Source organism: Primulina huaijiensis, chromosome 16, assembly GCF_012295235.1.
Source record: "Primulina huaijiensis isolate GDHJ02 chromosome 16, ASM1229523v2, whole genome shotgun sequence".
NCBI classification, from domain to species: domain Eukaryota; kingdom Viridiplantae; phylum Streptophyta; class Magnoliopsida; order Lamiales; family Gesneriaceae; genus Primulina; species Primulina huaijiensis.
In genome coordinates, this window is record NC_133321.1 from 14,985,776 (window position 1) to 15,057,864 (window position 72,089).

Below are 72,089 nucleotides of genomic sequence, written 5' to 3' on the forward strand. Positions count from 1 at the left end.
ACGCGATTATCGAATTTTCGAGTGCAATCGACTCTGGGATGATTATACTAACTACCTTTTTTTTCCTTAGCTTTTTCAGCTTTGGGATTGAATATCTTTCTTGGCAACCCTTCTTCTTCAGACCAAAAAAAAATATTTTTATTTACCCAAATAAATTAAATATATATTTATGATAAACAATTATAATACGTTGTGTCTCGAGGAATTGCATGTTTTACAATTTAGCCATCGGTTTGCTAAACTAATCCAAATGGGCTCCCATACAATTATTTTGTTTTATATTTCTTTTTAGGGCCTAAACTTTTATGGGCTGTGGATATAAAGCCTATAATTGCAACGATGAAGCCTGTGTTTTTTTACCTGCATAATCCTTTCATTATTTCATACCGGCCCAATGGAAGGAAGTGGCAATTAATTTACATAGCGCTTGATTTGGACAAAAGGATTGAGAAAGTGAGAAAGCTAAAGATTTAAAATTTATATAATCCTTTCATTATTTTTGGCATAAAAAATAATATTATTTCATAGATTAATCTGGTTGGATATCCGTTTCACAAATTGAACCGTGAGAATGTCTCATATGAATTTTTGTGTTTAAATATGAGTAAGTCTCATGTGAGACTGTCGCACTGATTTATATTTGTAAGATTGGTTGACACGGTTCATATTTACAAAAAAAAAATTTAATTAATATTTTTGACATTTTTTTAAAAAAATGAACTTGGTAGGATTAGAGATTATATCACAAAATTGACATGTGAGATTGTATTATAGTAATTTTTGTGTTTAAATATTAACTATTTATTTTTTAATACTTGTAAAATCTATCTCAATATGGAGATTAGGAGATTCAAAATTTAAGTTTAGTCAAGCTTGTTATTCCAATTCCTAAAAAAATAAGTTTAATATTCAAAATAAATTAGATATTTCAGCATAAATTATTTTTTGGCTCCAAATGTGGATAGGAAAGAATTTTTTTACCATTTCCAACATTCAAGCTCACCCTTATCGGATTTGCGGTTCGAAAGTAAATAAAGAAGTAGGTGAAATCCCAGAAAAATCCAAACCCTTGTTGGATTTGGCGGATATTAAAAATGCCGCTTCAATTATTGCAAGTGTAATAGCTAAATCTACTTAGATTCTTGAAAGCTTCTTTTAGAGCACGTCAAATATTTTTAATCAAAAAATCAACTAATAAATAATAATTTAAGGGTATGATTCTCATTTTATAAGATTTCATTAGCTTATTAGATTTCATTAGCATGAGATTATGATTATTAATGTAACTCGTTTTCGATGTTTACATGTTTCAAAGTACAACTCGAACTTTCTCCTCAGATTTGAGTACTCGATCTCTAATAATTATGATTTTATTATAAATAAAAAAACAAGTTGGGAAAAGACAAGGTAGGAAAGACATGGCTTGCATTACTTTGTGCTAAGGTTATGCATTATGTTACCGTTTATTCACTATTTATACAATAAAAAATGTATTATTAGTTTTCAAAAAGTATATATATTATGACATTTGGGCCCATTTAGTTATGGGTTATATGTGGGCAAGTTGTAGTATTTCAGCAACCGTTGGAGTATAACAGAGTAAGGCTATTCTTAGACAATCTCACGAATTTTTATCTGTAAGACGAGTCAATCATATCGATATTCACAATAAAAAATAATACTCTTAACATAAAAAATAATATTTTTTTATGAATGACCAAATAAGATATCTGTCTCGCAAAATACGACAGTAAGACCGTCGCACACAAGTTTTTGTTTAACTCCTAAAATTATTATTACACCCAAAAGTATTTATTTGAAGTGTGTCCGATTCATCAATGCTATTGAAGTCCCCTGCAACATGACCGAAATAGTCGTTGCCTTAAGATAAACATTGCAAAAACACTTCGAAAAAATATGATCATAAAATTGAGAAATACATATTTTTGTATTTCCATGAAACATAATATATGTCATTTAAAAAAGGCTCAATCAATCTCTTATTTTCCCATCCGCAATGAAAGAACTCAGTGTTGTGATTTTCCAAGAAATTCTTCTTACAAAAGAATATTATATCACCCAAAAATAAATAAAAAAATCTAATAAAATAAATTTAACCCAACATTACAAAACAAGAAAAGGAAATCTTCCATGACGATGAACATCACCGTTCCCTTCTGGTTCGTTTGATTCCGAGACACATTGTACGGCGAACGCAATGCCATCAGCGGTCGCATTTTTGACTCACAGGTGATGCGTTCCGTAGGGGAAGTCTATGTGATTTACATGCTTGGTATGAATATGAAACCAGATGACTTTGCATAACTAGACTTGTTCGCCGATCAAATCTAGCCCAACGAGCAAGAACGATACACCTTGAAAGAGCAAGAAGTAAAAATGGATACCTTGAGCAGATAATAGACTTCTTGCTGAAGCTGTCAATAGAAGGAAAGCTAGAGCCAACTCCTTGGTATATATCCTATTATACTTCTTTTTACGCGAATCATTCTTCTTTTCTTTCCGTTTTTCCACTTGCATTTCTTCTAAATTTGGCTCCGATCTGCCTCGATGGGGTTTCGGTTCTTTTTCAGCCATGGATATGAGATCGCCCTCCGATGAACGGCCGGATTTCTTGGTGACAACCCACTCGTATGCGCTTCCAAGTTGAAAAAGACCAGAGATCATGGCGTTGAACTTGGTAACTGACATTGTGTTCTCGAATAGCAAGTAAGGTACAATGAAGGGGAACGACTTTGGTGCAGGTAGAATATTGAGAAACGACATGGCAGCTGGAATGTAACAAACAACCCAGGATGGAAGTGTTGCCTCTGGGATGAACATGGTCATCGGAAGAATGATGCAAAATAGAGTAAACGAGTAAAATGGGAGTATAAGTTTTCGTAGCAGGAAGAAAAGAAATATGATGTTCGCTTTTTTCCAAATGCTGATCTGCAAATAGAGACCAAATTTAGAAAGCAAACAAGATTAATTGCTATACGATGAGCAAAAAATTTAACTGTACAACACAGCACATAGTTTTAACACAAACCTTTGATTGAATGATGGCTGGCAAACAGAGACGGAACAACTGCATCGGCCCCGAGTGCCACCTATGTTGTTGCTTCCTGTATGCTTCGTAAGATTCTGGTAACTCACATTGGCACTGAAAAATTCAAATTGTATTAGCAAACTCACATAGAACAATGCAATTAAATCTAGTTTTAATTTTGACCAAGGTGCTTCAAAATGGCAATTTTCACCTATCATCTCCAAATAACACATTCCATTACACATTAACACCAAATTCAACACTCAAAAGCAAATTATGCAGAACCCCATAGCATATTGTTTCCATCGAAACGCAATATACGAGTGTAATATTTTAATTACCTCAACATCATTAAGGAAAATGAATTCCCAACCATGAAGATGGGCTCGGACAGCAATATCCATGCCCTCAACTGTGGTCCTCTCCAACCATCCCCCTGATTCTCCCAACGCCTTAATCCTCCACACACCCGCTGTCCCGTTGAACCCAAAAAAGTTTAGAAAGAGGCCGTTGACTTGCTGCTCCACTTCAAAATGAAAAGCTAAATTAATGAGCTGCAACCTTGTCAGCAGATTTTCTTCCTTGTTCACGAATGACCATCTCGCTTGAACCAATCCCAGTTCCTCGTTATCCTACAATTTGAAACCAAGGCACGTCTTTTGTTTCCTTATATATCAGAAAAAATTAAAACCTAACACATATGGCCACAACGCAAGTAGCAACTAATGGAGACGGCAGTCAGCTCTGAAGTCTTGGTCTCCCCATGGGCCCGCCCTGCCATGATCAGTTGCGGAACCAAAAAGTTGTTCGTGGGGGCAAAACAAAAACTTGAAAATTTTAAGGGTCGAAATTATATTTGGTTATCATATTTCAGAAGACACAGCCACTGCCATGAGCCATCCCTCTTGCTTGATGCATTAACAATAATGAAAATAAAAGACACGGTAATGAACTTACGAAGTGCAACACGTTCTATGAATGGAAACTATGGAAATTTAAGATAACAGATTTAATATATTCCAGTTCAAGTACTCATTCCAAAGTGATGACTCAAACTTAGAGATGAATTGAGTACCTTAAAATGACGCACAGTTTTTTGAAGAAAATCCGGAGTAGGCTGAAAGTCGGCGTCGAAAATAGCAACAAATTCATAATCTTTAACATAGCTACAACCCATGGCAGACTTCAGATTGCCAGCTTTGTATCCATCCCTAATAACCCTGTGCCTGTATATAATATTGGCACCATTCTGCTGCCATTTATGAACCTCGTCTTTAATCAACATCTGGGTCGTTGGATCATCCGAATCATCCAAAATTTGAATCAATAATCTCCCTTTGGGCCAGTCCAAATTACACACAGCAGCGATAGATTGTTGGTATACCTGTCACAAGTCAAGAACTAACAAGATTTACTCTTTTAAACTAATCGGGAAACCAGAATAGAACAGTACATTGCTCTGTTTGGACCATTATTAGCAAGTTTAGATTCAAATTATTGAGAAACAAGAAATGTATTTGAGAGTGGTACCTCTTTTTCATTGCACATTGGGATCTGAACTAAGACCATGGGAAAGTAACCACCTCCATGTCCCGACTCAAGATCTACAAGGTCTTGTTTGGCAATTGGTTTGAGATCCTTTAATTTGATCCAGAAACAACCCAAACAAAGTATTAGCCTATCCACGCTTTGGATAAGGAAGAGCAATATACAGATATTGATCAAGAACTGGAGCGGTGGAGCAAGATACTCAACCCTGATCAAAACCCAACCCGTGTAAAATGAATCAAACACACCCTTTACTGTTAGAGGATCAGCTAAAGTGTACAGATACTGCAATTGAATATCTGGAGCCCCAAAATGCCACCCTTTGAAATATGCAGACATTTCAAAACCAAGCATGATTAAAGATAGACCAAGGAATACTTTGATGAAAATATAGAATCTGGATTTGACGGCGGGGTTCTCGGCGTCCGAGGTGTCGGTGGAGTCCGTCGTTCCCGCAGAGACGCGCCGACGGATGATGGAGACGAGGGAGAAGAATGCGGCGGCAATCGATGCGAGGCATCCGGCGGCTTTGTGGGCCTTTAGAAGAAGAACCCAAGTGAGCTGCTTGGCGTTCTTGTTGCGGCCGCCCTTTGAAACAGGGCCGTTGGGGTACATGAAATCTTCTTCTGAGGGGGATTCTAGCTCCACCATTGACCAATTGTTTGGATGCTCCATTTTTACTACCACAGGGGTGCCCTTGTGAGTTTCCTTTTCCCACCAATACAAAGATGGTGCCATTGTACCACAATGGTTTGGTTTGATTTTCTTGAAATGTGTCAAAAGTGTATATATAATCAGGATCTTTTACACTTATTTACGTGATGGCTTTAATCCCAGATGGGAAGTTTCAAAAAATGCCCCCCAAAGTTAAATTTTGAATGGTTTTCATGAAATGGCATCGAATGCTGGTGAAACACCAAAACGTTGAAGCTAAATGGAGCCCTTTTTTCTTGGGTATTTGACCAAGCAATACCAGAATACAAAGGGAAAAGCCCACAAAAATGCTACAAAAACTTCATTTCAAATGACACCAAGATTCAGAGCATAGAAGGCGAAGAGAAAGATCGATGGACTCGTGTGAAGAAAGAAGAAGCTTATGCGTCTGAAACTTAGGCAGACACTCGTATGGAGATTACAAGGGAACTGAAATCCCACAGCGGAAGCAAAAATTACTACAATTTATTAAACTATCTTTCCTATTTTTTGAGGTGAAAAATATCAAATGGGGAGAATAAGAACATTACAAAAAGTCCTTATGCTTCATTTACAGCTTGCAAGATAAAGAACTGAAAAGGACATGATGTGGGGGCAGGGTGTTGTTCGACTGGAACACTGTACAATAATGGCAGAAGCATACCAATCTACAGATATTACGTTTCACAGCGGTGAAAAAAAATCGAAAATTGGAACTCAAAGGGTAATAGCTCAACACGTATTTGATTTGGATTTAAAATTTTATTTTATTTTTAATGAAAACTAATCATGAACACAGAAAATAGGACACAAGCACGTTGTGTGTCAAAATCACCACCAGCCCACCTTTCGGTTTCCACAAAAAAACAAGAGAAGAAAATCGATTTACCAAGAAAATCTTGATTTTAAATTTACACCTGCGAGAAACAAGAAAATACGAAAGAAACCAATATTAGTCGAATTATTTGAATAATTCCCTCACGTTTGGAAACGACAAGGTATGAATAAATCGTGTGAAATACAGAAAGACCTTATGTTTTTTTTTAAAAAAAAAACAGAAAAAATATATAAAAATTCCGACAAGAAGAAGTGGGAAATTGGCTTTTTGTAGTACAATAATCTTCCCAGTTACAGCTGCATTTTGAATTGAGTATGGCAGATATTCATCGCTCAAATTTGAAAATAATAACAGTAATCGCAAAGAAATTCGAATTTTTTTTTTAATAGAAAAAGGCCGATTTAATATTTCTTAATCGTCATAACAAAAAATGGGCGAAGGGTACGCATAATTGACTGAAATTTCGAAGCGCAATCAATCAAATAATTAATAGGGGAAGATGGAAACTTCAATTTCCTTTGCCATTGCAAATTAACTCATTGCGCGTATGAATGGCAGCATCTATTCATCAATATATAATAAATTTAGTGAAAATTGAATGAGCATAAATCGCAAATTAAATGGTGGCATTCACTAACCTTTGACCCCTGGAGAAAATGATGATTTTCCAATTTTCTTCGGAGTTTTTAATTGGTGCATGTGAGGATCATGCAAAACCTAGCTGCTTGATCTGCATGCAGAAGAGGGAAACCAAAAATTGCTGGAAAAAATGTTTTTATTTTATCTCATTGGATAATAATAATAATAATAATAATATGTGTATATACATACACAAAAAATTCGATAGATCATTTTACTGGTCAATTTTCTGAGCCGGTCTTACCGAACTGATTTTTAATGTCAAAAATATTTTACTGGTAATTTTATCTTTAATGTCAAAAATATTTTTTTACTTCAGGATGAATCGAGCCAACTGATTTACTGAAATGATATCTATGATTATATTTTATATTAAAATTTAATATACATTCATCGCAAATTTAGGGGTATTAGTGTTTATTAAAAAAAATTCCATCATGTTTTTCTATGATTTTGCATTAAATTTTATTTGAAGAATTCATAAAATTCATTGGCTAAGTATATGAGCGTTTGGCCAGTGATCAGTAGTTCGTTTCCTCATATAAACACTTTTTCGGATGATCATGTCGATAAGAATTTTTTAGTGCGGTTTACTGGTTGTAAACTATTAAGATAGCCTGAAAATTTACTCAGTGCATAATAAAAAATAACGTTTGTTGATTCTCAAGTCAGGAAACAATTCAAAGACCAAGTCTCCCATTTGGTAAAAAAAAGGTGGAGGCGTTAATTGCAAATAAACTTAGAATTTTGGGTGGTTGGCTAATCATGTGTTTACTTTGAGTAAATATTGACATAATTTCCGCTAAACCAAATATAATGTGAAAACCAAAACTCATCACTTCCAAGCTATGTATTAAATATAATAGTAATATTATAAGTACAACCAAATTTATACAATAATTTTTATAAAATAAAAAATTCAATATAAAAATCACATATATCAAAATTTCACGATAAATTCAATACCAAAATTCATGATATAATAGCAAAATCTCACAATATAGCTGTTGTAAATATTGTTGTACGATATATTTGTTGTACTTTTTACCATTATATTCTAAATATTATCCTTGGTGTGAACTTATGGTGCGAAATTGGGTTTAAATAAGGAGTAGGTCTCTTGTGAGACGGTCTCACGAATCTTTATCTGTGAGACGTGCCAACCCTATCGATATTCACAATCACAATAAAAAAGTAACACTCTTAGCATAAAAAGTAATACTTTTTCATGGATGACCCAAATAAGAGATCTGTCTCACAAAATATGAACTGTGAGACCGTCTCACACAAGTTTTTGTCAATAAAAAAAATTCATTGATTTAGACTTAATTTATTATTATAACAAGTTTTAGAAACTGACATCAACACATCCCTACCCATGGCATCGACATAATTAATTAATAAGAAAATTTATCCTTAACTTGTTGAGTCAAAATCAGTGGGAGAGTGTTACACTGGATTCACTTGACAGAAATAATATTTTTATTTGCAATAAAAATAAAATATTATTATTTGCATAAAAAATTAAGAGTATTTTTTATTATTTATATATATGAGACGAGTTGAATCTATCTAAAAATAATAATTTTTCGCAAGTTTGACCAGGTAAAAAATTTATTCTCATAAAATTAACTTTTTAGATGATCTCATATATGTTTTTTTATGAAAAATTAAACACTCTTCACCTAGAAAAAGTAATGTATATTTTTTTTTACGTAAAAAACAATATTTTTTCATGAGTTCGATCGGATAGTAAATTTATCTCATAAAATTAATATTTAAAATTGTCTGATATTAATTTTTATGAAAAATTAAACACTTTTCACCTATAAAAAGTAATGTATATTAATAACTTTTTAAGATAGATACATACATACATACATACTTATTGTAACAATCCTAAAAATTTGGTGAAAAACGACAAATTTAATATTTTTAATTAGAAACAAAAATGCTCTCATTTAATAAACCGAACATTTTAAAGAAAAGAAAACGTTTAATTTTAAAAAATATGACAAACCCCGTACAGCTTGCAACTCACATCGTGCTGTCTGCTTTCAATGGTTGGTTTTGAAAGGCTGTGAAATGTCGAAAACAGCCTCGCTGCCTTTTTGAACCACCGACAGTATATACTCGAGGATGATCCCAATAAAATGTGATGTCTATCTTAATGTGTGTATATATATATATATATATATAGAAATTAAGTAACAAATTTTGACAAGGCATATATATATATATATATGTTATATATCACACACACACACATATGTTATACATAGAAAACCTAACAAAACATGTAATATATTTTTGGATTCAACTTTTGACGAGCATTGCATGATTGAACGTTTGTCATTTTATTAAAAATTATAGCTGGTGTAACAATATAATTATAATATTTTAAATCGTACAATAATTTAAACGTCACTCTTCAATTTCTCTCCTAAAATATACAATTATTGCACAAAAAAACATACATTTATGGATAATGATTTTTAGAATATTTTCAGTGAAAAATAATAACTTTGTAATTATTAAATAAAAATATGACTGATATTAATATTAACATCCGAGGTCATCAACCCGAATCCTCTACTATGCACAGTAGAACCGTTGGATCAAGTGGATTCCAACACGAAGTCCATAGATCCAACAATGGTGTCGTGCACAACACGTGATCCGTTGCACATGGTCATCGAGTTTAATAAATGATACTACATATGTCCAAAATAAAAATAAAAATAATCAGTAAATATATTTGTGATTTATAATATATAATAAATTGTAAAACAAAATAGGATTAAATTAGATGGGAGACTCTTCATTATAAATCTGTACAATTAAATCAACACGTTTCAGTACATGAATAATTAGCTGTTAAAAGGAGAAAGTCCGAATAGTCGTTCTACAATTATATTCAACTCCGTGTTTCACAATAGTTATCGTTGAATTGTCCCAGCTCTTATAATGATTATTATATCAAAATAATTGGTATCGAAAAATCGGACTTGGGTCGTTTTGTCTTTAACAACATTTTAAGAATGTTATTATTTAGTATTTTATCAGGCGTAGGTCTCTTGTGAGACGATATCACGAATATTTATCTGTGAGACGAGTCAATCCTACCGATATTCACAATAGAAGTAATACTCTTAGCATAAAAAGTAATACTTTTTCATGGATGACCCAAAAGAGATCCGACTCACAAAATACGACCCGTAAGACCGTCTCATACAAGTTTTTGTCTTTTATCATACATATTGCGTATCGAATTTTGCATAGTCTTCTTATGATGAATACAACACATTCTTTGGCAGTTTGAATTTGTATCACAAAAATCGATTACATTTAAAAATAAGTGTTGCTGTAGGTTTTCATTGCTTAGCGTATTTTGGAATAAAAAATCTTAATTTTCACATACTGATTTTTGGTATAAAAAAAAACATAAAACGACCCAGATGACCAAATTAAATATCAGTCACACACTTCACCAAAAAAAAATTGATGATGGTTAATTAGTATGTAAATTGAGGTCATCATACCATTAAACACTTGATGACTATGGAATACATAAACGAAATAAAACAAAATAATATGGGAAAAATAAAGAATATGCTAATTGCTAGCTATTTGTCCATATTATTTTTGATTCATAATGTGGTAGGAAGGAACCACATAAAGACATTGGTCTTTCATGATCATTCAAAATCTTCACCACCTCTCTAGAGATGGAGGGATCGATCAACAAGACATTTAGTCTTTTGTTGCAATATTGCGACTTGATGGATGCTATCCATATGAGCAGTATCCATATCCACTCAGCACATGACACATGTGTTGATTGATCACTCATCCATACATCATAGTTGAATATGTGACCATAGTTTATCCATTGAGTACTTGTATCATTTGCTGAATGGGTCACTCATACAAGCTCATCATTCGACTCGAACCAGTCACGTGCACTATTAGCTGTCCATGGATCCAGTATTGGAATGATAAAGATCGTTGGTCCCGTATCACAATTCCACCGTGAAGAGAGAATGGACGGCAGGAGTGAACAATTTTTCTTAATTCTAAATATATTTTAAGTAGTTTTTAAATAAAATATATATATTATGTTTTTAAAGGTATGAACACTCACACGCAAATAATAGCACATGGACACAAACAACTTGCAAGGATATATACAATCAACTAATTTAGTATCATGTGCAGTCTTATGCTATATTCTAATATCCCAACTATTCCAGTTATGAATGTGTATTTTCTCTTTTATACATGGTTGGTTGCATGCTTGAGTACAAGCATCACAACCTTCAGTTGTCCTAGCAAAACTCAACCTCGAAAACTGGAGCCTGATTCTTGACGACACTCAACAATACCACCAACCCAGAAAAGATGAGACAGATTCGCGTCCTCGTATTGCAATTAACTGAGGAGAAATGAAAATTTTGCACCATCACATATACGTTGAGGTGATCAAGCCAACGGTTTCACGAGACTTGGGAATAGAGAGCAGCAACTTCTTTCAAGCTTCTTATTATTGCCCATTATTCTTTCTTTGTGTCTTGATAGCCTCGTATGACACCATAACTTCCTTGAATTTTGTTTCAGCAAACTCTGGATGAAGCACGGGTCGAGCAGATTGAGCAACTAAGCAATCAGATGAAAGAAAGTTCAAAATAATACGCGGTTGGTAGGCAAAGTAACCACTCTTCACAAGCGACTATGATTAAATCAGGGTTGAATTTAAGGATGGCTTGTTTAATGCAAATTTATATTCTGCCAACAATTTAGAAAATAAATCACAAGCAATTCCATTTAAGGAAAACAATATCAGCAGTAAACTCCATGTGAGAATATTGGTAGATCAAAGTCATTTGGAAAGAAACCACCGAAATGGATAAGCACAAAAATTTCAACAACAGCACACACACACATTCTCTGCTATACTAAGTGAAAATAAGAATGATACTACATACAATGGATTTGATAAAACTACTGTAGACTACTTCAGTGAAAGTAAAAACATAAAAATTCTACATGAAATTGATTTGAAAAATCTATTTTCTGAAATTCAAAAGATTACCTGTCAAGGCCAAGTACCGAGTAGTGATGTGATAATGGAGCTCTTTCTGTGGCTCGAGGAGTCTCCCTAAAATTACTACCATGATCTCTAAACGATTTATCCGTATTCCAGTACCAATCGCTTCTCTGAGAGTGTTGATGATATGCACCTTGGCCATTTTCTTGCCAGTTCTAGTAACTCTTCTTGAACTTATTTCTCTCTCTGTTAAATACACTCTGCATGCGCCGAATTCTCTCCTAAAAGAAGCACATGGAATTGATGAACAAGATAAAACAAATTTGAATTACATAAAATTTTCAGCACAAATGTACACGCGGAGAACACTAAGATTTCAGAAACCTTGTCTTTTTAATAACATATTAGTTTACTTCTTTGATTTCTGGAGGAACCAGCTTAATTGTTCAATAAGCAAACAAATTATACTCCTATTCTCTGTTTTTATTTCGTTAAAAAAAATAATTGAAACCAGAAAAAACAAATGTAAAAAGAATTTAAAGATCTGAGCGTTGCCTAAATTGATAAGAGAAAGACAAGTGAAAACCTATAAAAAAAATTGATTCTCCTCCCAGCCAATCTTTCTGCAGTTTGAAATTTTAACATCATTTCAGTACAATTTTGGAAAGCCCTGTTGTACAAAAGAATTAGCATCGATCTTCATTTTTGGCTAAAGATTCGTCTAGGTTAGAAGAGAACTTTATGTCCATCTTTGAATTTTCAGAAAATAAATAAGCGCACACCAAACTACAAGATAAAGAATATTCAAGAAAGACATATAAGGACAGTCCTGAAGCAGATAACATCTTGCAGCTTCAGCTGCACTAGTTTCTCTTATACTTATTTTTTATATGTAAAGTATGATCAAATAGCTGCATAGAAGATGATAATATCTTGCAGCATCAGCTGCACTAGTTTCTATGCTACTTGTTATTAATATTTAAAATAGGAACAAGTAGCAGCATATATCTCTTGGAATAGGAATACTCCAGTATATTAAACTTTTGGAGTAGTAACTGCAGAAAACAAAGAGACAATAGACGTACAAGTTGATTGTTTTCTTAGAAAAAACAAGATCAGCCAGAAAAAACTCCTCACCACTCTCTCAAGTTCTTCTTCATATTCTTCTTGCACGCGACGATTATATCTTTTCCATGACTCCTCCTGAAAAGAACTTCGAAAAGAGCGACCATCTCTCCATGATGATTGAGATCTGCTCAACTTTTTGCAGTTCAATGACATTCAAGGTTAGCAAATGGAAATAAAGCAAGTTAGGATGCAAATGTCATAACATATAAGATCTAGCCTTGCAGATGATGGTACATTGCTAAAAATTATTTGTAAATCTAAAATGTCCAGTGACGAACTGATGAAACAAATGACACCTGGGACTATACCCAATCAGCGGTTCTACGCAATTGGGTTACCTGTGACATCAATGACAAATTACAACATTCCAAAATGATCAAGTGGCTTGCAAGAGGAACACAAATGTTCATACCCCACATCTTTTCACCCATATTCTATATCATAGTTATCAGAGGTGCAAGGTGCATAAATGCAAGGAGGTCTAGTAGAGCTTAGGCACGAGGCGAACAAATGCATGGTATTTTAGAAAATCTAAATACCTGAATGGAATTTCATTTATACAATTCAATGTGTATTTTATTACTTATTAGACAATAACAGAACAAATAGCATCATTCAACAAAAAACTTCATAATTGGGCTTCACCTCTTCATGAAACCAGATTAAAGGTTTCAAAACTTTTCCTTTTCCTAAAGCTAGTATTTTTCAGTCTTAAGAAATGTACTTTTAGTTCACGAATTATATAACTCTGGTCAAGATAGAAAACTCACAAGTCACACCCTAATATTACTAAAGAAAATACAAATATTTACCACATTCTCAGACTTCCCCCTTTTACCTTGTTCATTCTTGTTTATAAGGAAAATTTCACAAAGCTTAACCGACGAAATGACAATCACACGTATTCTCAAAGAAATCCTTAAACCCGAGCTGATAGATTTCCGACACTTGGAAAATTCCGCATCAATTTCTCAACTAAAGAAAATGGATTCACAACGCAGAAGAATAATTCTACCATTCGCAGCTATAATGCATGAACTGACACGAACTTAATAAAACGCGAAAAACTTACGGTGAAGGTGGTGGCAGCAGCTCCTATTAACCCAAAAATCAGAATCCCCCATAGCTTCATGTCCTCCTCTTTTTCCCTACGAGGCGGCCATGGATTATCACTCTTCCGTTCATCGGATTCCTCGTTGCTCATCCTTCAAATTGAGTCTTGTTCCAGAACGGAAATTTGATCGATTGATTATGAATATTCCACTTTAAACAGTCTTGTTCTACTTTTATATATATTGGTTTAGTTTAAAGTTTATGATAATGTTTTAATGATTATTTATAGGAAAAAACTTGTGTGAGACGGTTTTACGAGTCGTATTTTGTGTGACGTATTTCTTATTTTGGTCATCCATGAAAAAATATTACTTTTTAGGCTAAGAGTATTATTTTTTATTATGAATATCGGTAAAGTTGACTCGTGTTACAGATAAAGATTCGTGAGATCCTCTCATAAGATACCTGCCCTTATTTATATTTCATATTCTTATGTTTGAGTTGTATATTTTCCTAGGCCTATGCTAATTATTTGTAGTGTCGATTTTCACTTTTTTTTACGAATGTCCTGTTAAACAAAATAATCATGTATTTTTTTATTCAAAAATATTTTAAATATTTCATTCATCACAAAAATAAATCGATTTTATGAGATTAATATTCTATTTGAATCACTCATACCAAATTATTACTTTTTATTTTAAACATAGATAAAGAATAAAAATATGTATAATTATCTCATAAAATATCTAATCTACATTAAAACAACTTGACGTGATCAAATGCTCATTAAATCATCTTTTTTTATTTATCATTTATCTTTCACTTCAAATAATATCATAATATATAAATATATAATATATAAAAGTAGAAAGATGCAAATAATCTCATCATCGAATTTCTCGATAATAACAAAACAATATGATCACTTATTTTAAAACAATTTTTTAAAAAAATTTAAAATTAAATCTGACAGCATGTTTTGGGCCCACATATATTTTATGGATGAAATTTTATTCCAAATATGTAACTATTATGTAATACTAGGTGTTCGAACCTCAATATTTGAGGTGTTTACCTAGATTTGTTGCGCAATATATGATGTTTTTTTTTTTTGTTGCATATTGACTGACATACTGTAATTTAAAAAAAAAATGTTGCTCGACTAAAGTATGGTTACAGAATAGGAATAAAGTGTAGATATTATAACAATATGATAATTTGTATATATGCAATGGTTTTTTTGTGAGTGGCACGTACTTAAAAAACATAAAAAGTTTAGTTATTATTGTAGTATTATGCGTTGGTTTCATTCTTGATCTTCAGTTGTTGCATTGGACCTGCAAAAAAAAAAACCCGATAATAAAGTTAGTTAATTTGTAGCATTTTGGTTGAGATCCAATTATAAAAAGTTAAATAAATGCGAACGATATTGTTTAAAAACTTTAAGTAATCGCCCTAAAACTAATATATGAACGACAAAGAGGGGGAAAAACGCAAGCCACTGATAGCAAGCAAAAACCAAAAAAGAAAACACCGATTCCCTTGTATTGTGTCCGTGTCATTGGGAAGCTAATCTCGAAGCAAACTCATTGACAAAGTCGGTTTATTGTAGGAGAAAGCCAACAACATATTTAGCTCAGTTATTTTTTTAATCACTCACCAACAGAAAAGAGAGCAATAAGTCAAAAACATAAATGTTAAAACCCATAAACAAAACAGAGGAGAGTATATAAGCATAAAATCTCGAATAGATACAACAATCAAGGCAAAATTTTTAAAGCATAGCGTACTGCACGTAAGGGAAGTAATACTAGCAAGCCACCAAACCAAAACATATACAAAAGAAGCTCATTTTAAGAACAAGATAACAGCAGCACCAGCTCACCTATTTCTGGCTTTTTCTTTCAGGAAAAGCGCCAGTCGGTGCTTCGGAGGCCTAAAATTAAAAAAAATTAGTAGCACAGAAAAAGACATATAAACACAGTAGCTCTACTTTGCACGAAGCTAAGATTAAAAAAAAACAAGGGGAAGAACGCGTCGAATAGGGAATGAACCGCAAGTAAAAAAACATATTCAAGCAAATCAAAAGAAAGCACATACCCAAATATCGTTTTGCGAAGCGCAGAAGAACAAACGGGAGTGAATAAACAGAATGGAGACCGTTGTTTTAAAACCCTAGCCATAAAAAACCGTGATTAGAGCAGAAGAAGGCATGTAAGCACAAACACTCGAGTTTACAGAACGCTAAGACATAAAAAATCGAAAGAGACAACGCATTCGGCAGGGGGAAACCACGAGCGAAAACCCCGAATCAAGCAAAGCCAAGGGAAATACGGACCGANAACAAAAAACAAAAGTGTAATATTAATATCATATAAAGGTAAAATTGAAAGAAAAATTTGGTGTCCTCTCTAGGTAGTTATTATCATGTCCTCACACTTAATATAATAGTATAGATAATAATAGTTGGAATATGAATTTTCTACATAAAATATTGAATTTGTGCTATTTTTTAAATAAGAGATGTGTCCAAGTTTTAAAAAAATTAAACAAATTTATATTTAAATTTAAAAATAAAAAAGAGCACACATTCAATAATTTCATAATCATTAATCATTATTATTCAAAATTATCTAATACTAGTAACCCTCAACGTGACACGTTGTATAAATATAAACTATCCTGAAAAATTAGAGATTACATTAAATTAAGAATTTTAAAAAGTAATTTTGTAGTTTGTCAAATTAACTAATTAAAGAAGATGAGTATTGTTATTTTTAAAATTTATTTTATTTACTAATTTTTTAATTGTTTTAGAGTGCATGGGGTTCATAACTGAAGGCATTATTTATTAACTAGGTGTTCGAACCTCAATATTTGAGGTGTTTACCCAGATTTGTTGCGCAATATATGATGTTTTTTTTTGTTGCATATTGACTGACATACTGTAATTTAAAAAAAAAATGTTGCTCGACTAAAGTATGGTTACAGAATAGGAATAAAGTGTAGATATTATAACAATATGATAATTTGTATATATGCAATGGTTTTTTTGTGAGTGGCACGTACTTAAAAAACATAAAAAGTTTAGTTATTATTGTAGTATTATGCGTTGGTTTCATTCTTGATCTTCAGTTGTTGCATTGGACCTGCAAAAAAAAAAACCCGATAATAAAGTTAGTTAATTTGTAGCATTTTGGTTGAGATCCAATTATAAAAAGTTAAATAAATGCGAACGATATTGTTTAAAAACTTTAAGTAATCGCCCTAAAACTAATATATGAACGACAAAGAGGGGGAAAAACGCAAGCCACTGATAGCAAGCAAAAACCAAAAAAGAAAACACCGATTCCCTTGTATTGTGTCCGTGTCATTGGGAAGCTAATCTCGAAGCAAACTCATGGACAAAGTCGGTTTATTGTAGGAGAAAGCCAACAACATATTTAGCTCAGTTATTTTTTTAATCACTCACCAACAGAAAAGAGAGCAATAAGTCAAAAACATAAATGTTAAAACCCATAAACAAAACAGAGGAGAGTATATAAGCATAAAATCTCGAATAGATACAACAATCAAGGCAAAATTTTTAAAGCATAGCGTACTGCACGTAAGGGAAGTAATACTAGCAAGCCACCAAACCAAAACATATACAAAAGAAGCTCATTTTAAGAACAAGATAACAGCAGCACCAGCTCACCTATTTCTGGCTTTTTCTTTCAGGAAAAGCGCCAGTCGGTGCTTCGGAGGCCTAAAATTAAAAAAAATTAGTAGCACAGAAAAAGACATATAAACACAGTAGCTCTACTTTGCACGAAGCTAAGATTAAAAAAAAACAAGGGGAAGAACGCGTCGAATAGGGAATGAACCGCAAGTAAAAAAACATATTCAAGCAAATCAAAAGAAAGCACATACCCAAATATCGTTTTGCGAAGCGCAGAAGAACAAACGGGAGTGAATAAACAGAATGGAGACCGTTGTTTTAAAACCCTAGCCATAAAAAACCGTGATTAGAGCAGAAGAAGGCATGTAAGCACAAACACTCGAGTTTACAGAACGCTAAGACATAAAAAATCGAAAGAGACAACGCATTCGGCAGGGGGAAACCACGAGCGAAAACCCCGAATCAAGCAAAGCCAAGGGAAATACGGACCGAAATATCACTTTCCGAAGCGAGGGAAAGTAGAAGAAGAGATGGAGACGTGCGCAAGGCGGCAAAAAGAGGTGAGGGTAAGATGGATGCTAGCTCGGAAGAAGCTTAACAGCGTACGAGCCGGGTAACGAAAGGAGTGTGAGAAGAAAGGGTTGGAAAGAGATGGGAAAAAGAACGAAGGAGAGAGAGCACCGGACACCACACCTCTGAGGCAGGAGCCATTCCCTTGACAGCACACCCTCTTTGCTTAGTGGAAAGTCTAACGTAAAACACGTGTATTTGAGAGAAACAAGAATGGAACGCGTGGACTTTTAGTGACTGGCAACCGGGCAAAAACAGGCCCATCACAATTTATTCAGGCTTTCATATATGTAGATTTGAGCATTATATGTTTTAAATCTTATACAAAAAATAAAAAAATTGAGTATAAAATTAAAATAATTATATTAATATCAACACTTGACATACTTATTTGTGTGCTCAAATATCATATATTAATACCAGATCTGAAAGAGTTTATATTAAAAAATCATATATTAATATCACATTTGTAATATTTTATACCAATTGTTATCCGAAAAAGACACGAATCATTATATCAATACTTGTTATACTTGTTTGAGTACTCAAAAATTGTATATTAATATCAGATTTGGAATATTTTTCTACTATAATATCATATATTAATACCATATTTTCAATATTTTGTATTGATTTTAATCCGAAAACATGTTATTAATACTAATATTCGTTATACATACCGGAATACTCAAAAATTATATATTAATTTTAGATTTAAAATATTGTGTACTTAACTATAATATATTAGTACTAAATTTTTAATAATTTGTAAAGAATTTCATCCAAACACATAAATTGAGGCCAAAGAATGCAAAAATGTGAAGAATGGACTAAACTATTTTTTAATATTACTGAACATAAGTACAACTAAATCCAAAACCCACCCTCTTTCCAATCCCCACAGTTTCCAGCTCTTCCCACTGACGTTTCCTCTCAATTATTTCTCAAATTCAATCGCTTCTCATTCTGATTTCAATCGAATCTGTTCTTCCATACATCAAGATTTAGCAATCATATGATTATTTTTGTTTTTCATTTCATTTCAATAAAAATAAGCCGTTAATCAGCTGATTTTTTTTTTAAAAGAAAAATGGCCATGGCAATGGCGAGAAGGCCAGTAAATCCATCTCGACGCGTATCTGAAAATGAGGCACCTCCATTTGCGTCTTCGCTTCGGTCAAGATCTCGTTCTCACCCATGTTTACTGTTAGCTCTTATTCTGGTACCATGATCTTGTTTTCTCTCTCACCAATTATTTGATTTTTTCTGTTTGTTTTGATATTTTATAAGATGTTATTGATTAGAAAATGAAAATTCTGAGTATGAGCTGTGAATCTTGGTTGGGACATGTATAAATTCTGATTGTGGATTTTAATCTGCAAATTTCAGGGAGGATTCCTTCTAATGGGTTATTTCTATGGCGATCAAGGTTCGATGATTTATTATTATTATTATTATTATTATTTTTTTCATTTTCTGGGATGATTTTTAGATGAGATGTTGTTTATGGATCGAATTTTGGATTGAGTTTATTAATGAATTTTCTGTGTTTGTTCTTTCATATAATGGATTAAATTCATGCAGGGCCATTTAACGAACTGCTTCAGATTGAAAGAACAAGAGTTGACGATATTATTTTTGCAACAGTGTTTACTAGATAAATGATACGTTTATATAAATTAACGATAATCGTTAACTCTAGTTCATGCTGCAAAAACTGTGTCGGTTTACTATGAATGAACTTTAGACATCTACCTTACCGGTTTCGGATATGTGATTGCCTTAGATTTTCCTTATTCTAGGGTGGGAACCCACGACGAGAGCTTTGAACTTCAATCATTATCACATTTTTACAAATCTTTCGAGTTCTTGTTTTAGTTTTAAGTTGTAACATTTGCTATCATATTGGGAACCCCACCGCATCCATCCTCTAGTGGTTCTCAACGAGAAATTGATTCTATGATTTAACTGATGATTAATGGTTTTTCCTGATAGGTACTTCTGGAGTCGATAAAATCCTCACTCGGGTTGAAGGTAATCATAGTTGTTTGTTGGATACGTTTTTTCCTATACTTTCCTTGATTAAGCTCATAATCTCAGAACCAAGACTCTATCTTCTTTTGTGCGGCATTATCCTGATTCAGATATTCAGCATTCTTAACATTTGTCTTCCTTTGAACCCTCAGTCAGTTTGAATTGGCATGGGCATCAACTGTGCTAATTTTTTTAAAAAATTGACCAACCAATGTATTTCCTAGTGCTTTCATTATTAATCTTGATTCTCAACTGCTTAGTAAAATATCATTGATCCATCATTTGCCCTTGAGATAACCATGAAAATAACATGCCTGTCACTCTGCTGTTGGTCAGTCGCAAACATTTGTATCTGTTGGCCAAGTGCCTGTATTAATGGCACATGCTGATAGAATAGAAACTGTTGGTGGATATCCTGGCATGTTATTGAAGGTTATTTGATTATGTTTCTTATGCAGGTGATTTCTCATGTACTTTAGAAGTTCAACGCACAATTCCAATTTTGAAAACAGCATATGGAGACGGCATGCACAGGGTGTTGCACGTTGGCCCCGACAGTTGTTCTGTGGTTTCAAGATTGTTAAGAGAGAAAAATACTGAAGCTTGGGGCGTGGAACCGTATGATATAGAGGATGCTGACCGTACTTGCAAGAGTTTGGTGCACAAAGGCTTTGTGCGTGTGGCTGACATCAAGTTCCCTCTTCCCTACAGGGAAAAATCATTCTCTCTGGTTATTGTCTCGGATGCATTGGATTACTTGTCTCCAAGGTATCTCAACAAGACTCTTCCTGAATTAGCAAGGGTAGCAGCAGATGGCCTAGTCATTTTCACAGGTAAGAGAAATTATGCTGCTTCTTTACAAGATACTGATTTATTCCCTCGTATTTTAGAGCTTCTTGTCCGCAGCACGGCGGCAGTGCTTGCCGGACAGTGATGATATAAAATTCATTAACCTATGGTAGACATGAATCTTGAAAGAGAGAGATATGCACATTGGAATATTAGTTGGGGATAATAAGGACACGCGATCTAGAACTTCTCAATCCAATTTAATGTCATCTTTCTGTTGCTAGCATAGTATAAAGGTATCTTATTTATTTAATGATGATTTCACATAAAGAAGAGGATGAAGTAATGCTGATTCAACGGATTTCTTTCCTTTACATTATCGTCCCACATCTGGTCATGAGTTCAAAAGAAGTTTGAGGCTACAGAAAGATAATATCATTGAGATACTGCACATCTAACCAAGCCCGGCAAACCTCCTAGGCTTCAACTTAATTTACTTCTGTTCTCAATCATAGATGCACACGACCTGTATTTTCATGCTAAATCTTTTCAAGAATTTCCTTTCATAGGCATCATTTGCATTTTTATGTTTTTGCTTAGTTGAGATTTAGATATTATCATTTAATTGCCAGTCTTCTTTTATTACAACTTTATAGGATATCCTCATCACCGGAAAGCGAAAGTTGCTGATCAAGCCAAATATGGGCGATCAGTAAGTGTAGTATCTTGCACCATATTGATCTCTTTCCTGATCTTTTTTCTGCAAGAGGTCCTATCACTGGATTATATTTGCAATCAGAGTATTTTATGAGTTAGGCAGTTAGCAGAGAGGAAAACAAGGTCAAAAGCATTTTATTTTTGTAATGTGGTCTGGTGTATTATAGAAGAAGAAAAAGTCTATAATAAATTTTAAAGCACCCCTCATTTTTGGTACTTTGGGCAAGAGCTTATCTATTCGTTCTCTTTTGAAACTAATGAACTTGGATAATATAAAATCGACATTTTTTCTTAAATAAAATCGACATTTTTTCTTAAATAAAATCCAAGCCCATGCATTGTCTTTGCCTGGTATATTCACGAGTTTCTGATACAAACATCACACAAAATCAGAAGCCTTCTCTTCCATGTAGGCTAAATTGAGGAGCTCGACTTGGTGGATTCGATATTTTGTTCAGACAAGCTTAAAGGAGAATGCAGCTATTGTCAAGAAGTTTGAGCAAGCTGCCGCAAAGAGATCTTATACTCCTAACTGTCAAATTTTCCATCTTAATTCGTACGGTTAACATTCGAAGCAATCAAGTCGAATATCTTCCAATGATTCTTGGACCTTGAAGGATAATTAGTATCTAGCTGATGATATGATTCGATAAGAAGAATTTGAAGCTAAAAGCTGTTTCAAGAAGGAGAAGGAAAGATTTCAGAAAGATTACCTTATCACTGGGTGCCCATATTCATATTCTTTGATTCAAACATAGAGTTAATTGCACAATAATTTTCCTCCCCTTGATTTTGTTCAGTGGAGTTCAATTTGAGCATCCGGTTTGAATATTGTTCTTCTCACTAGGATGGACGCAAATTTTTATTTGTTGGGGATGGTATACTTTTTTGGTAGAAATTTATACCAGAAAATTTTAATTCTTCTACTGACAATTGGTCACCTTAATTTTGAAACTCGATGGATTTTCTTGCAGAATCAATGGATGCTTATCAGACAGATCAAACCGGAACCTGTCGGATTTAATCCGAAACTCGTGCTTGAAAACTGAATCTAGGATCAATGTTGAATCCAGTTGGGTTGCTTGACAACGACTCGAAACCATTTTAATTTGATTTGGTCGAATTCGATTCACTAATATAATAAATTTATGTATTACTTTGCTTCATCCCTAATTTTTTATGTACGTAATTATTGGAAAAAAAATAAATTATGTATTCCTACTATATTATAATCCGATCGAAATTTTGGGCTGCTTAAAATGGGCCTTCATTTTTCAGATTTTCCAGGCTAATACCTCCCTCATGCCCTGTTGGAGTTTATTATTGAATGCTAGACTCGTCTACTTAAATACGTTGGACTCCTGGAAATGCTATGTCTTGAATTGTACCAAATTCCCATCCAATATCTTTTTAAAGATTTTTATTTATTTATAATTGAATAGTTTTGTATTTTTAATTTCTAAAATATTTTTTTTGTGCTTTTAGTTTTTAAAATTATTTGATAGGTTAAGGGCTATTGTAATTTGATTAATACANTGAAAATTTATATAATGAGAGGGATGATTTTGAAAATTTATATAAAACAAATTAAATTGATGAAAAAAGAAATTATGCCGTCACTTTCATGACAGATAATTTTAAATGGCATATTTCAAACAAAAGTTAAAATGAAAAATGAAAAATGAAAAAGCAAATACAGGAAATTACAGAATGCAGGAATTAAAGAACCGATCGAAATTTCAAACTTTGACTTCGCTATTCTGATTGGCAATAGCATTTACGTGATCCACTCGAATTTTTTGACAGTATTTTTGCTGCACTACAATAATTAACCAATAGGAAAATGATCAATAACTATTATATTAATTGGAAAAACTGAGAAATTTAAAATAATTATGCATACAACTTTAAATTTGTAAACAACGATTGTTCTCATTTATTTATCTCAAAACTAGATTATCTCTTGGATCAATTTTATGATATAGACGAATCTCATATTTGGCACGACACATAAAAAATATTATTTTTTAGTAATATTTATTTATGTTATTATAATTATCTTTTTTCTTGCATGTATTAAATCAAAAAGGGATCGTGGCCGATAGAAATCAGATAAGTTTTAGCTTTATTTTCCTTCCATATATCAGTAAGTATACTGTATATATACCTATCATCAAAGCGTCAGCTTATCTATTATGCTTTTACATATAATATATTCCAATTTGTACCTCGTTTCGGATTCAAACAAACAATCAAACTTACCTTTTAAATTCGCATAAAACTTCTAAAAAATACCAAGAAAAACGTCGATCCGAATTGTGACATAATTTATAACATATATGGTTTTAATTACCAAGTATAAAATTTCACAAAAAAACTCTTATGATATTATCTTACGGGTATGACAACCCAACCAAATCATAAAGTATAATTATTTTTATCTCGAAAGTATTACTTTTCACAATAAATATGGATACCGGTATAACATATATAAATTTATGAGACTGTCTTACAGAAGCTTTACTCATAAAATTTTGATATCAGAGTGTATGTTGGAGAGCAAAGCTTCTTATTTTTTTTCCTAATTAACAAATAATCGATTTATTAAAATATGCATCTATGATTTCCAAAATTGTTATGATTTTAATAGTAAACGTGAAAAGAGAGAATTTAAAAAAACGTATTATATATTCTCTTTATCTTGGTATTTTGATTTCGTCTCCGATTGGTGTGAGTTCAATGAATATTGTAGTAAAGGCAAAAATTTGTGTGATACGGTCTCACGGGTCGTATTTTATGAGACGAATATCTTATCTGGGTCATCCATAAAAAAACATTATTTTTTATGCTAAGAGTATTATTTTTTTATTGTAAATATCGGTAGGGTTGACCCGTCTCACAGATAAAGATTCGTGAGACCGTCTCACAAAAACATATTCGTTCGTAAGTACGAAGATCGTTTCTCTTTTTGTTGTGGAAAAATTGTTGCACTTAAGCCCACATACATAAATATTATTCCCGACAAGACTACTATATATCTAACTTTATTTATGAAAAAGAAGATTATGAATGGGAAACGAAACATTACCCTAGAGAATAATAGTCTCACCTACAATATATGATATTACATTTCAAATTTTGGATTTTTTATTATATAATAACGAGAAATATGATATGTTAAAACGAGTCAGATTATGTCAAGTTCAGGAGAAGATTTTCCGATTTAGCCCCGCTATAGAGACATTTGGGGTGGACTCAGAACCGTCAAAAATAGGTTGGGCTTGTCCTATCTAACAAATAAGAGGGTTGGATTAACAATTTCCTATCTAATAGTACGTTTCGTCAAATAGATGGATTATGTTGACAATTTTAACTGTATTTACATGGTCATGCTTCAAGGCAAAAATAAAAAGAAGAATAAGCTAACTTGGAGGCTAATTAGGCCATTATCCTTCCTCTTTTATATCATATATTCATATACAATATTAAATATTTTAACCTTATTTCAAGGATGCAAGACAACATTAATCTATGCATATGAAACATATAAAATCTATTGGTATAATGATTGTAGCTGCATGGTTGACAAGATTTGCCGTAAGCTTGTGAGTTTGTCTTGGAGATGGATGACTTGTGATAGAAGCCGGTTGGTCTCTCTATGGACCGAGTGGCACTCGTTAGCGATTACGTAAAACCGGTATTTCAGATTCCGATTTATGAGTTTCAAGCGATTAAGTTCGTTCGTTACGTTCTCTAATTGCTTCTTCTTTTGCATTCGGGACCGTCGAGCTGATTCCTGGTTCGAGATCATCCGCCTGCGCTTCTTCTCTTCGTTGGAATTCACGGACCGGGTCGTATCTGAACGGTTTTGTGTTTCGGACTGGAGTATATTTTGAAATTGAGTGGGAGTGAGATCATGCTGGAGAACCGGTAGTTGGAAACGGACCGGGTTTTGGACAGACATCATTGTGAAAATCTTTTATTCTAATTTTTCAAAAAATGGGAGAGAGGGAGGGAGGGAGGTTAGGAGGGGAAAAGGGAAGAAGTAAGGAGGACGAGAAGGGTGTTTATTGGAAATGGGGAGCGGTTTGTGGGTCTCACTAACATTTTTTAGAATTTCAAGATTTTCTTCAAGTCGTTAATCAGAAATATAACGAAATCGTCTTAAAATTAAGAAATTACTTATTAGTATAGCTGGATATGAAAGACTGGACAGTAAGGATCGGAGAAGGGCAATCAATGTCACTTGGATGGCGGATCTAAAATATGTAGCAAAAATGTGGATCGCCCACTAGTTTGAATAACGTAGTTTGCATTATATAATGTTAGTATGGAAAATATACTCAGCGTGCATGGTTGAGATCAATAGATATTTTTACTTTGAAAGTGATAAAAACATATTAATAATCTTAATATTCTATGATTTAAAAATTTTAATTTTTATCATAAGTCAAACAACATCTACTACCCCGTGAAAATATATGATTCACATGGTGGGTGAAATATCAATCAGAATAAAAGTTTATGCCTTTGATTACCCTATGGGAAAGAATGAATTGCCAGAAGATATTGCATTAACGTGATAAATATTTTGAGAAATTGTGTTATTAAGCATTTGTCATTTTACTAAAAATTATAGCTGGTGATAACGTTGAATTTCAAAATTTTAAACCGTAAATTAGCTCATGTGACTCATTTCGATTGTTCTATCAGCTCAAATACCATGTTTTGGTTATTTTATCTGACATAGACAATTATTACACCTAACAGAAATAAGCATTTGAATTCGAAAAAAATAAAGCTTGCATCATCATCCTGTTCTTGATCATGGAATTAGCAGATGGACAGAATTCAAGCTAATTTCAGCACGAATTTTCCACTACGGGTCGGGTTAACATAAAAAATGTGATTTGACCAGGTTCGGGTTTTCAAATAAAACATTAAAGTTGAAATAAAAAAAAGATTTTGCCCCAGAAATGGGACTAAAATTTAAGTTTGAAAATAGTTATTTCGAACTATATCGCTTGTTACCCAAGCAGATGTGGTCGGTTGTGAAATATTTGTATTAATTAGTTTGAATATAAAAAAATTGTGGGTGCGCATAAAGTGAGACCATGCAACAGTTTCTTTGATAAGGAGTGGCTTAGAGGTCATATTCTTTGCTGTAATGTTTTTATGGTAATTAGCTTAATGACGAAGAATCAATACAAAATTCAGAATTATTAATACATCACATTAATAAAATGGAGAAAATCTACAAAGTTAACACACATATTAACCACAAATATATATACACATACGCGCCCGCTCGCACACACAAAATAGAGTGGAACTCTAGCGTTTGCAATGTCAAGAAACATTTATAGCATACAATCACACGAGAATAATGCTTCAAATTCGGGTTTTTCTTTTCTTCTCTCGATAAAAATTATATATAATCACATATTTGATATGCATATTTTCATCGAAAATTTGTATTAATTGGGCACCCAATTCCCATTTCAATATATTAATCTTTGCAACTTTTTTTTCGCTTTAACCTATAGATCCACTTTGTACCCATCAGATATAGACAAAGGTACAAATCTTGCAAGATTTAAGTATTTAACTAATGTACAATAGACAAAGGTACAAATCTTGCAAGATTTAAGTATTTAACTTATGTACAAAAAACATGGGTGATTTTTTTATTTTGATTAATAAAGGGGAAGTTGGTGAAAAATCCCCAATCAAAACATTTATTTGGATTCACTTCCTACCCACAAAATTGTGGTACTATGTCATACAAATTGTGGTACATTTCATGTGGAAATGTGGTACACTTCATGTGGAAATGTGGTACTAAAAAAGTACCCAGGGACTGAATACAAAAAAAAACGGTGGCTGGAGAGTGAAGTCCAATTTCCCTATTAATAAAACCATAATTCTATGATATCCTTTTTCTTGTTCTCTTTTTTCCTTTAGCAGAAAAGAATCATATCTTTCAAACAACGGATGTACATTTATGCTTGCATGGTCTTCTAAATACAAACGAAATATCAAATATTACTCTCAAAATTTCCAGAAAAAAAAATAATTATGTCTTCTCCCAACCCTTGAAAAGTTACAGTATGAACACCTCCAGGCTCAAACTGGGATCAATATTAATTTGATTCAAGACAAAAAAGAAGGCACATATCACACAAGTATACCAGGTAAATTACAAAACAGCCGAAATACATTATTCAGTAATCTATAATACTTCACATTTTTCTAGTCACATGTACAAAAAGATGATCACAATTTCTTTCCCCTCCGGTCATGTACAAGCTATGACCTCCAAAGGGCATAAATTAAACTGAATAAAATCGATGGCGCAAGGCATGTACTGTAAACGCCAGGTTATTCGCTGATTAATTTTAAAAAATTACAAGAGGGGATGAGGAATGACGAATACCTTTTCTGCGGTTATGGGGGATAGTGATATTAGTCGACCAAAATCTTGAATTGTCAAGATATTTATCTTCATCTCCACATGCAGTAAACTTAGGCGCCATGGGATAAGATTACTCTAAGGGTGATTTTTGAAAGCACTAAATTCCACGCTGTCATTAATTGACAACCAGTGGAAGCCCCAGATACATTCAGAGATAGGTTTATGTCCATAAATCTCGCAGAAGTGACGCACACTCATCACTGCACAAATTAACGAGGGCACTCCATCGACACATGATTCCAACAAATGATGCAGATGTGATCTGCCATGGCAGAATCATATACATACTTTCGAAGTGAAAATGAAATTCATGAAGTGTTGGTGGCTGTTCTTGACTCAGTGACAAATGTCTTGGATTTTAAAGGGGTATTGTAATCAGTATCATCCTCTAGATCACTAAACGAGACGTCTTCCTCATTTCCAATAATCTTGGAGCCAGAATAGACATCTAAGTCCGGGTCTTCCTTTAGCCAGTCGTCATCGTCATCATAGTCATCGTCCAAGGCTGGTTTTTCAAAACATTGACCCACAACCATTTTCATTTCTAGAGGTTTAAGTGGTGGATCCTCATTTACAACGGATTTTTCAATGTACTCGACTTCACAAAATAGTTGCTTCTCGGTCTCATTGTCACCTCTTTCATGGGGAGTGGAAGGGTCAAAAGGAGACATCCTGCCTGATGCATACCTGGAATGAGTATCTTCGTATGAGTTGAATTTTTGAGTATAATCTGAATTTTCTTTCAACTGGGAAGTACTTCCTATTAATTGTGATTTGTCCTTAGTTTTCTCATGTAGCTCTTTCATCCACATAGACCTAGCTTGCGCAATCTGAAAGGTAACAAGGCAAAACAATCAAGAACAAGTAATTGCATGCTCAAAGTTTGGAATGACGTAGTGGATGAAGAACATGAAAAATAATAACTTGAATAGATAGCCTTCGTCAACCCATATAGACACTAAGTTACGTTTCAAACAACTACCAAAATTAGTATTCCATGCAATGCGTTGCATATGCATAACAATGAATCAATTACAAATATTTAATAATTATTATATTTTAATATTTGAAATTTTACACTAAAATGAGGAGAAAATTTATTAATATAAAACATTTACTTGGGAATAAATTTATTTTTATTTTTTGTAAAACTGAATTAAAACTGAAATGGAAAAGATGGATTATTTTCTATAAGGTTGTAACACCTTAATTCATCACCCCTCTTACTTTTTTTTTCGGTAGAATAACAAATTAAAGTGAATGAGGGGGTTATTTTGAAAAACCTAAAAGGATTCACCACAAGGACCACTAAAGGTTTCTTGCATTATAAACAGCATAAATTTATCATAGAAACAATATCTAAACTAACCCAGTTTCTCTTCATTTTCAGTTAAATTTAAAAGGTGATGAGTTACGAAAATGTCACTCGAACTCCATTTCTTTTTATCATGATGAACATCACTAACCTGTGGTGAAGATAAAAGGTCAGCATCGTGTTTATTTAACCTCGAATGCAGAAGAACAAAATAGACAGTCCAAAAGTAGCCCTCACTCATGTGGACTGGGGAAAGTTCAATTCTAAGTGCCGCTAATCTTGGTGCTTCTTGTTCAACTGCCAATGCATGCTTGTACTGTGCATCAGATATATCAAAATCTGAAAATGAAAATAACAATGATAAAAGAACTTTCCAGCTGAAAACATCTGAATGTATATGATAACATTCCTAATTACCATGCTATGTATCAAACAATCATTAAAACAACCCTTCATGTCAAATGTGCACTAGATATTTTACCGTGTCACATTATATCATATGCAAATGAATATCAGTTGAAGTTTTTGATCAAGGATCTTTTCCAGGGATGAAAATAATATCCAGCGTCGATCACTGTTGCAACAAGCAGGATGATGGCAAAGGAAAAAAATCAATCATATATAAGGAAAAAATGTGGTACTAGTATTCAACTGTTGACTAACACATAAAATTTGCAGATTATTAGGATAGCTGAAACAGCAACACGAGGTCATTCATAATAATGCAGCTTGCATTAAAAACTGAGAAGAACAGTATGTGTTAATTTCACATAAGGTGAACACATTTATCAATCAATAGCTAGTATCTACAAAATCTTGACTAGCTTAATACAGAGTAAAGGCAAGGAAAAAAGTTAACTAGAATCCTATTTATGACCCATAAAAGAAACAAAGATGAATGAAAATGTCATTAGCCATATATGGGCTATTCAATAACTAATCTCAGACGCACAAAAGGGACAAGCACCATACCATACTCATCGAAAGTTGGCTTCATGATACTTGTCTACTTCCACTTCATTTGTCAATGATTAGCCCGAGGATTGAACTACCAAGGCTCAAGAACTTAATGCCTTGAATAAACTGGTTGTAAATTTCATTGCCCGATAACAATATCTTATACAACCAAAGCAAAGTTACAACCTTATGCCACCATATGCATCGCTTAAGCCATTACTAATCTTCGATCGTCTAACTAAAATGTGCATCAACTAGTTTGTTTCAGTACACACACAATTCAACAAATAAATGGACTGAACCTTCACAAGTCAACTATTTTGTTTCCTAAATCAAATGGACTCAACAATTACAGCTCGATTTAGGTCCCAAGATCAAGCATATGCATACCTGGAAATTTGAGGAAATATACGTAAAAGATAAAACATTGCTTAACTTGTACATGCCATCGGTCAATCAAGTAAATGAATAACCTCGCCCCTACGGGCTACCAGAACAATCGTGTAATGCACGATAGTCATTTCAATTCTCGAAATATTTACAATTAAAAATCAGAGAATAGAACAATCAATTAACTGTAGGAAGCTCACAAAATTCAAATTTTCTCACCATCAAATTCTTCTTCCTCTGATAAGGGGAAATCCAACCAGGTCTCTGGATGATGCGCAATGTTCCTCGCGAAAGCCAACACTTCCTCAGTAATTCCAATTGCATCATCAATGGTAGTCATAGTACAGCTAAAATCCTCCGAGCGTGACAAATTTGAAATTTCCCTAAATTGACAAGAATGTCGCTGATCATACTCCACTAATTCCTCCTCCTCATCGTCATAATCATTATCAGACTCCCCCCAATTAGATTTCGAGTCGGGTCGCATAAGAACTGATTTCTGAACAGGACGAGGCGGCGGAGGAGGCGGAGGCGGGGGAGGAGCGAGAAACGAAGCGACGCCCCAAAACTGGCGCGTGAAGGTGTCTTTCAATTCCGAGAGATCCTCTCTGACTCCACGCCCTTGATTATTATCATCTTCACCATCTCGATCCCCATCGTCCCCATGGTAGGAATCGTAGCTGCGGTCGTCATCGCTATCCGCCGATCGTTGATCTTCCTCGAGTAATGTTGCCCCGTCTCCCGATCGATCTTCCGGCGATCCTTCATCGGAGGGACGCGGCGGCAAGGCGGGGTCGTCCTCGTTTTCGAGGTGGAGAGTGTTGGCGATGGAACGAGCCAGCCACGACATGGTTCTACGACGTCGCTTTATGGTGGGAATTTGGTTATTAATGAAAAAGGTCTCAGGAAGGAAATGAGATAATTACCTTGTTCAAGGGTGACGTGGACAGTATCTACTTCCATTTACTTTTTGCTGAAACATCCACCAACATGCAAACCAACTTACACTGAAATTAAAAATATTACTCATCTTATATTCAAATTTTGAAGTGTTTTATAGGTTATTCGATATCGATATTCTAAATTCAGATCATGTCTCAAATTCGAAACTCAATTATAACGAGCTTTTCCCGATTATAAGAGAAAGATCAATTTTTTAGTCAACTCAAATCTAAAAATAATAATAATTTAGATTTGAGTTCAAATCGACCCATTTAGTCATCTTGTTCGAACTTATTTATCACGTTCCATTAAAAAATGCTCCAAGTTCCAACTTTATTTAGTTATTTAACTTGTTTAATGTTATAAAAATAATAATATTTTATTGAGTAGTATCCAATTTTTATTTTTTTTTGAGCAATATATTGTATCAATTTTGAAAATAAAATTAGTGGCAAAGGAAAGTTGGGAACACAAGTGGTCATGGGGAATTGCTGGCAAGCTTCTTGGGCCGAATTTCCATAACCCAATACATATGTTTAAGATCCATATCTTGCAAAACTACCATGACCTCAAAATTTATTTTATTAAATTCAAGGACACAAAAATATGTATATCTATTTTTCCCTCTCCATTATGGACAAATTCACCAAAATTGTTTTCTATCAAAATCGCAGTGTAATCCATCACTATTTCTTATAATTAGATTTTGATTCTCATTTAAATATAAATCAAATGAATTATAAAAAAATATTTTACAAGCACACAACGCGTGCATCGATATACTAATATCCATTTAGTGTGAAGAACATAATAATAATAATAATAATAATAATAATAATAATAATAATAAATAATGACAATGTAATAATAATAATAAAGGATAAAATCAAGCGATATATATGAATATTCTACTACTCGTGAGAGTTAAAATCGTAGACTTTATATCTTCTTGGTTCCCGAAATATTCATAGCTTGAATTTTCTATGAAGAACAGAGTGCATATTATTTCGAGTTATATATATCTCGAACGAGATTTCGATACAATTTCATACGATAAAAATGGAAAAGAGTCAATTGTAAAAATTATTCATTTTAAAGGAACGATGGAGATGGTAAAACAAGAAATACTTTTTCCCTTAGAAAATGGGGAGACATTTGAAAAATATAGATCAATAAATCAATAAGAGATACAAGAACAATTGATTAAGAAAAAGAAACTAAAATGAGTCGAACTTTTGAAGAATTTAGGGGTCGTGATGATCGATCATGGAAAACTAGAAGAGCAATCAAATTGTGACGTGAACTTAGGCTGTTGTACAATTTAAAAGACCGATTCTATGAAGAAAAAATGAGTGGATAAAGAAATAATACCATGTTTACATTTTTTTGTTAAGAGTTCAATAATTGTCAATGTTATGAGGGTGATCGAACCATGATATGCACTTGGGATTTTGTACAATTTAAAATGGCGATACTACGTGTCAAAAATGCTTGGATAAACACGAGATACCAATTTTTATTGTTGAGGTACAATAATTGTTTCTATCATAAGAGCGATCGAATCGTGATATATACTTGGAGTGTTGCATGATTAAAAGATTTGAGTTCCACCATTACCGTTGACTATAATTTTGTAAAATGACAAACTCTTGCTCCTATAATTGATATCAAAGCAAAATTCATGAGTTTGATTCTGGTGGATTGCAACAAGTGTAATTATTGGAAGATGATTGTTTTTTTTAAAAAGCATATTAAGAGAGTGACGGTAGGATTGTAATAATTGCTCCTAGTAGGAGAATTATTGAACAATGACACTTGGACTTCTGCAGGGTGTAAAATATTTGAGTTGTTCAATTAACACCAGTTATGACTTTTAGAGTTTTGGCAAACGAAAAATGTTCGATCCCACAACATTTGTCTATGAAGAAATTGGTAAATCTAATGAAAAAAATGTTATTACTTTTAGATATGTAGATGTGTTCATATGTTCATAAGAGGATAAAGAATATAGTTTTGAAGTGATCGAATGCTGAAAATACAAATGCTTTGAGTTTAGAAAAAGAGAGATGTGGATTGTGGAACCATTGGATCATGTGGATTGTGGACTTGTGGTGTCTTTCCATTACAAATTTAAAAGGATAAGAATACGAGGAGACTAACAACATAAATAAAATGCACAAAATAAGCTTTATATCTGGATGATTATCTACGGTTTTGGATTTGGTATTGTGCATCGTTGAATCACGTGGACTTCGAATTCACATGATTCACATAATCTAACAGTTCTATAGTCCATATCACCATTATATATCCACGTATTACTATGGTAACGATTTTTATGTTCTTATATTACAACTTGTTTCACCGATCTCTACAACGTTAATAAATATCATCTCCTTTCAATATTTTCTCAGAAAAATACATTTACCATTCTCTACATTTCGGAAAAAAAATATTATTCTTAGTTTAAATTTCACCATTCATCTGAAATAGGTTTGATTTTGTTTTATTGTGGATTATAATATAATATATTAATTATATATTATTGGAAATGATTAAATATTTAGATATAAGTAATTATTATGTTTAAGACGTTAAAAAGATTTTTTCTTTTTTATTTATGGAGAGTGGATAAAAATAAATTATATTCATAATTTATCTTGGGTATGAGAGATTATTTTCGAATGAATAACAAACATGATGTTAACGCCTACCAAACAAATTTGAATATATATATATATATATATAGTGTTAATTAATTTCCATGTTCTCGTACTTTTCTACTTTGAATAATATAATATAATATAAATATATTTTCAAAGCTTTCTAGTCGATTAAATTAATGGTTATTTTCGTTGTCCTTGGTTGACCAAATTATATTTCAATAAGTCAAATTTTCACACTGGAGCTCGCTAGATTAAGCGTAAAACAATTTTCGTTCTTACCACGTAATTTCGCCACCTAACGTTTTTTCAAGACTCTAATTAGGCTAGGCTGCTTTATATTACGTACGTGGCTCATATGATAAAATTAGTTATTGAACGATAAATAATTTGATTTTATAAGTTAACAAAATATATTTATAATAATTATTAAAAAATTTGGTGTACATAATAATTATTCCACATATTCTAAAATTTCAATCATAGTTCACTATCTTTGTTTTTTTTGTTTATATATACACACACATATATATTCTATTTTATTAAAGTTGAGGACATGATACTAAATATCTAGGAAGGACACCAACTTTTTCTTCCAACTTTACCCTTATATGATACCAATATTACATTTTTTATTTTTGTTTTTTTAAAAATTTCAACACATACTTTTTTTTTATTTTTTTTATTTCAACAATTCAAATATCAATTTAGTCCTTCCATAATTTGTCAAATTTCACTTTAGTTCATCGATAATGATAAAAAAGACTGTACACATACGCATCGCGTGTTCAGAGTAACTAATATATATTAGTTGTGTCGTGCATCATATACTGCATAAATATTATGGCAAAACCTAAAACAATATCCATGCAAAAATATCTAATATTCAAAAATGAAATTTATTTTTTATGTTCTCAGATAAAAAAAAATCAATCAGCATCGAGCCAATCACAAGCTAAAGCTAATTATTAATATTAGAAAAAATTATATTTTTGATCATATATGTTTGTTTTTCTGTGACTTCAATCAACTTTGTTGTTGAATTTCAAAATTATTTATGTAACTTTCGATTTTCGACAATTTTACTACATACGTCAGCACCACATCATCGTCGCACGAGGCTACATCACCGTCATGTTAGAAAAAGACAAAAATTGTTTCACACAAAAAAATCAGCGAACAAAAACCGAAATTTGATAATATAGACTATCAAAATCTTAAAAACATAAACATACAATATCGAAAGACAATTTTCACTTAATATTATATAGATTTATGAGGATGGGTACTTTCCTTGTAATAATTATGTATAACTTGACTCGACGGTCCAAAAATACATTAACGAAGTTTTCCGTTGCAATCAATTCATTCCAGAAAAGTCTCATTATTATTATAAACTTGCTGAATACATCCTCGATCTGAAAAATACTAAGTAAAAAATCCTATATTTTATTGATTTAGAAACAAATTTGGAGACATCGGAGATTTTTAATTTAATATTTTTTACATGAATTTTAACACTTTTTATAATTAAAAAAATCAACATTTTTTTAATTATATATGGATGGATTTTATGGTGGGCTTAGGTGAAGTGGAATAATCCAGATATCACTGCTATTTTTTGTACCTCTTGCTTTAAGATATTTTCCTTGTGTGTTTAAGTCATAATTCAAGAGTCCTCAATTTTCATTCTTTATTATTAAATAAATGATCTATATTAGCATATTGATTTGGCTATAGTCATAGTGATCATCCTATTCAACTCCCTCCCCTTCTTCAAACTCCGATTCGTATTTTTCATGACCATGATAACCATATGTGATGCTACATTAACTGAAAAAAATAATACATTTAGACACCGATTATTGAACTTAATTACAAAATTCAAGCCCGATTTCTTATCTTAGTTAAATGAGTGTTTGCAATGTTAGTTGTCCTACATCAGTTTGATAAAAATATCTAGAAATGACATATATGGACTTGGACTGTCACGCCCCGAGATCGGGGTTAGTCGACACCTACGTTGTTTTACAGCCACACATTTGAAAACAACAAGCCTCGTAGTACAGTATAAACTAAAAACTTGTTTATTACTCATAATCATTCATAAAATTATTTTTACAACGTAGATTCTTAAAATGATAAAAATATGCAGAAGCGTTTACAACTTACTAAGCGAAAACTAAAATAAAATTCTTGATTCATCTTAATATCAGCCTCAAAACTGGCTTGTTCACCTTCCTCGATTTCATCTTTTGACTTATCTGGGGAGGGTAGAGTAAGGGATGAGTGATGTGATCGTCACTCAGTAAACATGGGCCGTTTGAGCACATACATAACAAATACACATGAATTTTGAAAATCACATATCATATCATGAATAACATGATTATCATAACATATCATTATCATAACCATAAATATAACTTTGGCCAATACACTGAGATTCCTCTACTTTCTATGGTTTACTGATATCAGTCCCTAATTTTTACTTCTCTAAAGGGACGGGGCATATAACGGTTACAATCCCACCGTGTAAGGGCCATAAACATATCATGCATATTGGGATTCCCACCCATATCTAGATGAATCCTCACAGTGCCCAAAACATAAAACATACGATAATCATATCAAGAAGGGGTAAAAACAGAATAATAGTGCTAGACCGAAACTTTCAAAAACGAAATAATTCATACACAATATATTTTAAAACAAGCTCACTTACCTTAGATCTGGAAGAAAACGTGAAGAACTCTGGAACCATAGAATAATCATGCAACGGACACTTCGAAAACGCATCAGCACATCTACCGAAAAATCAGCCGCCTTGTAAAATTTCTTGCGCCTTATTGAACCGTTGGATCGGGCTTAAATTGGACATTACGTTCAAATNGCATAATTCCATAATTTATTCTAAATAAATACTGAAATACTGAAAAGATTTGATCGTAAAACATTTCATGGAAACATGCTGGCAAAGTAATTCATGCTTTAAATAAAATGCCGAAATGTAAAACTTACAGACCGAAAACGTGGCTTCGTGAGCTTCTCGTGGTCAGTAGTAGTGCAACCCTTTACAAGATCATAGGCTCTGATACCAACTGTGAAGGCCTATGAATCCTTGCTTGAAAATTTGCGGAAAAATTAAAAATTTTCTTTTTAAATGATCAAAATGCCTCATTCATAATTAAACCGATAAACAAAGTTTGATATTCAAAATGGCAGCGGAAGAAAAGATTTATTTGCGAAATAACAATTTAAGAGTATCCCACAACTGTTAAAAATTGTTTGAGAAATAAAATAATAAATGCTGAACTGACGTCCTCGGGTGCCACTACTGCTGACCCAAGCTGGCTCACTGGTCCCCGCCCTCGGCCCTGACCTCATCAGTACCTACAACAATCAAGTCTAGTGAGCCTAAAGACTCAGCATGCATATATCGTAGGTAACGAGTAAATACTAGTAAAATTTTGCATGGGATAAAATATCATGTCATGGGGCATACTGAAAATAACCTGTACTGAGCAATTATAATACGTGCATGACTGAATTAAAATCGTAGTAAAAATGTTGCTCCTTGGAGCCCTGTACTGAAATAACTGGTAATAATTTTCTGTTGAGATTATGGTCTACGCATGTGGCCCCTGCACTGAACTGAACTGATCGGTAACTGGCTACCGGGGGAGTATCAAACTGAACTGAACTGACCGGTCACTGGCGACCGGGTGGTACCAAACTGAACTGATCGGTCACTGGCGACCGAGTAAATAGTGCTCCCAAAATAGTGAATTGACCACAAGCAATATCGCATAAATCTCAAAATAAGTATTTTCTATTTTCATGCACGTAATATAATTAAATTGTATAATGAAATATCCTGTATTTTTTTTACCAACTGGATTGGATCGTTCCCAGGCTCGCTGCAACCTAAATATGCCATGAAAAATATGCAATAGCTTCTACTTGACCAACTATGCAATTTAAGTAAAAAAAATGCGAAAATGACGCTCGACGACTTCGTATTTAATCATGACTCCGAGCCAACCCGAACCAACACTGAACCAACGTATAGTCATGATTAAAATACACTTAAAATTATGAATTTATGCTCCTAAAATGGTGAGGGCCGAAATCTAGGTGAATGGAGGCCAAAACATGAAACGCTCTTTCGAGAGTCAATTTGGCACATCGCACCGTAAATTCTCGTACGACCTCAAAAATGATCCGAATCACGAACGGCCAAAAACGTGGCCTTCCTAACTCGATGAGGCACTGTCCAGTCCAAGGCCATAGGCTAAAAGCCAACCAAGAACTTAAACGAGCCTCCGAACCGACACAGCAAGTTGCTGTCAAATTCCAGCAGCAGCAACTTCGCTTGCATCGCGTCGTTTGCGAGACTTTTGGCCATTGGGGCTTGAACCACCGACCAGAGCCTCTCCACAACATCCCAAGGAATGATTTGAACCATGGCTAAGGGCCCTAGGCCAGCCACCATTCGAATTATTCCAGCAACATCAGAAAAGTTCCACCCGATAGCACCCTTGCGCGCGTGAGGGGTGTTTTGCTTTGTTCGTTGTCTCGTGTCGTTCCAGTGGCCATTTCATTGACCATGGCACGACCTAGACATCTTGGGGTATGGTATGAACCGTGGCTAAGGGCCATAGGCCAACCAAGATCCATCCCATACCATCAAAAACCGAGGGACACATGCAGAATTAAAAAGGGGCGAAGGGGCTGTTCTTGCTTTGTGTTTAAAAACCGATGCACCATGGACCAAGCCACCAAAAGGGTGACTTAGTCACGTCTTAGACATACTAGGGAAGTGATCTAACCATGGCTATAGGCCCTTAGGGCAGCCAAGATCAGATCTTTTCCTATGACAGCAGAAACTGAAATTTCGAAGCACACAATGGCAGTGGAGGAAAGCTGCTGTCATTTCGGGTTTCATCATGCATGGGGCTGGTTTGAATGGACCAACATGGTCCTAATGCATCCTATTACGTGTCTAGATGTAGCCTGGTGAGCCTGGAGTCGAGCCAACCACCTGAATGCACAAAAACAAGCAAAACCGTGAACTGCACAAGGAAGGACCGAAATCTGCATGCACTTTTGTTTTTGAAATTTCATGGTGTGTTTCGGTTTTTGCAATAAATGATGATCATGTGATGTTAAATAAATGATAATAGGACTTGATTGAGGTTTGAAAGAAATAAATACATGCCTTGGATTTTTCGTTTGAAAGAAAAACGAAAAGAAGAACGATACGGCGCGGACGAGTGGAACGCTTTCTTATCTTGCTACTTGCTCGATTTTTCTCTCTTGTTCTAGGCTATGAGGGTCACGATTTTTAATCTGAAATGGCTGCTGTTTTCGGTGATGGAGGAGGGGATTAAGTGGTTAGGGGAGTGAGTGGGAGATCCACTAATAAAGGGATACCAAGTCTACCTTTCTTTTCAAATTTGAAATGTTGTTTGCTATCAAAAATTTTGGATGGATAATTTAATGGGTGTGGCCGATTTCTCTAGCTAGACTAGGTTAGGATAATGCTTGTTAATTAATTAAATGGTGCTCCCAAAAATCAAAGAATGATATCAAAGATTTTTCTTGGGGATATTAGAGGTGCATATGGACGATTTTAAGGTCTAGGTGCAAAGGGAGAATTGGTTTAATTAAATCTTGGTAGTGATTTAAAAGTTGGGGAGGATAAATCTATCTAGAATATTTAAGGGGATAAATAAAGAATGAGTTGAAATAAAAATCACAATTAAATCTTTAAAAAAAACAACATGGCCGTTTTTTTTATCTAGCTAGGTGGGGTGGGATCTTGCTCCATTAATTATCATAGAAGATTTGTTGTGATATAATTATCTCCCAATAAAAATGGATAGGAAGACTATTAATTAAATGGGTTGTCAACTAAACTTTTAAATTGAATAATAGGGGCCGAAAATTATAATAAAGAGGAGGGAAAATATTTATTGAATATTGTATTTTAACTCTTTAGTGTTTTATCTACTCATTAAATATTTAAAAGAATTAAGGAATTAATTATTGAACTCTATTTACTACTTATCTCCACTTGTTTAAATAATTCCTTAAACCTTCTTTTACAATAAATTTACTTATTAATTATCTTAAATAAATTTTAGGAAATGTTTTCTTAGCATTAAATTTTTATCTCTTTACTCCAACTCCGGTCCGGCCTCACTTAATGAACTGAAAAGAATAAAATTTAAACTACTGAATAAAATATTTAGCTTCAAAGAATGCATTTAAATACTCATGCAATGAAGTCAATTTAATTAAAAAATTTAGAATTATGCATGGCTTATACGCAGTCTAATTACGGGTTCTACAACTCTCCCCCCCTTAAAGAAATTTCGTCCTCGAAATTAGAACTCACCAAATAACTCGGGGTACCGACTCCTCATTTCTGGCTCAGACTCCCACGTAGCTTCCTCCTCTGAATGGTTGAGCCATTTGACTTTGACTCGCTTAACCAACTTGTTCCGCAGCTTCTTCTCCTGTCTGTCTAAGATCTGCACTGGTCTCTCCTCATAAGACAGGTTCGGGGTAAGCTGCAACGGCTCAAAGTTCAGCACATGCGAAGGATTCGCCATGTACTTTCTCAGCATGGAGACGTGGAACACATTGTGTACTCCGGCCAGATTCGGCGGGAGAGCAACACGATAAGCTAGCGTCCCAACTCTGTCAAGGATTTCAAAGGGTCCAATGAATCTCGGACTGAGCTTCCCTTTCTTCCCAAATCTCATGACACCCTTCATAGGTGCCACCTTCACGAAAACATGGTCGCCGACTGCGAACTCTAGATCTCTCCTCCTCTGATCTGCATAACTCTTCTGTCGACTCTGAGCAGTCCTCATCCTATCGCGGATCTGGGCTACTACATCAACAGTCTGCTGAATAATCTCTGGACCCAATTCTGCTCTCTCTCCTACTTCATCCCAATGAACAGGAGATCTACACTTGCGGCCATACAGAGCTTCATACGGAGCCATACCAATAGATGACTGGAAGCTGTTGTTATAGGTGAACTCCACCAATGGCAACTTCGACTCCCAACTCCCTGAGAAGTCAATCACACAAGCACGGAGAAGATCCTCTAAAATCTGAATAACTCGTTCTGACTGACCATCTGTCTGAGGATGGAAAGCTGTGCTAAACAGCAACTTCGTACCCATAGTCGAATGCAAACTCTTCCAAAAAGAGGAAGTGAATCTGGGGTCTCTGTCAGATACTATCGAAACGGGAATACCATGGAGTCGGACTATCTCCCGGATGTACAACTCCGCATACTGCATCATGGTGAAAGTCGTCTTAATAGGCAAGAAGTGCGCTGATTTGGTAAGACGATCTACAATCACCCAGATGGCATTTGATCCTCTGACTGACTTCGGCAAACCGGTCACGAAGTCCATGGTAACATTCTCCCACTTCCACTCGGGAATGGGAAGAGGCTTGAGCAACCCTGCTGGTCTCTGATGCTCTGCTTTCACTAACTGACAAGTCAGACACTCAGATACAAAACGTCTGATGTCTTTCTTCATCCCTGGCCACCAATACAATAGCTGCAGATCCTTGTACATCTTCGTACTCCCAGGGTGAATGGAGTACGGCGACATATGGGCCTCTGATAAGATGTCTGCTCGGATAGAATCACTGCTAGGAACCCATATCCTGTCTCGGTATCTCACAATACCGTCGCTGACTGTATACAAGACACTGCCCTTGGCTTCATCCCTCTTCTTCCACTGTGCCAATTGCTCATCTGCTGACTGACCATTGCGAATACGGTCAAGAAGAGAGGACTGAATGGTCAAGGTAGATAGACGGGGAACTCTACCTTGAGGATATGACTCTAGATTAAACCTCTGCATCTCAAGCTGAAGAGGTCTCTGAATCGTCAAATGAGCCATTACTGCGACTTTTCTGCTCAATGCATCTGCAACTACATTAGCTTTACCCGGGTGGTAGCTAATGTCACAGTCGTAATCCTTCACAAGCTCCAACCAACGCCTCTGACGCATGTTCAGCTCCTTCTGCGTAAAGAAATACTTGAGGCTCTTATGGTCGGTAAAGATCTGGCACTTCTCTCCATACAGATAATGCCTCCAAATCTTCAAGGCAAAAACTACTGCGGCCAACTCTAGATCATGGGTAGGGTAATTCTTCTCGTGGATTTTCAACTGTCGAGAAGCATACGCTATCACTTTCCCATGCTGCATCAATACTGCGCCTAAACCGAGCTTCGAAGCATCGGTATAAAGGACAAACTCGCCGGGCCCTGACGGCATGGCCAACACTGGTGCTGAGATAAGAGCTTGCTTCAAGGTATCGAAGCTCTTCTGACACTCCTCGCTCCACAAGAATTTAGCATTCTTCTTGGTCAAAGATGTGAGTGGGACGGCAATAGAGGAGAATCCCTTAATGAACTTCCTGTAATATCCTGCTAGCCCAAGAAAACTGCGGACCTCTGATGCATTCTGCGGCACAACCCAATCTCTGACTGCGGCAACTTTCGCTGGGTCTACCTCAATACCACTGCTAGAAACAATGTGGCCTAAGAACGCCACCTTCTCTAACCAGAATTCGCACTTACTGAACTTTGCGAATAATTTGTGCTTCTGCAAGGTCTGTAAAACTGTGGTCAGATGCCTGCTGTGCTCCTCTTGACTCTTGGAGTAGACGAGAATGTCGTCTATGAACACTATCACAAACTGGTCAAGATACTGCTGAAATACGCGATTCATGAGATCCATGAAGATCGCTGGCGCATTCGTCAGACCGAACGGCATCACAAGGAACTCGTAGTGACCATAACGAGTCCTGAAAGCAGTCTTGGAAACATCAGCATCTCTCACCCTCAACTGGTGATAACCGGAGCGCAGATCAATCTTGGAGAAAATCGAAGCTCCCTGTAACTGGTCAAACAGATCCTCAATCCTCGGAAGTGGGTATTTGTTCTTCACTGTAACCCTGTTCAACTCCCGGTAGTCAATGCATAGTCTCATAGAGCCATCCTTCTTCTTAACAAACAAGACTGGCGCGCCCCAAGGTGAAAAACTAGGGCGAATGAACTCCTTGTCAAGAAGTTCCTGAATCTGCTTCTTAAGCTCTGCCATCTCTGTCGGTGCAAGTCGGTACGGTGCTTTTGAGATCGGAGCCGTACCTGGCATAAGCTCAATGGAAAATTCCACCTCTCTCTCAGGTGGCATACCAGAGACGTCTTCAGGAAAAACGTCTAAGAAATCTCTGACAATCGGAACATCTGAGGCTGACTGGCTGGGTGCCTCGGGGACAGATAAAAAGGTTGCTAGAAATGCCCGACACCCTCTATGCACGAGCTTCCTAGCCTGAACATAAGGAATAATACGCGGTAGAGGAAAGTACCTGTCTGGCTCAAATAAGAACTGCTCCATTCCTGGCGGTCGAACAAGAACAGATCTCCGCTGGAAGTCTATCAACACTCTGTTCCGCAATAGCCAGTCCATCCCTAGGATGATGTCAAATTCTGGCATCGGTAGCACGATAAGATCCGCATACACAAGATTTCCATGCAGCTCAAGGTCTATATCTCTGATCACATTAGTAGCTGCCATCTCCTCGCCTGACGGCAACACTACTGAAAAGGCTGTGTCTAGCCCAATGGTCTTGATCTTAAGAAAGTTCGCAAAGACCTCCGAAATAAACGAGTGAGTGGCCCCTGAATCTATCAAGGCCTTGGTAGCGGAACCAGATATAAAAATTCTTCCTGAAAGATCGGAACTCTAAGTTGAATCCAATAGCTACAAGAATTAAACTTATAGACATTCAAAGATCAAAGTTCTTCTAGCTTAAATTCCCAAAATAATATTGAGTAGAGCATGCAATCCTATATCAGTTTCTAAGTTCAAGATCTTAATTCTGGTTCCCAAAACACGGAAATTCAAATAATAACTTAAAGCTTAAAGGTACCTGTCAACAACATAGTCTCCGGGTTTGTTTCTGCGGCATGGAGAGCAAAAACTCTGCCTTGGGTAGGCAGATTCCTCTGAGGGCACTGCAGCAACATGTGGTCAGGACTGCCACACTTAAAACACTTTCCAGAACCAGACATACATTCTCCAGGATGGCGGCGTGAGCACCTGGGACAGACTGGGTGCTCAAAGGTCCTCGGGGCTGGGCGTCCCCGCTGCTGCTGCTGCTGTTGCTGGCCTCTGTTTCTGGGCTGCCCATGAAAAGGCCTCTTGTTTTGCTGTTGATGCTGATGAGGAGGAGGGCGGTGTGGTACCTGGGCTGGGCGCTTGCCTTGGCGATCCCTCTCGATATCCCGCAGATCCTGCTCTGCGGCTAGGGCTTTGGAGACCGCGACCTCGTAAGTAGTAGGGTCAGACACCCTAACATCACGGCGCAAGATCGGCCGTAGACCCACCAGGAAGTGCATCATCTTAGCTCTGGCATCATTTGCTATCAGGGGCACAAAGTGACAGCCCCTCTCGAACTTACGGATGAACTCCGTAACCGTCATATCACCCTGTCTCAAGCTCATGAACTCGGTAGTCAACCTGGTGCGCACTTCCTCAGCAAAATATTTGGAGTAGAAAACCTCCGTGAAGCGTGTCCAAGTCAGTGTAGCCAAGTTCAGGGCTACTGCTGCTCCTTCCCACCATAAGCGGGCATCTCCACTGAATAAGTAGGTGGCACATCGGACTCTATCTGCATCTCCAAGCTCCATGAACTCGAAGATAACCTCGAGGGATTTGATCCATCCCTCGGCAATCATGGGGTCAGACGTCCCAGAAAACTCCTTCGGACGCATCTTCATAAACCTCTCATAGACAGCCTCGGGCCCTGTCGGCCTGGCTGCGGCTGCAGCATTGTTCCCTGCAAACTGTGCAAAGAACCTAGTCATCCCAGCTAGCATCTGGGCATTCATGTCAGGTGGAGGTGGAGGAGGTGGAGGTCCGAATCCCCCCTGTCCTTGATCCTCACCGTCTTCATGACGGCGCTCATCATTACCTCTCGGGCGTCCAACCTGGCGTCTAGGAGGCATACTGTTCCATACATAACCCATACGTAACTAACATGCATAATTCCATAATTTATTCTAAATAAATACTGAAATACTGAAAAGATTTGATCGTAAAACATTTCATGGAAACATGCTGGCAAAGTAATTCATGCTTTAAATAAAATGCTGAAATGTAAAACTTACAGACCGAAGACGTGGCTTCGTGAGCTTCTCGTGGTCAGTAGTAGTGCAACCCTTTACAAGATCATAGGCTCTGATACCAACTGTGAAGGCCTATGAATCCTTGCTTGAAAATTTGCGGAAAAATTAAAAATTTTCTTTTTAAATAATCAAAATGCCTCATTCATAATTAAACCGATAAACAAAGTTTGATATTCAAAATGGCAGCGGAAGAAAAGATTTATTTGCGAAATAACAATTTAAGAGTATCCCACAACTGTTAAAAATTGTTTGAGAAATAAAATAATAAATGCTGAACTGAGGTCCTCGGGTGCCACTACTGCTGACCCAAGCTGGCTCACTGGTCCCCGCCCTCGGCCCTGACCTCATCAGTACCTACAACAATCAAGTCTAGTGAGCCTAAAGACTCAGCATGCATATATCGTAGGTAACGAGTAAATACTAGTAAAATTTTGCATGGGATAAAATATCATGTCATGGGGCATACTGAAAATAACCTGTACTGAGCAATTATAATACGTGCATGACTGAATTAAAATCGTAGTAAAAATGTTGCTCCTTGGAGCCCTGTACTGAAATAACTGGTAATAATTTTCTGTTGAGATTATGGTCTACGCATGTGGCCCCTGCACTGAACTGAACTGATCGGTAACTGGCTACCGGGGGAGTATCAAACTGAACTGAACTGACCGGTCACTGGCGACCGGGTGGTACCAAACTGAACTGATCGGTCACTGGCGACCGAGTAAATAGTGCTCCCAAAATAGTGAATTGACCACAAGCAATATCGCATAAATCTCAAAATAAGTATTTTCTATTTTCATGCACGTAATATAATTAAATTGTATAATGAAATATCCTGTATTATTTTTACCAACTGGATTGGATCGTTCCCAGGCTCGCTGCAACCTAAATATGCCATGAAAAATATGCAATAGCTTCTACTTGACCAACTATGCAATTTAAGTAAAAAAAATGCGACAATGACGCTCGACGACTTCGTATTTAATCATGACTCCGAGCCAACCCGAACCAACACTGAACCAACGTATAGTCATGATTAAAATACACTTAAAATTATGAATTTATGCTCCTAAAATGGTGAGGGCCGAAATCTAGGTGAATGGAGGCCAAAACATGAAACGCTCTTTCGAGAGTCAATTTGGCACATCGCACCGTAAATTCTCGTACGACCTCAAAAATGATCCGAATCACGAACGGCCAAAAACGTGGCCTTCCTAACTCGATGAGGCACTGTCCAGTCCAAGGCCATAGGCTAAAAGCCAACCAAGAACTCAAACGAGCCTCCGAACCGACACAGCAAGTTGCTGTCAAATTCCAGCAGCAGCAACTTCGCTTGCATCGCGTCGTTTGCGAGACTTTTGGCCATTGGGGCTTGAACCACCGACCAGAGCCTCTCCACAACATCCCAAGGAATGATTTGAACCATGGCTAAGGGCCCTAGGCCAGCCACCATTCGAATTATTCCAGCAACATCAGAAAAGTTCCACCCGATAGCACCCTTGCGCGCGTGAGGGGTGTTTTGCTTTGTTCGTTGTCTCGTGTCGTTCCAGTGGCCATTTCATTGACCATGGCACGACCTAGACATCTTGGGGTATGGTATGAACCGTGGCTAAGGGCCATAGGCCAACCAAGATCCATCCCATACCATCAAAAACCGAGGGACACATGCAGAATTAAAAAGGGGCGAAGGGGCTGTTCTTGCTTTGTGTTTAAAAACCGATGCACCATGGACCAAGCCGCCAAAAGGGCGACTTAGTCACTTCTTAGGCATGCTAGGGAAGCGATCTAACCATGGCTATAGGCCCCTGGGGCAGCCATGATCAGAAACTTTTCCCTTTGACAGCAACCTGCAATTTTCGAAACACACTTGGACACAAATGGGAAGTTGCTGTCATATGCGCGTTCCAGCGTGTATGGAACTGAAACCCACGATCTATCATGGCCCTAACATGTCCTAGTACATGTCTATATGTAGCCTCGAGCCCCTGGAACGAGCCATTCCTGAAATCGAAAGGAACATACCCAAACGTGAAGCATGAAGGGAAATAGAAAATCTGCACAGAATTTTATTGGTTCTTGATTGATGAAAATTTCGGTTTTCATGATTAAAATCGTGCACATGTGATGTTTAAAATAATATTAAGGCTTGATTGAAGAGCAAGAAAAATATACACATGCCTTGATGTCGTTTGAATGAAAAACGAAAGAATACGGCGACGCGGCGCGGAGGAGACGGAGTTGTTTCTTTCTACAAATTTTCTCTCTTGTTTTTCTCTCAACCTCACACGATTTTCTCTCTGAAACCTACTGAATTTCGGTGGAAATGGTGGGGAGAAAATGGTTAGGGAGAAATGAGGGAAGGTGCTAGATAAAAGATAGGAATGAATCTTGTTATCTTTTGAGTTTGGGAGATATGGAAATGAGATGATATGATTTGATTTGAAGGAGATTTTAAATGGGGTGATGGCCGATTATTTGATAGTTAATGAGTAGAAAAAAATTGCTTAAATGTTAATTATTGGTGAATAAAAGTTTAGGGGATTATCTAACAAGAAAAGGATTAGGAAAGAATCAAAGGAATGGGTTGTCAAATATTTTTAAATCTTAAACAAGGGTGGCCGATTTTTCTACTAAATAAATGGGGTAGGAAAATTGCTTAATTATCAATTAATGAGGATTAAAAGTGTAGGAATTATCAAACCAAGAAATGATTAAGGAAATGATATCAATGGAGAGTTGCCAAAATAATCAAGATTGGGTTGGATAATGAGGGGGCCGAAATTTTGAATGCTAAATTAGGTAGAAATATTGCTTAATTCATGTATTTTAAATATTTAAAGTTTTATCTACCCATTAAGTATTAATTAATTAGTTAAGGAATAACATTATCTTGCATACATGGTTAGATATTTAAATCTTAAAGGTAAATTTACTATCATGATAAATTATAATTTCTTAACTAAAATAAGTCTAGATTAACTTATCTCAATTGGCCACATATTTAAATTTAGGCTATTAATTAAATTATTGGACATAAAGAATTTATTTGCTACTTATCTCAAGTTAATTAAATAAATCCCTAAACCTTCTTTTATTTTAAAATGATTTATTATTTATCTTAAATAAATTCTAAGAATATTTTCTTAATATTAAAATTTATTTCTTTACTCCAACTCCGGTCCGGCCTCACTTAATGAACTGAAAAGAATAAAATTTAAACAACTGAATAAAATATTTAGCTTCAAAGAATGCATTTAAATACTCATGCAATGAAGTCAATTTAATTAAAAAAAATTTAGAATTATGCATGGCTTATACGCAGTCTAATTACGGGTTCTACAGATATCCTTCCTTGTTGAGAAAAATTGTCTTGTATGTGATATTTTCTTCCAATTAGGTGGATAGACATCCTTAATTTATCGTGTATCTTGCATCGGATTTCGAATTCCATGTATTATTTAATATTTTCTAATTTATTATTTTTACAATAATATCATAACTCAAAAAAAAATTCTTGAACATGTCTATATTTAAACATATAATTACATGCCCAAAAATTTGGGTTCTCACATGGACAATACACATCTTTTAAGCTAACTTTTGGAGTTGAGTTAGGTCTAAATTTCAATATTAACACCAACCTCTGAAAACCGCTTCTTAAATCTTGTTGGCTAGTCAAAATTGAAATCTATCTTACAACAAAATGAAAATCTATCCAAATTGCATCCAAAAGGTAGAACATATATCAGAACTTTGACTTGTACCCATAGTTTTAATTCAAGTTTGCAACGCCGTTCGTCTTATGTGGTGGGCTAACATGGAAAATACATCTAAACCAATTCTTTTATTCACACCTTCATTCTTATCTTAATTTATTTCACTCTTTATATATATATATTCATTCATTTAAATTAGTCTTCAAACTCATCTAAACACTAAATATTATACACTTAATTCCAATTTCTTTTCAAAGCCTCCACATTCCATAATCGTCTTCCCACATAAGTCAATACATTTTATTCAACATTTTTATCGAGTAATGAAGGCCAAAGCGGGACAAACAAGCAGGTTCTTGCGGCTTGTAACGATCCCGATCCGGGCTCTAGGAAAAGCCCGAGACAGGTACGTGAAAAGCATGACAGACTACGCTGACAGAGTTAACTACAGCACAAGCACCAAGTTTGTCGGGGTATCACGGGCTTCGGGCTTACCGAAGAGCTTCAGCGTGAACCCCACACGGTCATACGACAGCGAGGATTTCAGCGAGCTGGTCAGGGTGGCATCGGCACGGAGTTTGGGCACGAGGGCTGATCTTGACGTGTACATGAAGCAGCAAACGAAGACAAAGGAGGGGCCGAGGAGCGGAGTTCGTGCCGGAATGCCGCCAAGAAGCAGCAGTGTTGCCATGGGTAGAATAGATGAAGACAACGCTTGCTCCTCTTTTGGTGAGGAGATTAATAATGTTTTGAATTTGAAGAATGAATTGAAGAATGCTCCAAGAAGTAAAAGTTATGTTGGTTGGAGGGGACCTGCGGCCTTATGAAGTGGAAGAGATCAAATTGATCGATGCAAATTGGCAATATTGCATATTTTATAAAATAATTTTTATATTTATTTCCAAGATAATAGTTAGATATATTTTTCTTTTTCTTTTTTCCCCTATTTAGTTGATAATCATTGGCCTGTGTTCTGATCCGAGTAGGGTTTTTCCTGATATTTACAAATGTAAATTATGATATTTTTGTCAGAAAAATTGTGAAATTTTGATGTGTTCCTAAGTATTTATTTGGTACTCCGGGTTTAATATGTGAAATTCTGTTTGTGTTCATATATTTTAAATCTATTTATTAATTATATTGATCCCTGTGTTGATAATATGATTAAATTTTAGGATTTGAAACTCTGTTTTAGTATTCTTTTTCATTGGGAAATCTACAGTTTTGGTTTTCTATGTTAGTTTTTTTTTGGTTGTTCTATGTCCTTTACTTTTAATTTCAGTTTTTTGTCTTTTAATTTTTGATAATTTTAGTTATTTTTCAAGTGATCAATGTGACATTACTGTACACATTAGCGTTATGTTGGAGCTACGTAAGCACCGCATAAGTGTCACATATGTGCTACATCATAAAAAAACAAATTACAAAATAACAAAAAATATTGGACCAAGATTGAAATTTGACTATATAGATTATCGAAATGGCATAAAGATAAATTTACAGGGCTAACATTGCAGTTTTCCATTTTAATCTGCACAAATAATTTCATTTCGAATTCGAAGTTATTTATTTAACATAACTAAGGTATTTACAATCTTACAAGTCAATTTTATGAGACGAATTTTCGATCTGATGCGAGTCATGAAAAAATATTATTTTTTATATCAAAATGTTAAATTTCATTACAGATATGGACCAGATCGACATGTCTCAAAAACTACTATTTCTTATTTATTCTTCTAAATTAGCTGAACAAATTCAACGCTTCAGTTCTAAAGCAACCATAAAAGAGTTGCAAATCCAATTTTCAAAGTCAAATTTTTAATAAAAGGTTTTAACAAAACACCAACCTAGTAATAATTCCAAATTCAGGGACTTTAAATTCTTTTTAACTATATAAATCAATTCCAATCAAATCTCCTTTCAAAAAAAAAAAAAAATCAATTCCAATCTAATAAGATATTACTTTTGGGTTTTGGCTATCTGGTTTTTAATATACTAACTTTTTTTTAAAAAATTTAAAATAAATCCAAAACAATTTTGTGACTAAATAGTTATATGGGAAAATCACAATTTCCCTAATGTATATTGTCTTTTTTTTTTTTTTTTTTTAATTTTGGTTATCTATGTTATCAAAATTGAGTCTTGTTCATGTATCTTTAAAATTTTAGCAATATGTTAGCCCCTTTTACATCATGAGCATTGTAGTGAGCGCTAAGTCAGAGTCATATCAACGACACGTTGGAAAAATAACCAAAATTTCAAAAAGAATTTTTTGCAATGGAAAATTGTATGCTTAGTATTTTAATTTCAATATTTTCTATTTGTCTTTCGTTTGTATCAAATTGCAAAATGCTAACTGTAATATGGGTAAAATATAAGCTGAAAATATTAGAACCTTATGAAAATATATTATCCAAATCTATAGAGATGATGATATAACATCGAACGTTTTTCGCTTACCAAAAGTTATATTTGATGATAATAATGCAACTCAAATACTTTTAAACAATACAACAACTTCAAACGTAATGTTTCAATCGCTCTTCCAACAATGACAATTACAACTTCTCTCTCAATAATTACACTAATTAGAACTGAACATATGATGTTGATTTCGACATCAATTGTGTTGTTATATTTGCAAATAATATGTATCAGAGACATTATTTGAAATGGGGATTTGTCCTTCTATAATTCTATTTCCCCTTCCAGATTATAATCTCTATCACACACCACTTTGACCATATGGTAACAAGAGGTGGCTCACGTGCTACCCACATGCAGCATTTTGACCCGCATTAACCAAAAGATGGCTCACATGATAGACGAAATAGAACAAAATAGAACAAAGCAATATACACAACAAAATTCAGATCATAATCTCTATCGTGCAACACTTTGACCATAGGGAACCAAGAGATAACTCACATGACAGACAAAACATAAGAACATCCACAATGAGACTCTGTCATGCACCACTTTGACCATAGGGAAACAAGAGGTGGCTCACATGCATCCCTACATAGGGCTGTAAACGAATCGAGTCGGTTTATGAATTTTTTGAGCCATCTCGAGATAAATATTTGATTCGTATTCAAATTTATCGAACTAGATCCACACTCAAACATGTTCGAACTTTCTTCCAAGCCGAACTCGAGCCAAAATTAATTTGTTCGATAGTTCAAAGCCGTTCGTGAGCCTTAAATTTTAATAATATAATATAATTATATATATATATATTTCGAATTCGAACGTTTCGAGCTTTCGAACTTTCATTGTTGAACCTTACCATCCGAACAATATTTCGAATAGCTCGTAAATATGTTCGAAGATTTCGAGCAAAACTCAAATTCCTTTCTAGCCAAAAAAATTTAAAACTTTTGATCTTTGAATTGAGCTCGAATTCGAATATACTTAATCCGAGCCGAACTCGAGCATTAAATTTTTACTAATATTCAGCTCGATTCGGTTCGTTACTTTGATCCGGAAGAACTAAGATGTGGCTCACATGACAAACATATCACCAAAGCATAACCAGATATAGAATTCCAACAAATAAAGATCAATAAAGCATCAATAACAATAATATGCATCCAACATTACTGTTGAGTTTTCGTGAAATAATATCGGAATAAGAGTATATATACATGAGATTTTTAACTTAATCGTGGTCACTTAATAAGAAAGCTTGAGAAATATCAAATCTATTAAACAAAATTATTTCGATTATTAATCATCCTATCATATCCTAAAATAATATTTCTAATCTTTTTATTCCAAACTATTAATTACTTAACATCCACCATTTATAATCCAGCCTTCTTATTTTCCAATAAATTTTTTTTAATACACACATTCCCTAAATATTTAGTATTGTTCATAATTAAATGTGACTGGAACACATGGGATGGGATTTAAAGTCCAAATGAAAGTCCAAATATGTAATATATGCTAATTAGATACTAAAATAATATTTATCAATTTATGAATTTTTAAAAAAAAACAAACTCACGTTTATTTCCTCAAATCAATGTCAGGAAATTCCCCGAATACCATATTAAAACTAATAAGAAATTTAGTTATAAGTAAACCAATACTAATTATGTTCGAAGCAACGACATCATCATTATATTATTCTATTATTAAAGAAAATTAAAAGAATTTTCTTAAACGCCGTATAAGGTATTTGGAGGTGGAAGTTTAGCGTATAATTTCCATGGAAAATGTTTTATTTATAATCGGTCTACATATTTGGATAATATCATCAAGCTCAAGCTCAATAAAGAATTCAATTCTCTTAAAAATACTAATCATATATATTTGGAAAATCTCATTTTTTTTTAATTATATGATAATGTCAAAATTATGTTATCCATAACATCTCTTATTTTATTTTATTTTTTTCAAATAAAACTTATATTATCTTATCTAGCTATATCATTTTATTTTATTTTAAAATTGATTGGCTACTATTTGGGTGTTACANAAATATATATATATATATATATATATATGTATGTATATTTTAAAAATAAATAAATCAAAATAAGATCTAATATTGCTAAAATAATATTTTTAATAAAGTTCAAAATCAAAATAATCATATATAAAACCAAAAAATAAAAATTAAATTTTTTTAAAAAAATAAAAAGTCAATTTTTTTAAAAAAATTTAAAATGTGCGAACCGGTCAGACCGGTTTTGACAGGTTCGACCGATCAAGTGATTTTCTAGCACTTTTTGAACCGGACTCGTTCTTGTTCCTGGTTGAACCAGCCAGTCATGTAAAAGGTCCTCCAAAAAATTATTGTCTTACTAATTTATCGAAATTATTAATTTAGCAAGCTGACTCAAATCGAGATCGTGAAAAAAATATTACTTTAAGAAATATTATTAATTTATCGCGTATTAATTTATAAAAATTTTATTGTAACAAATTTATTTTGGATATATGAATTTATATTTTTATTATGCAAAGATGAGTTTTTGTAGCTCCATTATTTTGATTCCATCATTCATTCTCCAAACCATACGACATCAAACATACGCGATTATTTTACCACAAAGGGAAAAACACCCAAAGATCTTCTTCGCTCAAAAAAAATGTATAATAGTTAATAGCACTTCGATCAGGTCCTCTGCTAATCCAATAGCTTGTTTAAAATTCTTCGGCATTTCTTCCTCGTCTTCGTCTAGGCAAGTGTCAACATCAACCAATACAGCGGTTGCAGTAGTTTTAAGCGTAGATATGTTATATTCGCCATGTGCAGTTTTTAGTAAACCCCTGCACTCTCTCAGTTCATCAAGCGCGGAATCGAAAAATTCGACGCAATCATAAAATTTATACTTGTTCGCCATGTTTTTAACTACATGTATGGGAGGTAGCAACTTATCTATGCAGATGTCGCCTAAAACCTGAAGATCCGCCCCACGAGAACGAGGGTCAGATGTCAAAGTTTTTTTACATAGAGGGGGATTCGCGGCGCGAGAGCATACCTTTTCAATCAAATCGGCTTTACAAATGCATAAAAAGGTTAATGCCAAAGAAATGAAGACTGAATAAATAAGGGAAGGAGCCATGCCTGTGTTTTATACTTTGGTTTGATGTATTGAGTATGCGCTCGATAATGCAAGGCCGTTTATATATATAGATGGGAAAATATGCGTGGAAACACAAAATCAATGGGATATTATAATTATTTTTCTGGAAGATTTTGGAATTTTATAAATATTGATGATATTCTCCAAATATTCTTGGTGTAATTAATGTAATTTTACTTGGATAAACGTTTTCATCTACCATTCCATTTTGGTAATCTTATGCCACATTATATCTTATTCATTAGGAGTTACTATATTACGTTGTCAAAATGTTTATAAAAAAATTATAAGGGTAAAATGTTTTATGAATATTGATACTATTAATTTCTAATTCTTGGCCTAATTAATGTAATTTTATTTGGGTAAACTTTTTCATTTTCCATCCAATTTTTGTAATCTTATGCCACGTTGATAACTTATTTATTAGGAGTTATTATACTACGTTGTCAAAAGGTTTTATAAGACAATAAAGGGAAAATTTTTTATGAAAATTCATACTATTAATTTCTAATTCTTGTCCCACTGTAGATTTTACTATCCAATTATTTTTTCAATATATATTCTTATTATTTATGAGTTGCCAAAAAAATAACGACGTCAAAAATTTCGTACGACACCAGAGGCGGGTCAGAAAGAATTATTATAATGCGACATGTTTTTATACTAAAGTGTATTTTGTCATCCACATCATATGTCAACAATCACTCGAAAACAATACCATACTGGGACTATTAGGATCAATGCCTTGTCTTCATTTTCCATTTTCATCTCAACATTTTCAAAAATCATCTCGAATCTTGACGTACTCTTCAATTTGATCTTCAAGGTTCTTGTCTTCTCGAATCTCGAAGGAGTATAATTTATATTTCATTTACAAGCGATTTTCCAAAGATTTAGTCATATACATGCTTTCCAACTTACTCCAAATAGATGCTGCAGATTTTTCCCTAGCAACTTCACGTATGGGTTTATCTCCAATGCATAGAATAATTGCACTATGTGCCTTCTCAAGGATTTCATCTGTGTTCTTGATTGTAATGGACTTGTCCTCCTTCGTCTTGAGTGCCTCATCAAGACATTGTTGAAGCTAGATGGAACTCATCACGATTCTCGAAAAAGAGAAGTTGTTTTCCTGGTGAAATTTTTATCACTCTTCATTGTTCCCATCGATCTAGTCGCAAGATTCCCACACACGGCGCCAAATTTTAGTGGTTTCTTGAATTATTAATCTTACTTCTACGAGTTGATTAAGTATCAAATGTGAATTGATGATTCATGTAATTATCTTTGTCTTTGATCGCAACTTTGGTGATGATCAACACACACATTTGTAATGTAACACAAATGCATAAACAAACTAAAAAACAGTTACGTGGTTCAGACATAATCCAACCTATGTCTACGGGAGGAAATCAACAACTTTATTTATCGTTCACTGTATCAAGAATATACAATACAAACTCTCTGTATCAACAGGACATTACAATCAAGACTCAATCCCCTAACCCTAACAATTTCTCTTGATTCATTTTGTATCCATTATCTATATGTGTAGTGAATTATTTGGTGTAGATCTTGAACTCTTCCATATGTGTGTGTGTGTTACTGAAGCAACCGGCCACTTCCTTTCTAGTCAGTTTATTAGATGTCCCACATCGGTTGGATAAAATATCTGGGAGTTGTATATATGGACTTGGACAATCCTCCTCCCAGAGCTAGTCTTTGGCTGGGGGTTGATTTAGGTTCAAGTTTCAATCTTAACATGGTATCAGAACTCGGATTCCACCGTTATGTATCAGATTGCCCATAGTTGGGCTAACCGTTCTGCCCATATTTGGATCATTTGTAAACTTCACACTTCAGATGTTCATTCTTGGGTGTGAGGAGAATGTGTTAGATGTCCCACATCGTTTGGATAAAATATCTGGGAGTTGTATTTATGGACTTAGACAATTCTCCCCTCTAGAGTTAGTTTTTGGGGTTGAGTTAGTTCCAAGTTCCAATCTTATCATGGTATCAGAGCTCAGGTTCCACTATTGTGTATTGAACTGCCCATAGTTGGGCTACACGTTCTGCCCATATTTAGGTTGTGTGTAAACTTCACGCTCCAAATGTTTATTCATGTGCGTTAGGAGATTGTGTTAAATGTCCTACATCGGTTGGATAAAATATATGAGAGTTGTATATATGGACTTGCACAATCCTCCTCCTAGAGCTAGCTTTTGAGGTTGAGTCAGGTCCAAGTTCCAATCTTAACATTAATTTTCCATTCCTTCTCCACATCACATGTTCGACATAAGCCTATTATGAATCTTGGCAAGGGCCAAGCTTTTATACATCATTCTATCATGGACATTTATTGAAAGGGGGTTTTCCTTCTATTTCTCATTCCCACAGTTCTTTGAAATTTCGTCTCTTATCTACTTTAATCTTTTTAGTCCAATTTTATGGAGTCCAACACCCACTCCAATTCCGATCATATGAAAAGGTACAACACTTATTTAGAATCATAATCATTACACATAAAATATATGTATATATGTCATTGACTTGTAGCACATCTAACATCATAGTCTCGAATTTGTGATGATGTCTCGAATTCTAGATTCAATTGTAACAATATTTTCTTCGACTAAAAAAAATAAAATAAAAAAGAATGTATATATTAAGAATACACATTTATCGAAACACATTCCATTCTCTATTATTCAGATCCAAATTCCCCCATTATCTTCTTCACTTACAAAAGATTTCTGCAGTGATTAAAAGCACCTGGATCCGGTCCGTGATAAGCCGGTAGCTTTGTTTAAGATTTTAATCGTCATCGCACGACTCAATATCTCGTGTGGCAGATGCTAATATGAGATTCATTTTTTCTTTAGTTCTTCTACATTGGGGTGCTTTTGTATGAGCAGGTTTGATGGATTTAGGTTTTAAATGGGGTCATTCCATTTTTGTCCTACAACTCGCATGTTTTCTATTTTTGTTTATTTTATAGGTCAATCGTTTAAATTTATCTGAGTATTGATGTGTTATAGAAAATCGCTAATGTGACAATATCATAGGAGTTTTTGTACGAAAAGAAATTAAATGCAAGCTCCATTATTTTGGTTGCATACATTATATTCTCCAAACTATATGGAATAAAAAATATGCTAAAAACGACCCTCATTATTCAAACCAAAATCTCAGCCCCCGTGATCTTCTTCGCTCAAAAAAAATATACGACAGTTAAAAGCACATGGATAAAGTCCTTTGCTAAATCAGTAGCTTGTTTAAGATCCGCCGGCATTTCTTCCTCGTATGCCTCGATGCACGTTTCAATATCAACCATTACAGCGGTTGCCATAGTTCTAAGGTTTGATATGTTATATGCACCATGAGCAGTTTTTAGTAAACCCCTGCACTCATTCAGCTCATCAAGCGCGGTATCGGCATATTCGATGCACACGTTGAATTTATGCTTGGTCGCTATGTTTTTAACTACTTGTGTGGGAGGTATTGACTTATCTATGCTGATGTCGCCTAAAACCTGAAGATCCGCCCCACGAGAACGAGGTTCAGATGTCAAAGTTTTTTTACATAGAGGGGGATTCGCGGCGCGAGAGCATACCTTTTCAATCAAATCGGCTTTACAAATGCATAAAAAGGTTAATGCCAAAGAAATGAAGACTGAAGAAATAAGGGAAGGAGCCATGCCTGTGTTTTACACTTTGGTTTGATGTATTGAGTATGTGCTCGATAATGCAAAGTTTATATAGACAGGAAAATATGTGTGGAAACACAAAATCAATGGGATATTATAATTATTTTTCTAGAAGATTTTGGGATTTTATAAATATTGATGATATTATCTAAATATTCTTGGCCTAATTAATGTAATTTTATTTGGATAAACCTTTTCATTTTCCATCCAATTTTTGTAATCTTATGCCACGTTGATATCTTATTTATTAGGACTTATTATACTACGTTGTCAAAAGATTTTATAAGACAATAAAGGGCAAAAATTTTATGAAAATTCATACTAATAATTTCTAATTCATGTCCCACTGTAGATTTTACTATATATCCAATTATTTTTCAATATCTTCTTATTAATTATGAGTTGCCAAAAAATTACGTTGTCAAAAATTTCGTACGACATCAGAGGGTCAGAAAGAATTATTATAATGCGAAATGTTTTGTGTTTCGTGTGTTGACAACATGAATAAATTTGAGGATGTGAAATTTGTTAGGGTTTGGAGTAAGACCTCCACACAAGCCCTCGGTCACCGAGCCGCCCTCCTTTGCTCTACGGGACACCGGCCAGCCTTCCTTTACCCCCGCTACCTCAAAGATCACTGCCCAGCCACCGCTGGAGGGCAAAAACCGAATCCGTTCGACATATATGCCTTCATTCAGGCCTCAAAAAAGCAGGGAAATGAAGAAGTGATGTCCACGTCCGTAGCTCTATAAGACCTCCACGCAAGCCCTCGGATCCTGCTATTATAAATTCAACTAAATCACGAAAACCCGCTAATTCCATAGGAAAGAACTCACAAACAACTTCGGCTGGGTTAATCACTACAACTGAGGTCTCAATCATCTAGACAATTACTAGTAAAATATGTTGTATTTTATTTTTGGAAATAGTCAGCTGGACTCAGTGAATAATGAATACACAACTAGCTAGTCAGGATCCAGATGCAAAACAATAAAAAAGCAATAAATAAATCACCAGGAAATAAATGAGTCGAGATTTATTTATGAAAGTTCAAAGACTATTCTTGTTTGTCTCTTCTTCTTCTTGGATCAAAAAGTTACCACTAGAAGATTTTTATTTACACAAAAACTTGCACATACCCATTTCAGCTGGTTACTAGACCCTAATCACTAAAACTCTTAGTTTATCAACACAAATTCAATCGGTATAAAAACAAACTTCTAACATTATTCTATCAGCTCAATATATATCGGAAAGATAAAGTGAATGGACACTGAACATATGCCTTGATTCTGATATCAATATGTATGTTTATACTCAAGTGTATTCTGGTATCCACATCATATGCGAATAATCACTCAAAATAATGACATACCAGGACTGTTAGTGGTTTCTTGAATTATTAATCTTGTTTCTACGAGTTGATCAAGTATCAAATACGTATCGATAATTTATGGAATTATCGTTGTCTTTGATCGCAACTCTGGTGACGATCAACACACACATATGTCAAATGTAATGTTGATGTAGTTGTATCTTCGAACATTCACTATGTTGGTTTTGGATGCGTTCTTCGAGATTCCCATGGAAATCGAGTTTTACTCATGTATTTTTCTTTTTATTTTTTTTTTTTGGTTGAGATTTTGACCTTTTGTTTTGCAATTCTAGTCATTTTGTCATGGAAGACATTGGACATATTAGAACGATACATTAGAAAAAAAATACTAACATTTAATAAAGAAAAACAAAGATAAAAGACTAATTAAATTGAAATTTGATAAGACATTATCAAAATTATAAAGAGACAAATATAAAGAACCAAATTTATAATTTTCCAGAAAATGATTCATCTAAAACAAATGGCAAGCTCCGTTATTTTGGTTCCATAATTCATTCTCCAAACTATATGGCATGAATCGATCAAATTCTATTATTTTCCCACAAAGAGAAAAAAAATCATCATTATTCAAACTAATCCTTGGCTCACAAAAAAGATACAATAGCTAAAAGCACCCCGATGAGATCCATTGCTAAGCTAGTAGCTTGTTCCATCTCAGCCGGAATTTCTTTCCCGTAAACGTCGATGCAGGTGTCGACATCGACGAATGCAGCGACCGCATTAACTTTAAGAGTTGATATGTTAAATGTGTCATGAGCAGTTTTTAGTAAACTCTTGCTGTCTCTTAGGTAGTCAACCGCATAATTGGCGAATTCGATGCACTCAGTTTCTCTATACTTCTTCTCCGCACAAGCAGGTAACGACTTATCGATGCTGATGTCGCCTAGAACCCGAAGATCAGCCCCACGAGAACGAGGGTCGGATGTCAATGTTTGTATACATATATAGAGGGGGATTCGTGGAGTGAGGGCAGACCTTTTGAATCAAATCGGCTTTACAAATGCATAAAAAGGTTAATGCTAAGGTTGGATAAATAAGGGAAGGAGCCATGGATGTGTTTTACGCTTTGTTTTGATGCGTTGTGTATGAGCTCGATAATGCATGGCTTATATTGATGGGAAAAAAAATTGTGTGGAAACAAAATATTCAATGGAAGATTATAATTATTTTTTTGGTAAAATTTTGGTCCAATTATTTTTATTTTTATTTTTTGATATCTTATACCACGTTGATATATCTTATTAATTATTTGTTGCCAAAAAATCACGTAGTCAAAAAAAATTAAAAGATAGTAAATTTCAGTTATTTTAAGATGTAGCTGTTAATGTAACCTCTTGATTATTTAAATTGTTTTATGAGGAAATTATGAAAATAAAAATATAAACATTACTATATTTGGTGGGAAAATAAATTCAAAATCATGTTATACAAATTCACTACGCACAATTTAGTGGGATGTATTCAATTCAGAGTTTTGATAACTTTTAATAAATTTTTCAAATGATAGACTTATTTGGATTTGATTGATTTTTATTGATTTTTATGGATTCTCACATATTTATAAACAGATTTATGTGGATTCATGAAGACTTTTTTGCAAGATTCTTATAGACTTCTGTAAAAAATTTTTTATAGAATTTTATAAATTTTGTACTTAATTATAACATATTATTTTTTATTAATTTCTTTGAACCAATAATTAATTGACATATATAACATATTTAGTTTAAAATAGTTTTTCAATATTTATATTAATAAATAAATATACTTATTTAAAAGTTAAATCATTTAATCCTTACATGTGTATATATGTGGGTTTGTATGCATGTTTGTAAATTTTTTAAAGTACATCAATTGATTAATATGTAATCTTGTTTTTGAATTGATAATATACTTGTGAAAAGAATATTATTTAGCATTGTGTGGGTATAATGTTGTATAAAAATATCATAGCTTATATATGATTTGGAAATGCTAAAATTTAAAAAATTATGGTTGTTGCGAGGCTATTCAATTATTAAGAATTAAGCGACATTTTTTGGATCATATTTTATTATTATTGAATATTACATTAATTTGTATAAATCATAAATTAAAAATCACAAAATCAATTCTAGAATTCAAAATTTTCCTATGATATTAAAATAAAAATTATCAAATGAACAATCAGCCAAAAAATGAAAATTTTGAAAAGAAAATATGAAAATATATATAGAGATACATTTCGAAAATCTTATAGAATGATAGAGATAGATGAGAGGAAAGAAGATAAGAAGAGAGGTGATGTGAAGCGACAGATAGATAAATAAATAGTTTGTGTATGAGTTAGAAGTTTTAAAAATCCATCCAATTCTTTGGGTTTAACCAAATACAATTTATAGTTGTACCTTAAGTTTTAATGTTTGTATGTTAATGAATTTCATTTGAAATTATTAAAACTCTATTGAAAATTTGAATACATATAGACTTTTATAGAGTTTTTAAAAGTCAATGTTGAATATGACTTGATTTTTTAAAACTCTATGAAAGTCTATTTTGAATACACTAAACTTCTACGGAGTATGTAAAAAGTGTTAATTAAATACATCTAAACTTTTAAAATCTACAAAAGTTATTAATGTCCATAAATCTCCTACATTGAATACACTCTCCTTATTATATTGGAAGTTCTCTATTTTTATACCACATAGAAAAGTAAAAAATAATTTGTCTTCTTTTTCTTTTTTGTTTTGTTGATCCAAATTTCTGGAAGTCACCACCCGGGCAAATTCCAATCATATCATATAACATTTGAACTAATTATCAGTATCATATCACAATTCTTTAGAATTTATACCACTTAGAAATGTATATATTACTTCAACGTCCTTGTATCATTTCGCTTTTAGTTCAAATTTTACTATAATAGGAGTTTAAAAATAGGTGTGTTATCCTTATTTTATAATTAATCAACACATAATTCATCGTCTTATCCCACAAACCAAACGGTATCATCTTAGCCGGCTCCTTCGGCCCATAATCGTCGTTGCAGGTCTCAAGATCGGTCATTGCTGCGGATGCACTAACTCCAAGAGTTGTAATGCCAAATCTGCCATGAGATTTTATCAAACTCCTGCACTCTGTCAAGGAATCACACATTCACACGACTCTCCGGCAAGTTCGATGCACACATCCGCTCTATTAATATCAATATATAGCGCTGCCTTTCCTGTACTTTTTCCCGACGTTTTAACCACTAATGTATATGCATCTAAATTATTTTAATTTTCTATGTACAATATTTTACTGTATTAAGTAATTTCCGTGTATATGATTTAGTGGAGTATTTTTTGTAACACAAGAACTCTTGTGAGACGGTCTCACGGATCAATTTCGCTGGTCGAATCTCTTATTTGTGTCATCCATGAAAAAGTACTACTTTTTATTCTAAGAATATTACTTTTTATTGTGAATATCGATAGGGTTGACCATTTTCACAAGAGACCTACTTTTTTTGTAATTAATTAAAAATTTATTTATGCAGACAATTTTCAGTGATTTTTTAATATTTATTTTTTTTTTATATAATATCTTTTTGAATTTTTAGATTTAGATTAGGTGTGATGTGGCTATCATATAAGGCTAAATACCAAGCCCATGCATACCTGGAGCAGGCCTCCTAGTAAACAGGTTAGTTCAGATTTGGGCCGAGTCTGCGATTCCACGAATATAATCACGTTTGGGCCCATCTGTACCATGTTGTCCACTGAATAAAAGACTTCAAATTGTTTTTCATAAAATATGGTTAAAATGTCCTTAAAAGAATGAATTTGTNAAAAAAAAAAATTGTAATTGTCAGATTAAGGGAGTTGTAAGTAAGATGTCATACGTTGGATGTTAATCCTTTAAGAAATATAATTATATATATGTTAAATTTAATAAATTATAATAAATATATAAAAATGGTGTGCCAATGTACATGTCTTGCACGTGTGAGTGTGGATTCATTCAATTATTGATGCACAAAAAAGCAGGGTAAATAATAATTGAAGGCAATCACGAGGAGGAAACTCTTTGTGTATTTTATTAACATAAGATGACAAATATTTCTATCAACATGGGACAAACGTTTGACTTCGTACAAAGAAATCAATAAAATAATACATTAATTAATCCACAAATGCAAACAAATATACATCAATTTTATAAGAATAATATTTTATTTGTAAAAAAATATTATTTTTTTTATGTGAAATCATTATTTGTATTGTAAATATAGACATGATTGACTCATTTTGTGAATAAAAATCTGTGCAACTGTCTTATAAAATCGTGAACTTTTGCGTGTGTACTTTTATATATAGTAATATGTAAAAACATATTTCCTTCCTAACTTCTATGCACATGAATCCATTGTAAATAATTAATTAGAAAATTACACACGCAAAAGCCTACTATTTAATGTATTAAGTCTTTGCTCCTATCTGAAAATTGATGAAATTATGGTATAAATTTTTTTATTTCTTAATAAATCAATCTTAAAAAATAATAAAAACATTTTATTTTATTTGGTGAAAAATATTATTTAAGTTTTTCGTCCGCAATTATTAGAGTGGCACTCATGGAGTGAGAGCTTGTTAGGACTAAGGACACACAGCTGGGATCTCTTGTCCTTTTCCTAAAATCTCTGTCATTTTCCAAGATATGGGCTTCAAATTCTGAGGATTTCAACTCCTTCGTCACAGTTTTGGAATGATTCAATCCAAACTAACTCAATAATTCCATGAAATTATAAATATGGTGAATACTTTTTAGTCTGTAGCTGTCACAAGTGGTGATCTCTCTCGATCGCAAACAAATTATGTTATAAGTCTTGGAAATTTGAATAAAAATTATATCTCAGGATTGTGAGAGTGCTTTTTGGCTCTCCACATTCTTGAGTTGGTTATGGCTCATTATTGTGGAGTGTCTTTTGACTTTCCACATTTTTGAGTTAGTTGAAGAGTTTTGACTCTTCATATTCTTGAGTTAATTGCATGACTCTTGGTGTGCATTTTGGGGCTTATAAATAGTGAGGTTCATTTCCTCATTTCAAGTACATGAAAATATTTTCTCTTTCAAGTATTCTCTTGCATTTCATATTGTTAGCTTTTCATTTGGCCTCCGTTAAATCTCGGTGATAAAGTAAATTTACGTTTTCAGTTGGCCGTAGTAGTGTCTCGTGCTAAGTCACTGCTGGTTGTTCCGTTGTATCCGGGGAAACAGACGTCCAAGACGATCCTCGAAGCACATACAGGAGGGGACGAATCTGTTTTAAGGAAACTGTACATGCTACAGACCTCGGTTTGATTTTGTTTTCTTTTACACGATAGTCATACTGTAAACATTACACTTGTTTCGGTTATTGATTTATCTCTACAAGTTCGTTTCTACGCTATTGTTGTTAGCAATTTTTCTAACAATATGTACAATGAAAGTTACACGTCGTGTTACACATTACGTTTGAAATTACAAGATTGACTCAAATACTTTTTAATTGAAAAAAGTTTTCTAAAAATGCAGTTGGGTTAATTTTATCATTTCAAAGATAATGTGTAACGTAAGATGTAACTGTCGTCGTCCTTAAATCTCCACTCTAGGGTCGAGTAAATCTTTATATAATTGGAATCGAGAATTTCCAAGTTTTAATCATATTTGAAACATAGCAATTACCAAATTTATAGCAAATGAGTACACCTCAATTAGTTGTAAGCTAGGCTGGCAATGCTCGTAGTAGGAAGGCTTGGTTAGCCCACTCATTTTCATTTATTAATTAATTAATTAATTAATCTTGGGTTTCCTCAGTCATTTTCTGTGGTATGTGTCCACAAATTTCTGCAAATATATTTATCCTCATTTTCAATAGTTGTTAAGATATTTAATTATCTAGAAAATAACAACATGCTCGTCCACATAGGGTTAATACGAGAGTTATAAATGATTTTGTGAAGTAATAGTGAAATCTCGAGATTGTTAAAAACTCTATCAAGACAACGATATCTATTAACTTCACGTGTTTTCAAATCTTGATTATATACAAACCCTTTTGATTGTACGTATGTGTGATCGAAATTTGAGAACACAAATGGGGTTTTCAATAATTTCATCATTTTACGGGGTAAGGTATGCATTTAACTCAATAATTAATGGGATTTTCTTGCAATTTAAGTATATTATTTTTAAAAAATTAAAAAAAAATATGCTCTAAAAACAATTTTCTACTATAATTAGAAAAAAAAAATTGATATGTCTTTGTGACAACATAAAAAAACAAAATCAACAAAATCAAGTTGAGTCAAACACACAATTTTCTTAAAAAGAGATTTTCACCGTCATATGTATTCAAGAGTCAAAACACATGGTTGGTTGCTCAGTTGGGTGATTACTCTTGTTACATACAATAATTGTTTCTACTAAAAGAAATAACTGATAGAACGGTGTTTATACTCTATTATAGTTTAAAAAATTTGAATTGCAATATTATCATTAATTATAGTTCAAGTAAAGCACTGGTCTATACATGGACAAAGTTTTACATTGAATTGTGTGTCCAACAATCTTAGTTTTGTCTGATGAGTAGGAGTGTTTAAACTTCGAATAAAATCGAAAATCCAAATTGAAAAAACCGAACATTGAATCGAACCGAAAATCAAATTTTATAATTCAGATATAAATGTTAAAACCGAAATTTATTTGGTTCAATTTCGGATTATATATGTCAAAATCGAACCGACCGAAAAAACAGAAATTTCATTAAATTAATAATTTTATTTTTATTATATATTTTTTTGAGATAATATCAGTGAGTGAAGATGAATTATTTTGAATAATATTTAGTTGATTGTTATTTATGTAATTCATTTATACTTTATATTTAAATGTTTTACTAAAAAATTATGTAAAAAATAACATATTATATTTTACAATATATTTATCTTATTAATGTAAATAATTGTATCAAAACCGAAATAACCAACCGAAATAACCGAACCACTTCGGCAGAAAACTGAACCGAACCGAAGAAAAAATGGTTTGAAGATTAATATATATTTATAAAATCGAAAACCGAAAAAATCGAAATAAAAAACCGAAAACCGAACCGACTGATGAATCCCGATGAGTTTTAAACACAAACCTCAATTGCATCATTCCAATTACAATTCGCAATTTTCCAATGTCTATGAATTCGTGCTAATTTCATTGATAGCAACGAAGTTATTGATAATGAGACTAGTTTTTCCAGAACGATATCAAGATAAATGAAACAATTCCAATTCTTGTGTGTGAGACAGCTAATGCAGAAAACGAAACTTCAAAAGAACATTTGATTTATTACATTTTTTCCCATTTTTTAAAAATCTTTTTTACATTTATGATCTCAGGCTTGTTCCCTTCTACATGGACAGGAACAAATAACAGGTAGGAAAGATTAAAGAAATCAAAAAAAAGAAGAAAAAGAGATGCAAACAATGATTTTGTAAAAGATCAACTGCCATTTTCCTTTTGCTTCCAGAACCTCATGCATTTCTTGCTCAGCAATTTGCAGAAGAATTAGGCAGAAATTATATTCCCTTCTGATCTTTCTTACTGCCTTTTTCTTCCAAGAAAACTGCCTGAAAAGGTAATATTTCATTCATTTTCTCGATGAAAATGTTGAATTAACTAACAGCTAGCAAAAATGGGCTGAAGAAAATTACTCACCAGATTTCCCTTTTGTGGAAGATTTGAGGAATCCTAATTGCTTCTTTGGTGTAGATTCGCTCTGAACATTTAGAAATTGACGCCATAAATGATATGAAAATAAAAGTATATGTAAATTATCTAGATTTTCTTGGCAATACTTGGATCAGTCCAGCTATAATAAGATGGTAGAAAAAATCTGTTACCTCAAAATTTGCAGCAGAAAAGACCTGTGAAAAGCCAGAAGAAGCTACATTGTCCTGAAATTCAATTGAAAGATACTAAATCAATGAAAATTTCAAAAGGGTCAAACAATAATATAAAACAATACCTTTTTTTCCCCATTTACTTTAATTTTCTTGAATTTACCTGGGGAAAATGAAAGACTGGTGAGCTAGCAGTATCAGCAAGACAAAAATTTTGTTGCCTTTGGGAATTTCTCGTCTCTTTTGTTTTGATTTTCTGCTTACTTTTCTTCTTATTAGCATCTTCCGAAACCGAAGATGCATAGCCACGGAAGAACTGATTCTCACCACCACGGGCCGTGGCGGTAGCGGCGTAGTTGTCGTATTCTTGAAAACGTGGGGGAGGGCCGGATGATGCATCTGACACCATGGAAAGATCTTCATCATCTTCTTGATCTTCGTAGGCATAAGAATCTGCGGCGTTTTCTTTACAGTTCTTGGCGAAATCCCTGGTGAATCGATCCGTGGAATTGGATGTTTGATCCAAGTACATGGTCCAACCGGATTCGCATTCGCTGCTGCATTCAGAGGTTGATATATTCATAATGATCGGTTAGATAATTGGTTTTGAATTCTTGTTTTGAAGAGATTGAAGGGGGAGATTGTGAGGTGAGACGAGTGATGGATGATATATATGAGCTGTGTTTTTGTTCTTGTTTTGTATGTATATATAAGAAGACAGAAGAAGAGGAAGAGAAGAATGATGATATATTGAGACCAAATGAATCACACTGAAATCCTATACTATTTCTGTCCTTGGCTCTATCCATTTGCCCTAATATTGTATATCTATTTCGAGAAGAATCAAACTTGCCAGTTGTCTTGGTCATGGGTGGGGTGGGGTGGGGGTGGGGGGCATTGACATTTGATGATGGTGAATATATATGGATCAGTAACTTGAGACAAAGTTAAATTTTAGTAGGGGGTGGGGGTTGGGAGTCGGGGGTGGTGGAGGCAATGGTGACCACATGAAATATGAAATGGGATATTGAATGAAGATTCTTGTTTACAATCTTAATTACTTATCAGAAAATTTATGAGATATGGTTTACATGGGACGACAAAATAGCGGAATTGAAATAAATATCTAACACAGACAAAATAGTGGAATTGAAATAAATATCTAACACAAAATCATATAAGATGGTTTCACGGATCAATTTTGTGATATGTGTATTTTATTTGGGTCATCCATGAAAAAATATTACTTCTTATATATTTTATTGTAAATACAGACAAGACTGATCCGTCTCACGAATAAAAATTTGTTAGAATGTCTCATTAAAGACCTATTAAATAGCTAACATGGTTAGATATCACTTTCAAAAAAATTACCACCATTTGTTCAGAGTTACTTTCTGCAATATCCCGACGAAAGAGCTGTTTATCATATCAAGGTCAAATTTGAAACTTTTCGGGGAAAAAATAATTTTCGTACAAATTTAAAAATTTCTTATTTTCAAAACGATGACCATCCCTACTCAATTCTCGTTGAGTTCGCCCTCCAACCATCGTCAAACAGTTCACGGACTGATCTGAGTTTTAAGTTCGAGCTCGATTGGAAATCAATCTTATGACTATCAAATTCTTTGAGTTGAGATATTAAAGAAAATGAGAAAAAAATTTATTTTGAAAATTTTCAGATTATAATAAAATAAGCTGTCAAGGCAGGTCATACATTAAAAGAAAAAGAACTATGTATGTAATTTTCAGAGATTTTATCTAACCGATGTGAGACAAGTCGACAACTAACGTCCATCTACATTTGAGCTTGGTCACGGCACTAGCACGAATCAAAGTTCAAACAGTAGCTCGATTGGTACGAGATTAACTCGAGCAGAGTTGAAAGTAAGATACAGTCGATTCTTACAAGTTACTCAAAAATAGTTTGACTCACACTGAATTACCAAATATGTGTCGATTACTATTTTTTCTTCCATTTAAATTCCTTGTTTGATTGATGTTTCGATCTGACTGTAAAATATTCCATTTCAATATGCCAAAAGACAATACGATTTTGCTATGCCTAGTATCATTAATTAATGTGCGTTTTTGCAAAAAAGAAAGCTTTTTATGCACAATTTTGCCAAAACAAAAATATTCAAGAATCTCAATCAAGAAAAAACAGCAAATCTTGCTGCTGGTCAGCTTCACACCCACCAATATTTTTTTTACATAAATTGCGTAGCTTGTCTCCGAATTTTGCAACCTAATTAATCGTCTGATTCTTGTGCCATTAATTAGACACTAAAATTACCTTTGTCCCTAACCTTTTGACTATATTCAGTACTCAATTACAGAGAGTGAAACCAAAAACAAAAGGGAGCTTAATTGGTCTTCTTTAATCATCAGAATGCAACAATATTTTGTCTAGTTAATTTTCATGACTTGAAACGTATTGCCGTGCCGCCCCACTTGTGAATGTAGTGATATAAATCTCTCTATAATTCACATGTTTTAAACCATGTACTAACACAATCATTATATTTTTATCCTTCTCCCTAATAATCGTGACAGTTTGTAAGTTATTGTAATCAAACAAGTGAACTTGACAGTAATAATATAAAATTGTGAGCCCAATGCAAGCAAATTAGTATCATTAAAAGCTACTACTTGTGACAATGACTAGCCTGACACCAAGATCCCAAGAGTAACACGACGTCTCAGACTCGCCGAGAAAGTATTGTAATGATCCGACACCACTCATCCGCGATCATTACTCATAAGACTTCTCCAGCCGAGACACTGGAGCTACTAGCTCAATTGGTACCAGGATTGCTTTGCCAATTAGACCTTTATGTCCAGGAAGTCTTGGGTTCGAATACTGGGAAGGTAAAAGTTCAAGTGCCTGGGTTGGAGAAGTCCTATGAGTAATGATCGCGGGTGAGTGGTGTCAGGTCATTACAAGTATTGTCAAGAAAAATCTAACTCGTGATTATTAGTCAAACACATATTTACTCCACAAATTCGAACGCTATAAATGTGGCTGAATCGAAAACACAAAAGGAGGTATAATCAATATAATCATATTTCAAAACACATTCAATATTTTGTCTCGATCAAGATGTATTGTAGATCCCCTTATTTCCATGAAGGATTTACAATTGATGATGTCAAAATTGAGTTAATGCAAGATTGGCCCATTGTGTGGGAGAGAATGGCAAAAATATGCAGAAGCCAGCTTAGACTCAAGGGTACATATTATTCTTGGCCCATCATGTGCTTCTCTTAACATGCACACATGGGTGATGATGGATGCACCATAGTACTAATCATGCACCACACCTCCATCCCCCATCTCCATGTACACACTACGTCCGTCCGAGTTCCGACCCAAAAACCACCTTATTTCTGAGATCATATTCTCTCATGTTAATGTTTAAGGATACGAAAGTCGAAAATCGACGAGTTGATCTGAGCTCGAGTATATAAGCCTTCAATTGTTTCTTACCCATCAAGAATTGCATTCCATATCAAATGTGAATTTAATTAGGTCCCGCCCCCATATACCTTTCTTTTTCGAAAAATTATAATTTATTTTATAATATTATATATCAATTTGCCAGCTTGAAAACAAGAAAAATCATGTGTAGCATGTATGCGTTGATATTTTTAAGAATGAGGTTGGTTACCTAGGACCATCAAATCATGCATATTCCCTTAGCTTAACTCCTAGTTCTTTAAACCTGTCGATGATTGATAATTTGGTCCGATCAGACCCCGACACTGCTGGATAAACGAGTACGAAAACAACATTAATGACTCCGAATTCTTTTTTAATTAGTTACTTGAGTTCATGCTTGAGCATTTGTGGGAAAATTAAGGATGGTCGATCACAACATCAATTTATGATTTTATCAAATAATCAATTATAAATATTCCGCAATACTATGTCAGTTTTGTGAGTCGTATTTGAATTGATTTATACTGACTTTTGTAAGAAACATAGATATACGCGCGGCATGGAGTAGTTAT

General features: G+C 34.1%; 6 protein-coding genes across 13 annotated transcripts; 2 read left to right on the plus strand and 4 right to left on the minus strand.

The window, feature by feature from the left end:
* Positions 1 to 1,986: 1,986 nt before the first annotated feature.
* Positions 1,987 to 5,815, minus strand: LOC140961414 (probable xyloglucan glycosyltransferase 12). Its single transcript, XM_073419915.1, has 5 exons — positions 4,580 to 5,815; positions 4,125 to 4,433; positions 3,391 to 3,681; positions 3,050 to 3,163; positions 1,987 to 2,949 (listed from the first exon to the last, which is right to left on the minus strand). The coding sequence occupies exons 1-5, from the start codon at positions 5,333 to 5,335 to the stop codon at positions 2,326 to 2,328; spliced, it is 2,094 nt and encodes a 697-aa protein (XP_073276016.1). The 5' UTR covers positions 5,336 to 5,815; the 3' UTR covers positions 1,987 to 2,325.
* Positions 5,816 to 10,937: 5,122 nt separating this feature from the next.
* LOC140961167 (uncharacterized) lies at positions 10,938 to 14,211 on the minus strand. 8 transcript variants are annotated; one of them, XM_073419486.1, is made up of 6 exons: positions 14,015 to 14,211; positions 13,239 to 13,280; positions 12,952 to 13,074; positions 12,401 to 12,484; positions 11,860 to 12,095; positions 10,938 to 11,390 (listed from the first exon to the last, which is right to left on the minus strand). In XM_073419486.1, exons 3-6 carry the CDS (start codon positions 13,044 to 13,046, stop codon positions 11,311 to 11,313), a joined length of 495 nt encoding a protein of 164 aa, XP_073275587.1. In that variant the 5' UTR covers positions 13,047 to 13,074; positions 13,239 to 13,280; positions 14,015 to 14,211; the 3' UTR covers positions 10,938 to 11,310. The 8 variants fall into 8 exon arrangements, 6 of the variants coding, with proteins under 6 accessions (XP_073275587.1, XP_073275586.1, XP_073275588.1 ...); XM_073419485.1 differs by having other exon boundaries at positions 10,938 to 11,423; XM_073419487.1 differs by lacking the exon at positions 12,401 to 12,484 and having other exon boundaries at positions 10,938 to 11,423; positions 14,015 to 14,206.
* A 4,893-nt stretch (positions 14,212 to 19,104) lies between these two features.
* Positions 19,105 to 22,689, plus strand: LOC140961593 (probable pectin methylesterase CGR2). The gene is made up of 6 exons (XM_073420231.1): positions 19,105 to 19,451; positions 19,619 to 19,658; positions 20,225 to 20,263; positions 20,722 to 21,096; positions 21,709 to 21,764; positions 22,183 to 22,689. Exons 1-6 carry the CDS (start codon positions 19,320 to 19,322, stop codon positions 22,333 to 22,335), a joined length of 795 nt encoding a protein of 264 aa, XP_073276332.1. The 5' UTR covers positions 19,105 to 19,319; the 3' UTR covers positions 22,336 to 22,689.
* Positions 22,690 to 28,096: 5,407 nt separating this feature from the next.
* Positions 28,097 to 31,806, minus strand: LOC140961804 (uncharacterized). The gene is made up of 3 exons (XM_073420509.1): positions 31,126 to 31,806; positions 29,711 to 29,898; positions 28,097 to 29,074 (listed from the first exon to the last, which is right to left on the minus strand). The coding sequence occupies exons 1-3, from the start codon at positions 31,754 to 31,756 to the stop codon at positions 28,553 to 28,555; spliced, it is 1,341 nt and encodes a 446-aa protein (XP_073276610.1). The 5' UTR covers positions 31,757 to 31,806; the 3' UTR covers positions 28,097 to 28,552.
* A 17,874-nt stretch (positions 31,807 to 49,680) lies between these two features.
* LOC140961862 (uncharacterized) lies at positions 49,681 to 50,481 on the plus strand. Its single transcript, XM_073420612.1, has one exon. It carries the CDS (start codon positions 49,787 to 49,789, stop codon positions 50,288 to 50,290), a length of 504 nt encoding a protein of 167 aa, XP_073276713.1. The 5' UTR covers positions 49,681 to 49,786; the 3' UTR covers positions 50,291 to 50,481.
* A 17,010-nt stretch (positions 50,482 to 67,491) lies between these two features.
* On the minus strand, positions 67,492 to 68,872 carry LOC140961701 (protein SOB FIVE-LIKE 5-like). The gene is made up of 4 exons (XM_073420363.1): positions 68,239 to 68,872; positions 68,076 to 68,129; positions 67,891 to 67,951; positions 67,492 to 67,802 (listed from the first exon to the last, which is right to left on the minus strand). Exons 1-4 carry the CDS (start codon positions 68,656 to 68,658, stop codon positions 67,774 to 67,776), a joined length of 564 nt encoding a protein of 187 aa, XP_073276464.1. The 5' UTR covers positions 68,659 to 68,872; the 3' UTR covers positions 67,492 to 67,773.
* Between the last annotated feature and the right edge of the window lie 3,217 nt (positions 68,873 to 72,089).

Coding starts and splice junctions, on each gene's coding strand:
- LOC140961593 (XM_073420231.1), top strand. CDS start 19,320: ATGGCCATGGCAATGGCGAGAAGGCCAGTAAATCCATCTCGACGCGTA. Junction 19,452..19,618: donor TACTGTTAGCTCTTATTCTG/GTACCATGATCT, acceptor TGCAAATTTCAG/GGAGGATTCCTTCTAATGGG. Junction 21,097..21,708: donor TGGCCTAGTCATTTTCACAG/GTAAGAGAAATT, acceptor ACAACTTTATAG/GATATCCTCATCACCGGAAA.
- LOC140961167 (XM_073419485.1), bottom strand. CDS start 13,046: ATGGTCGCTCTTTTCGAAGTTCTTTTCAGGAGGAGTCATGGAAAAGAT. Junction 12,096..12,400: donor AGAATCAATTTTTTTTATAG/GTTTTCACTTGT, acceptor TGCTTCTTTTAG/GAGAGAATTCGGCGCATGCA. Junction 11,424..11,859: donor TCGGTACTTGGCCTTGACAG/GTAATCTTTTGA, acceptor CTGATTGCTTAG/TTGCTCAATCTGCTCGACCC.
- LOC140961804 (XM_073420509.1), bottom strand. CDS start 31,756: ATGTCGTGGCTGGCTCGTTCCATCGCCAACACTCTCCACCTCGAAAAC. Junction 29,899..31,125: donor AGAGGAAGAAGAATTTGATG/GTGAGAAAATTT, acceptor TTTCATTTTCAG/ATTTTGATATATCTGATGCA. Junction 29,075..29,710: donor ACCTTTTATCTTCACCACAG/GTTAGTGATGTT, acceptor GTTACCTTTCAG/ATTGCGCAAGCTAGGTCTAT.
- LOC140961414 (XM_073419915.1), bottom strand. CDS start 5,335: ATGGCACCATCTTTGTATTGGTGGGAAAAGGAAACTCACAAGGGCACC. Junction 3,682..4,124: donor AAACTGTGCGTCATTTTAAG/GTACTCAATTCA, acceptor TTCAAATTGTAG/GATAACGAGGAACTGGGATT. Junction 2,950..3,049: donor CAGCCATCATTCAATCAAAG/GTTTGTGTTAAA, acceptor CTCTATTTGCAG/ATCAGCATTTGGAAAAAAGC.
- LOC140961862 (XM_073420612.1), top strand. CDS start 49,787: ATGAAGGCCAAAGCGGGACAAACAAGCAGGTTCTTGCGGCTTGTAACG.
- LOC140961701 (XM_073420363.1), bottom strand. CDS start 68,658: ATGAATATATCAACCTCTGAATGCAGCAGCGAATGCGAATCCGGTTGG. Junction 68,130..68,238: donor CAGTCTTTCATTTTCCCCAG/GTAAATTCAAGA, acceptor ATTGAATTTCAG/GACAATGTAGCTTCTTCTGG. Junction 67,952..68,075: donor TTTCTGCTGCAAATTTTGAG/GTAACAGATTTT, acceptor CTAAATGTTCAG/AGCGAATCTACACCAAAGAA.